Source organism: Ceratosolen solmsi, unplaced genomic scaffold, assembly GCF_000503995.2.
Source record: "Ceratosolen solmsi marchali unplaced genomic scaffold, CerSol_1.0 scaffold1, whole genome shotgun sequence".
NCBI lineage: Eukaryota > Metazoa > Arthropoda > Insecta > Hymenoptera > Agaonidae > Ceratosolen > Ceratosolen solmsi.
In genome coordinates this window covers 1,755,092-1,813,813 of record NW_011948415.1, presented here as the reverse complement: position 1 = coordinate 1,813,813, position 58,722 = coordinate 1,755,092, and the positions used below count along the sequence as shown (strand labels likewise).

Here is a 58,722-nt window from a genome sequence, read left to right as displayed (position 1 = left end):
CCGGTCGGCCGGAGTGGGGTTGAGGGCTGCCAGGGCCGTGGTCGTCACGTGCCCGGGCCCTGAGGAGAAACCGAGGCCGCGAGGTCGGAGTCGTTGCCAAGTTTAACGGGGTTGTGAACTTGTCGCTTACTGCCTCGTCTTCCTCCCCCTTGCGTGGTTTTATCACATGCATGAGCACGACTCCAAAATCGTGATTCCGTGTCGGTATTCATCTCGCGCCTTAGGTTGTTTACTATTTTTTAATATCTCGGGATAAGGCGAGTGCGACCCAAGAGGGCCGATGTCGATGGTCGTTATGTCTCTCGACACCTACTCGCGCCTCGGGACTTTTTGCTCGCCACGTCCGATAAATGAAGGATTCGTTGTGGCGTCCGTTTGTTTTATGGCGAAATTGTTGATAGCGAGATGACACGAATTAGCTTCTCACTCTCGCTTCTTAAACATTTATTCACATGCCTTGGCATCGATAGCACCTCTTAAATTTACGTCGAGTTGTTTTGATATTGTTAAAGGAATTGATTCGCAAAGTAATTGCATAAAACGTTTGGCAATAAAAATTGATTAAGTTGAACGCGAAACCTTACGCATTAGCGCGAGATTTTGTATGCGAGGGTATTCAATCGATCGTGAAGCTTTAATTATAACGGAATTGGTCAATTTGTTACATGAATTTGAAGAAATTCTGCCCCTGATCTATTTTATTCAAATCAGTTTAATAAAAATAAAAACAAAAAAACTTATGGAAGAAAATTATCCAAATTATCTGTGAGAGTGCGACTATATCACATAATAATTTTTTATAAAATGTCTACATTAATTTCTTCATTGGACTATTACAATCTATTAGTAAACATTGAACGATCAACTTTATTTATTTATATTCCATTTATTTATATATTTATGTGTACATATTTACATATTATACTTACACTGCCATATTACTTTAGGACAAATTTTTTTACTTTTATTTTTATATGAAATTTTTCGTTTAATATTTAATATCATAATATAGCATAGATTCGATTAATATTAATTTAAATTAGTATTTGAGAATCGGACATATTTCGGACTTAAAGAAGTACATTGATAAAAAAAAAAAAAAAAAAAAAAAAAATTGTATATTTACAGCCTTTATGTAAAAGTCAAAATGTTACAGTAAAATTTTAATAAATGAAAAGCTAATTAAATTCCCCTTAAAGATTAAATAATTGTTAATAGAAAAGGTTTAATGCGATCGAGTTCCTATGTTGTCAATATAGGCTATGATTAATTGTTTACTAATTAAAATTAAAAATTAAAAATTATATTAGAACAACTAAAGCGGAAAATTTATTGACATAAATAATAACAATCTTATAGCAAATACTATTTGCAAATACTATAAATAAATTGGTTTCTCATATGCTCTAAATAATAGTTCAATAATACAAACAAATGCAGTATATTATAGACATAAGAACATTTTAAACTTTATTATTTAGAATCGCCCCTATTTATTTTTAGGAAAATCACGTTTATAATGAATGAAATATAATTATTTGCGTATTGGTAAAGCTGCGTATCTTTCATGATTATAAGTGGAGATAAAAATGTATCAAAATATATGTTCAATAGATGCTTAAAGTTTTATCAGTTGATAATAAATCATTTTGTAGATATTGCGTAAAAATTCATTTTTAAGTCAATCACTACACGTTAGCGTGTACGAATATACGATGTAATACAACTTTTATATATATTTAACCGATCAGCTGTAATTTCTACACATCTTTTCATAAAAATTTCCACAAGTATATACAGAATTGCCCTGGCGATCGTTAACAAAGAGATTTTTATACAATTAATAGAAATAACAGTTTCCAAAGATTTTGAAATGTAGTAAAAATATTAAAAATATTTATTTGAAATTAAAATATTATAATTATAATTATAAAAAAAATATTTAACGAGATTTTTATTATACGCCTTATTAATAAATATATTGAAAATAATTCGATATAATATTCGAGGTAAAGCAAATATTGTTAATGTTCTATGGAAATTTATTAATCAATAGTTTTTCATATTTTTATATTACATTTTGTTATACATGTTTCCCTAAAGTTTTATATTCCTAATAATTCATAGAAGTTATAATGTAAATTTTTCAGAAAATTTCGACAAACCCAAGATGTACTTCATGGAAATGTTCATCTATCCGTTATTCCAGGCCGATGTGTATTAAATGACTCAATTTCTCTGTAAATGTATCATTACCTGCCATTTTACCATAATAAATTACCCATCTATACCCTAATTTTTCAGTGAAATTGTACTTCTATTGTTAAATCTAATATTCCAAATGGTTTTAATTATTTTAGAAAATTACAATTATATTTACAAAGAAAGCATAGCTAATGTTAGTCTGCACAATAATACTTAAAGTATACAATTATGATTGTCTACACTATTCGTTCTTGATTTGTTGATTGCTCGAAATATTAGACTTATCGATACTTATTCAACGATAATACTAGGAATTAGGAACATCATAATATCATTCGAGTAATGCATTTTTGTTAACAGTTTCGTATAAAAAATTTATGGTTACTTTAATTACACTCAGTTTGTATGATCGTAAGTAATTTTATTTAATAAGTTTAAATAAAGAACTGAAATTTTTAAAATTCTGATATTGGCAATGACTGAGAACTCAATTTCGAAATTAAAGGAATTCTTAGGTATTTACATATAAATTTGTATACTGAGCATTTGTGTTTGTGTTTGTGTTTGTGTGTGTATGTGTGTGTGTGTGTGTGTGTGTGTGCGCGCGCGCGCGCCTGTACAGTATAAATCTGCGTACGTGCATGGGTGAGCCCCTAATTGTTGAAATTGTCTAATAAAATAATGGGTAAGCTAATATTAAATAATGTATATATCAAAATACAAAATTTTCAATGATTAATTACAATAAAGTACAATAAATTACAATAATATAAATTGAAAAGCCGTAAAATGAAATTTTATTGTAATGAGGAAACTCAATAATATTTGTATTATAATTTATTAAAGGAAGCAAAATTATTTAAGTATTACCTTACAAAAATTCTTAAATTATGTTAATCGGAACATACGTATTTATAAATTTGGTCTCAACTAAATAAGCTTGGAAAATTGTTTTAGCTTTAACATATTAATATTTTAAAAAATCGCTTAAGAAACATATTCATTTTCTTAAGTACCGACTAAAACAGTAAAAATTTTATTTTACATTGATGTTACAAAAATGTATCTAATGTTAAATATGCATAATTAATCAACAGTCGTACGTAAAAATTGAAAAATTACAAGGCAAAATATTAGATTATAAAAGATTAAATTGTAATGAAATACAGCGTACATTCTTTTAAAATTTTTATAATTAAAAATATTTTTTTTAAATAAACGTTCTCTCTCAAGCATTTTTAAAAATATTACTATTAATAATTGCAACTCTAAAAATAAAATTTTTTTTAAATTAGAATATTATACTATCGTTCAATATATTCAAATTAATTCACGTTTTGGGAACGTCAAGGTCTTTTCAATTTAACTTTACCTTTAATTTTGAAATATTCTGTTGAGAAATACAATTTAACAGCTTCATAGTGCCAATTTCATGCAAGTAAGTTTTGTCATGAAATACAATATTTACGGAAATCATATAGTACAAGCCTAAAAATTATACATTTATGCGATATGATTTACGGCTGCTATTAACTATTAAATGTATGACTATTGAAATGTACAAAAAATGTATTAAAAAATTATGCTTCACGATATGCATACAAACACATTATAAACAATTATAATTAAACAATCAAACTGGATAATACAGAACAGAACATTTGTAAAAAATTAAATTTATAAATAATATATAGGATGGTATACTTTTCTGGTAAACTTTCTTCTAATGGAATTGATATAATTAAGATTCATTATAATTAAGCGTAATTTTATAGGATTATAATTATAAATTAATACTATACTAATAATTATAGAATTAGATCTCGCACAGATTAGAAATTGAACTTGAAATGTTCATTGTTATATTCAATGCGACATCCAAAGTCAATGCTACAAAATTTTAAATTACCAATTCAATCCCAATTAATAGTTAACTCGGGTATTATTAGAATTTACAACAATAGTCATTTTTCAGGCAAAGAAAATGATTTAACTTGTAACATAGATTATCAAATTATTAAAACCTAACGAGCTTACAGAAACTGAGAATGAAAAATAAGAATTTTGACTATTATGAATGCCCTATAATATTTTACTTTTGAGTTTTGTCTATATATGAATTAAACAATTTATTCTATTAATTAGATCTTTTTTAACCATATATATGACGGAAGAAATAATTCTGTTCTTCGATAATTCGTTATTCATAACTAATGTACATTGTTATTTATGTAAATGAAAATTTTCTAGTGTACATTTTCTTTCGGGATTATATCTAGTACATCTCTGGCCATATTTAGTATGAAAATAAGCAATTTTATGCTATTTCAAAATAATATAAGCATATTATTTATAACAAATATTGTGATAAATTGTAGATATTAATTGATTTTTTTTTTTTTTTTTTATATCTCTCATCACTTTGAAATAAGTACAATTACTGATTGTATACAAATTCGTACAATAGTACATCATCAAAATGATTTTAAGGTATTAGACTGTCGCTCATATCGTTCGATGTAAGTCAGAATTTTTTGAAAATAATTGTCTGAAAAACTTAATTATTACGAATTTACTTTTTCAATGCATGACAGGGAATTTCTGATTGATTATTAAGATTTTTTATATTGTATCCATTCATGAAATTCTATGAAAAACTCGTCTTGCATTCTAAAACTTTCTTCGTTAGGCACTTTAATCAACAAACTAATTAAAACTAATGATATTGTAGGCTTTTCCGTCATTAATCAAGTAGAAGAATCATACGTCTGATAACAACTATACGCATATATATGACACAAGAAAGTCTTGAAAAGATTTTACTTTTTAAACAGGTATCGATAGTAAAATTGTCTATTTCTAAGAAACAAAATTGCATACATTTAATAATTGCATTTATTGTTAAAAATTAATAATAATGTAATTGTGTTGTACGACGAAATAGTTTGAATCAACTAATAAAGAAGAAAAAACAACAACAATAATTCCATCTGGGTAATTCAAAAAATTGTCAAATTCGCCAGCATGGGAATCATGTCGATATATTTAATGGAAGAAGCCTGATTACAGAATAATATTACAGGAAGTTTCAATTAACCATACTTTACATTACTCCCATATAGCAGAGTGACCATGAACTTGTAATATTAGACTGGCAAATTTTTTATTTTACACACTTCACTTTTTGTTAACGTGTCAGGTTGAAATATCCGTTCCAATTTAATTTTAAAGATCTGCTTACTTTTCAATGAAATAAATGCTATAATATTGATATAAAAATAATATAATGCGCAAATTACTTTGTATTAATTTTAAAACAGTGTTAATATATTTTAAATACTAGTCGATAAGAAAGAATTCTGCATATAATGTACTTACATTCTGTTTTCTTTACAATTTAACTACATGTGATTTTCAACAGAAAAACTTACATTAAACTTCTACCGCATCATTGAATACAAGCATAAGTGACGTCACGTGTAAGCAAATATATGATTAATACGATAATTCTGAAAAATCTCGATTATTAAGAATTAATGAATTTATGTATGCAATTATAATTTATGTTAATATCATCTGTGGAATTTGTAACAAAATATTCGATATGTGTTTTGTCAAAATCAATTACATCTCCATTTGACTCGTTCTCTTCTTTTTACTTGCTATTTCTTACTCACCATTTCACATGTTTTCTCTTTTTCTTGAATATACATTTTTTTTACTTATTTGTGCAAACAGAGCATTGCCGTGTTTCACTTTTCAATATTGTAAAATGCTTTCGGTATCCATTTAAAGAGCAGTTATGTTTGCACATCGGAAGACAGGCTAAAATATCAAAAATGCAAAATATATTATTGACAGAGAATGCAAGAGTAAGAGAGAAGTAGACACTGTGCGAGGAAAACATATTAGTGCAAAGCGAAATTTGATGAACCACTTTAAAATATAATGCTTAGAATTTGAGCTCCTAAATCATTTTTTCACTCTATGCAACGTTTCGTTTTCACATATCTAATATTCTAGAATAACTGTTAATTGTTATCCATAATGAATTTTAAAATTGCTTTTAAAGCTCTAAATAAATTATAATATCCAAATATGGGTAATCCTGATCTAAATAGACCAGAGTTCGGTTATCATTTAGAAACATATAATAAGTTGATAGTTAAACAGCAAATGATTCCAATATATTCTAAATCAGTAATTCAGCCCTTCAAATAGCGCGATTTTATTTAAAATTATAAATAAATAGCGATTTATCGTCGTTCGTTAATTAAAAGAAAGAAAAGAAAAATAGAAATAATAATAACAATAATAGTAATCTATATAAATAATGTACAATGAAGAAAAATTTTTAAAAATATTAATCTAATATTTTATCATATATATATAATTCAAATTCTATAATATTATTTTACAAGATTGTTGGGTTTATATTACATTTAATTGCAAAAATAAGAGAAATAATAGGCATGTCTAGATTATAATTCGCTGCCATTCTTTATTTTGACTGATTATATACAAAAATTAAAAATTGTTGTAAAGAGTAGAACACGATCGGTTTAATAAAAAGAAGCAACATTATTAACACAATTAAACAATTTTTGTTAATAATAATGCTAATTATTTGTATTTTTATATATAAAAGTATTATTTTTTATAAAAAACAGAACAAATATTTTAGATAAAATTATATTAAAGGAACATACATTGGCTTTGGGTATATTTAACACTGTTAGTTTTTGTTACTCTAGTGTAAACAAAATAAGATCTCGTATTACATAACATATAATGTAAGTGAAGCCATATGAAAACATAAATTACCGTAAAAGTATAATTTTATTTCTGAATTCTATAAAATGTAATTTTTAATAAATTTTCGAAAAAAACTTTTTTTCACATAATTATTGAAATTGAAATTGTATTAATTATAATTGTACATTTTAATTGTTGGTCATCTAATTAAAAGCTGAATAATAAATTGTGTACTTGTGCCTCAAACGTTAACCTACACGTACAGACATATTAAATGCATTTAAGAGATAAAAAGAGTGTAAAAAGTGAATCTTCTGATTTCTAATCAGCTGAAAGAAGAAAAAGAGAAAGAAAGACACGATAGTCGCAGTATCACGAGGAGAACATGCGATCGAGGTGGCCACTTGAATTTCCAAGTGTGCAAAGATATTATAAAACGTGATGGACGCATGTCATTGTATACGCAACATAAATACGAGGAATTGTGATGAATGCGATTGACAATGACTATCGGTTTTTGGTGAAATTATTATGACAATATACATTTTACTATTTCGTATGTACAAGTCAATATGTCCAAGGAGTATATTATGCCGTTCTATCGTATTTATATAAAAATCATGAATCATTAATCCCCCAACAGAAACGTATTATTATAATATGATATGCTTTAAAGAATCTACAAATGAAGCTAAATGGAGTGAATCCATCGGACGTCTAGACTGTTTGTATTTTTCCATCAGCGTCTTATATGTTTGTATCGCATAATAAAGGTACTGTTATAATTAACTGCGTAAATGTTTGTTAAAAATATTCACGTAGATGCTTATTTTTATTTCTATTTGTATGATGATTTAAGTTCTATTGCATACATGATTGCACCAAACCTAATGAAAACTTATTATTTTATTATATAAAATATTATACTCTTGGCTATTGGTCAATTTTTTTGTTTGTTTGTTTGTTTGTTTGTTTGTTTGTTTTTTTGTTTGTTTTTTTTTATGGCATCGAGATCCCGTGTAACAAACATTTTCTTATTATTTCAGCAGTTTTGTATTTAAATTTTATTTAAATAGCCTTTTAGGTAGCTTCAGGTATTGTTCAGCCTTCATTAATGCAGATTTGAAAAAATGTATCGATGGTCTTTTTTATACGTAAGTAACATAATTTATATACTTATCGAAACAAAAACATAAAAGCACATATGATGTAATGAGCAAAAGAATGTTTATTTTTGTTTGAACAATTACTTTTATTTATATTTATACCGAGAACATCATGATATTTATAATTACTTTTTTTTTTTTTAAATATCTTAATAATTTTGCTCGCCTCATTTTTAAAATAAATTTTAATAATAGAAGCATAATTTTTTACAATTGCTATTGATTTTAATTATTATGATAAATATTAGATATATTAACAATAGATAATAATATGTGTTGTACAAGTATTAAATAAAATACAAATGGATTGTTTGGAAATTTCGTTCAAACAACAAAAAAGTTACTTCAAATATTTTTTAAAGCAATGTCATTTCAAGAGCATTTATTATGATTTTTGTATATTCTTTAACAACGCCGTTTAATTCTATTTATTTTAAACTAAAAATATTTGATAAATTTGATTTTCAAATTATATTTCTTAATTAACTTAAGGCTAATAACACAATGATTTAAGAAACCAACGCAATACAACTTTTTAATTAAACGTTTCGGTATTAAATAATAAGAATTTGTAATATTTCGTTTATATTTGTATATTTTATTAAATTGTTTTAATGAATATACAATATATATATATATATATATATATATATATATATATAGTTCTAATTACTTAAAGTGAAAATTGTTAATTATTAAAATAATCTTGTTATTAAATATGTTTTTTATTATTTATACTGTATTGATAAGATTGCCGATTATTAAAAGTTAAAAAAAAAACATGTTATTTAAATAATATGGAACAAATATAAAGACAGATAAATTATATAAATAAATATATTTATTTACTTTAAATTTGTCAATTTAGACCAAACTTGTGCGACAGTATTAACCAGACATATAAGTTTTACTTTGATCAATATACATTCTATCTAATAATAGTGTAAGCTTTTTATTTTATATTAATTACTAGTTTATTTAAAATATTATGTGGTGTAAAATGGTAAAGTGAGTATGTCATATCGATCATTATAATTCAGTAGAATATTGATGTTGAATATATAAGATGAAGATATTTTAAATCCAAATCCATTTTTATATAATTTTAGCATCCATAATAATCAGCTATATTACAGAAAATATAACGGAAATATTTAATTATTCTAATAAAGATGTTTTTCTAAGTATATAATAAAGAGTGACAGGGCGACAAGAGAGTGGGATGGGGCGACGGAGAGGGTCGTGGAAGGGAGAGAGAGAGAGAAAAGAAACAAAAGACTAATTTCCATTTCCGGAAATTACTTCAAGCCATCCATTTGAATATTCGTAAACGATCAAGAGATTTACATCGATTTTTCCACGACGTACCCCGAATTTCTGAAATACTCGATATGCTCATCATTTCATTCGCCGGCACTTACTTCCCCTGCTTTTCTCAACGTTCTCTCTCTACTCCATATCTGACTGCATAGTTCCTCTCCTCCCTTTCGACCCGCAAAATGATCTCCACCATTAGACCGGACGTCTTCCCCTCGAAACCGCGCGACAATACCTTGGTAGTAAAGATAGAAGGCGACAGACAGACGGTGAGCCAACCAGACAGAGAGAGAGAGAGAGAGAGAGAGCGTGAGAGCGGGAGTAAGAGCGGGAGAGGGGGGGGGGGTGGTGGTAGTGGCGGTGGTGGAAAAGAGTTCAGAAGCACACAGTTTAGAGAATATATCACGCCATGCCGGCCCCATCTCCAAGCTTTCGTCTCTCCCCCTCCTGGCTGCCTCGCCCCACCCCAACCCCACCGCCACTCCATAGCTCGTACGCACCTTCGCATACGTCTGCAAACGTCGACCATCGTCGCCGTCGCCGTTGTCGTCGTCGCCGTCATCGTCGCACTAGTCGCTTCTCATTTATTTATCGTCTGAAGCGAGCGTGAGAGCGAGCGAGAGGGTGATAGAAACGTGGGAGAGAGGGGGCTCGCGCCAGCAGTGTACGAGTACCTCTGAAAGAGAGCGCGCGAGCTTCGTTTGAGCAGTTCGCAGTCGTCGCTCGGTCGAACCTCTTCGACTCTGTTTATCCGGCACATGCCACGAGCGCTCGAGTTCCCGTGCCACTCTCACTTCCAATTATTCTATTAACTATAGAAGCAGCAGAAGTAGTCTTGCTTGGACGAGCGCAGCCGCTCTCGCCCCAGGTCGACAACGTAGAAGAAAGAAGCGAAGTCGCTCAACAACACAGCCGACAACCGGCCATCGACACCAGCAGAACACGTCTCCTCCTCTCGGAGCTTCGATCTCATCATGAATTACGGAGAAATGGGTAGTGGCAATGGCAATACGGCGGAGAACAACAGGTGAGACGATGTCCTTGCGAGTCCTCGGCACTGGGCTCCGACCGGTGGAGCCAGCATCCGTTGTCCTCTCGCGGAAGGGCGGAAAAGGCGTCGGCGTGTCGCTCCGATTCCTCGGCCCAAATGCGCGTAGGCGCGCGCGCGCGCGCGCGCCCCAGCATTTCTCCTCCACCTTCTCCTCATCCTCCTCCTCCTGCTGCTGCTGTTGCTGTTGCTGCTTCTGCTTCTTCTGCTTCGAGCATTAGTCTCGCGCACGAGTTTAACTCGCGCTTTGCGTCCCTTCGGCTCTACAGTTTCACGTGGAGCATAAATTACGAGGAAGGCCTTGATGAGCCGAAAATTTTTGCCCATTGCGCGTTGCCTTTCGGCTGCTCGGCTTTATTGACAGTCGGGAGACAGAAAAAGTCGGCGAACGACGGGGGCGGCCAGGCGAGCCCAGCTAACGATCTTTCCCCGCGTTCCATTCTCGTCTCCCTTAACCTTCTCCCTCCGAGGGCAGAAGCTCGGCGGCTCCTCAGCTGCGCATCCGTCGATTTTGTCCCTCGACCGCTTTGGCCGTCGTGTGTTTGTGTGCGTGCGACACGCACGCGCGGGCATATTAGAAGAGGCGCATGGCGCATGCGCCAAGTGTGGCCTGATGCCAAACCGTTTAATCGTGTCGCAGGGGGAGACGCGGCCGATGCGATGCGGATTCCTGGGTACTCGCCTGACACGTTGGCCATCCGCGTGTATTTACCGAAAATTTACTAATCATTTATTATTAGAGGATAACCGTCGCCGTCTCGCCAACTCGATGGTCGGTTATGCTCTTTTGCCATTCTCGTTGTCGCCTTCTCCTAACCAGCGACTCTCCCAGCCTTAGAGTTAATTTTGTCCGCACAGGCTCCTAAGCTTTTACGATATTTCTAATGAACTCGACGACTTATCCAAAGTCTTTATAAATTTGGGATAATGTTAGAGGGTGATCTTTGGTTAGGACGATGGAGGAAGGTCGGGATGGGGTGAACTAGAACGCAACCATCAGTTTCATTCTATCTAATAATAAAGACGAGTTGAAATTTCTAATTGGACAAATTTAACATGGAACATGAAGAGAGATTTGTGAAAAGTTTAGTAAATAGGAAGTGTTTATTGTAAAGCGCGTGCGATATCGTCTTAAAAGCGATCATTATTAATTCAATACTATTAGTCTTCTTCTTTATTTTTTTTTTTTTTTTTTTTTTTTTTTTTTTTTTTTGTGGCATAATTTTACGATGCCATTATAAACAATCGTCGGGACATTTTAACCCAAATTTCGATTTTCAAATATTGTATACTCATGTAAAATACTTGATAGCCCGATCCCTTGGTATCATCTATTATATCAATTTTTCGCAATAACATTATAATATAAAGATCCTCGACATACTTATTTTGTGATTTAAAAAAACAAAGCTCCTTTTCGAAAAGTTCGTTGTCGTTTGCGAGCGATTATTCGGGATTCCGATGACGGAATAGAATGCTGTATACATTATACATTAGAATTAATCATAATTCCAACAGGAAGTGAGAAAGTACATGCGAGCTAATAAATATCGACGGCAAAATTTCGTCGGCAATTTCTATTTGATTGGGGGGGGGTGGCAACAACGATAAAAAATAAAAAAAAAACAGAAACTTAGTTCCGTGTAAAATATTATTCGATTAAAGGCACGAGCGCGCACTATGTCTGCTCACTTGTCCTGTCTATCTCCATTTTGAATAGCGTGAAAGTCGAGGAATGTTCCTCGTGCTCACAAAAAAAAAAAAAAAAAAAAAAAAAAAAGAATCAAACATCCCTCGAAATTAATGAATCGATACTTCAAGGTGTAGAAACTTTCGTGACGCGTTGCGTAAACAATGATTACGGTAGATTTTCGCAAATATTCACTTGGGAATTTGTAGCTTTCCCGCGTGTTAGAGTTAATTAGTCATGCAATAATAATATAAAATCTAATCGAAATTTGATTTAATAGGAAGACTTTACGCACAATGTGAGCCGACCCAAGAAATTTTTTCGATTCTAATGGCCCATGGAAAGACGAAGTCGATCTTGTTAACTCGATAACTTATCATTTTTCCTATGAATGAATGCCCAGTACAATATAATAGAAAAATACATTGACATTTACTACAGTTCTTTGTTATTTATTATTGGTTAAATAGGCGATGTTGTGGCTAATTACACGGCAGCATGGTTATACATATAAGCCTTACACTAAGTTCGAACGAAATATAGATTATATAATTACTTCTACAATCGTTCATAATAAAGAAATGTTAAGTTTTTCCCTTTGTTATTGGGAATAAGAATATATTGTTCGTAACGTTGAATTAGTCGAATAAAATAATTTCGTTACATCGCGCAGAGTGTGAAGAAAGAAATTTTACCTATCAGTATTCTGCCTGACAAGGAGTAAAAGCGTAGTGCTCATTTCTTGTAAATAAATAAATAAATAAATAAAAAAAAAAAAAAAAAAAAACCTGCATTTAAACAATTTCAAAATGTCCCATAACGATTAAAAGTAACAATGTTTTTGATTTTTTTTTTTTTTTTAATAAAGATCAAATTTTTCTCGGAACGCATTATATAAATGCGAATGTAAATGTTTTTACGTACTATAGTCGTTTTAAAAAATCGGATCAATTTCTTAAGTATTAAAAAAGTTTTTTCTCCTTATTTGGTGTAGTACACTACCTTGATCATCAAATTATATCTTCTAAGACATTACTTATGATTTATTTATTTATTTATTCTTTTTTTATTTTCATCGAGCTTAAACATTTGTAACATCAATACTTTAGCAATTATATTTATAAATACTATTTTTATCGAACATTTTGGTATTTGTTTACTTCAAGCTAGGGTATTGTGGCAAGAATAGCTAATCACTGCATATAAACGAAAGTTTTATGTATAATTATTTTTTCATTTCTTAATAGGTATGAAAATTTTAACGTTTTACAGATTTTAAGTTAGCCTTCACGTTCCAGTTGTTTTGAAAGTTTCCGAGAAGGAAACTTCTTAGACAGTTCACTAAAGAAAAATTATGTCCTTAAAATTATTACATATTTGATAACAAACATTATTTCCCTTAGGTATCCTTGGCAAATTATTACTATTTAATTAACGTTATTTAAAATTGTTTCAATTTTCATTGGATAGTAATAGTAAAGGTTGACGAGAAGCATAGAAATTTTTTACAAAATATTTAAGAATTAATATAAATAACGCATTCTTGGTGATTTTATTAAATTGTTAAGCATCTTAAAATTTTATCATAAATACAGTTACATATTATTACACTCAGTATGTACAAATATTAATAATAATACATCGAAAGCAGTATGTTCTATTTTTCCAATATGCATGTCGTGCATTTATTACTTACATTTTGCCTGCAGCTCGTTATAATTGATTTTATTATTTTAGTAAACAAAAAAAAAAAAAAAAAAAAAAAAAAAAAAACAACAACAAAAAAGCCGAAAAATTATAAAATAATGATATTTCGTTGTGACCTGAGAAAAATAGCCATATTTAATTGACAATTAATATATAAATTGCGGTAAAACATAATCAATCGAATACATTAAGTCATTCTACGTTATATTATTCGGCTTTCATGTTTCACGTACTCGTAATCGTAATTATACACGAAGATAAAATATTTTACAATATATGCCTGGAAAGTTATTCAAGTCAATAAACAGAGAAAAGCGCAAAGCGTCGCATTAAACAATAACTAATAAGAATCCCGAACTCCTCGTGTCATGTCATGTCATGTCATGTCCATATAGCAGGGGAAACAGTGAATTCCAAGTCTCGACAACGAAGACGCTTGACCAATCCCCAGGAATGTCGCATTTCTGCACATTGATTTTGCACGAAGGCAAAATACAATGCGTTGTACATTTTATGCAGAAAATTTGATCTTAATATGGGGTTTGTCTAACATTGGTGTTATACAAGCCCTCGGTTGTTGTAAAGCTGCCTGAGCGATTGTTTGCATTACTCGTAGCTGCTGTTTATTAATATTTGTTATTAGTTCGATTAATTGTTAGCGGCGCTGCTGCTGGTATAGTTAGTCGGTTTTCATCGAGTCAAGGTTATTGTGATAACGTTACACAACGTTTATACGTTCCAATGCATAACTTCTTCATCCTCTCTAGAATATCAATAATTTCGTTGAAATTTCAATCGTGTATATGACACATGTGTACGACTCTAGAATTCTTCGTTAGACCGCGCCGTTGCCATTACACATTTAATAAAAGGCCGCGGGTCTTGCCACTACTCACTTCACCTTTTAAATATCGATTAGAAGCATCAGTATTGTAAATTTTTACAAATAGCTAATAATTGGTTATTTAATATCCATCCAAGCAGACGACTCTTTGGCGATTTAAATTTTTATAGAAACATCGATGAGATTACCTTGGCGTATCGCGTCAATGATTTTGCCCCTTCGCTCCTTCAATATTTATCGTCGATATTTTTGAACTTAAAACGCCCGTTGGCTGGCTTTTCTTTTCATCTCAAATCAATGCCCAGTATTATAAAAATACTATCTAGGTCGTGCAAGGGTTTGGCACAATTTTCTTACCAACGGCACCAAAGCTGTACTAATACCCGAAGCAATATTATTAGGAAACTAACTAGCGCTTTATGTTTTACGTAATCTAATTTATCGCCCTCTCTCTGGCCTGCTGTCTGCCGCACGGTACTACAAATTGCTTCAATAGCGTATTTTTCACCGAGGGTGGATTTCGTGCTCAGCCAACACGCCAAGTGAAATAACCGCGACGTGTCGTGTCGTGCATTTATTGATTTCGTACACGAGTCGAGAAAGTCTTTCGAATAAAAAAAAAAAGAAAAAAACGACGAAGAAAAAAAAAAGAAAAGAAAAAAAGAGGGGAAAAAAAAACAAAGCGACGTTAAGGCACAGACGCGGGTGGGGGAGGGGAGATCACGAAGCCGAGCCAATGAAAATGCCGAGGGTCGAGAAATTTTCGAAAGCGCGGAAGATCTCGTTCGTCCCCCGATCGGATGTGTCCCGTCAATGGCTTCGGAGTGCGCAGCACTGCGATTACTAGACGATGGGAGCAGCGCGACGCCGGAGGCTGTGTGACTGGAGGACGTCGCGCGTGTGCCACTTGGAAAAGGGAACGACGCGTCGGAGGCTCGGGCCGGTCAGTGACGTCCTAGCGCTTCGGTCCCCGGGGGCCGAAAAATAATCCAGTGAAATCAGAATGCTGTGTGCGCAGGTGCCTTTCTTCACACGGGCACTGCCATTACTTTCGTGTGATTCTGGCTACGAGCGATGGCCCAGTTCGCGCGACCCACAGCGTGTTACATTCCTCGTTTTCCCTTTCTTTACGTGGACGCGAGTCTCGCGGGTCTTCCACCGCTGGCCTGGATAACGATGCTGGCTCTAATGCGATTAAGATGATGGCGCGAGCGCCAGACGACGTAGAGGGTGGGTGGGGGAGAGGCTCACGGACATAAAGTCGTTTAGCAAAATCGCTTTTGACAAACTAGTGCGACCGATTGCTCTCGCTATGGCTAACGATATTACGCTTAACCGATGAAAGAGAAACGAAAGAGAAACAAACTAGAAAAAGAAAGAAAGAAAGAGGCTTACTCTGTATAATGGGCGGATATTATCGTAATGATGCCGATGAGAGAGGGAGGGACGAGGCGATGAATCGATGAATGGCCAAACGGAGAGGTGAATTTAATATGTATTCGAGATAGAAATGGATAATAATGGCTTTTCCTTACTTTTCAAATGATGTTTCTGCTATTGTTCTTTTATTTATTCGATTTTCGCCTTTACGTGTATTTACGAAGTACTCTACCATTTTAATACTCTTCCGTGATCAAGGCTGTTGCCATAAATATGTAGGTACAAAGTAGACTTTAAAACTTTAGTTAAAATCCGTCCTACGTAATTAAACGGGGAAAAAGTCCAGTGATTCGGTTGAGCAAAAAAAAAAAAAAAAATCGTTTTTTTTTCAGCTAGCAAGAAGCAAGCTTATTATTATTTATCTTGTGCTTGGTAACTGCACTACGAATGCATTACTACAAGAAATAATAATAGCAGCGTATTAATTTTATGAAACATTTCAATGTAATAGTTTATTTGCCATTAAAACGAGCAGGCAAGTGTTATGGTTAAATATGCCATTAAATAAGTGTTTGCCGCAGGAATAAATATGTATAAAATATTACAGTTTTCGCGTTTTAGCTGTCAATGAAATTTCCATGCTAATATGAAGGCTAAAAAAAGTGGTTAAAACCGTAAAAATGTCATGTTGTATACGTGAAACTTTTGATTCTTGGTTATCGAGATCTTTATTGACGTTGAATGGGTTTTACCCCACACGTACTTGCTAATTAGAAAACTTATGGCGATGGGCACGCTAATGGAAACAAAAAAAAAGAAAAAAAAATCCTGATCTTGATACAGTTCTTTTTTTTTTTTTTACACGTTCTTCTACATTTTTTTCGCAGATACGCGAAATACAGGTATGCAACGGAGAAAGTACGCACACGATGTTTTTATTATTCGAGGGGGGAAACATTAGCGAATGATTGGCAAAATTTAATTTTCAAATTCTTCTTTCTGGTGTGAATCCTCTGCATTCTTTTGTGTGATTATATAGAAAGTTTGAGTCATCGCTTATCAGGAAGGATGTTTTCCTTTTCTTTATTTTTTTCTCTCTCTCTCTTTTATTTTTCTCTCTTTTTTTTTTCTTTTTTCACGAATGTATTTATTTTTATGTTTCTGCGTAAATGTGACTGAGATTGATAAAATATAGTAAATATTTCAAATACTTACACTATTGAATAAATTTAATTAGAAATGAAAATTTGAAGTATTAGGCAATTTCAATTCATTAATAAAACTAGGCAAATCTATTTTTAATGTACTTATCATTTTTACCGACAAATTAAAAATTTAATTTTCCTCCCTCGATGCAATGAATAATATTAATTACAATCGCTGTAAGAATCTATATAATCTTCCTTTAAATTTTACAACGTGCCAGTTCTCTCGTTATCAATTAATACAATTTACAACTGTAAAGTCCTGTTTTTCTATAATAATTACCAGAGCAATTATCGACTTGTGAAGTGCAGATAAATTTCCATTAGATAATTATTCAAACTTGTGAAAAGTAATTAATACCGTATGGAAATTATTCTCGCAATAATACATTGCCTGTCATACTAATGAGGTTAAGTAATTAATATCATTGCGAAAATTACAAACACGTGAAATATTATAGGCCAATTCTTTCGTAGGCATGAAAAAAGATTAACGGTCAAACGGCAAAAGACATATTGAAAAAATTAAGTATTTAATGTATTCGACGCCACGAGTCTTAAGACAAATAATCCTCGGTCCGTCTTAAATATCTCGAGGTTTGTTCACCTTTTGAAAGTTCGGGCATTCCGGAAATCCGGAATCCTATTGCTAGGTTATGCGTGGAAAAGATAGTCGATGCGGCTCATTTTGCTTTTTCTTCTCCCTCGGCCTCATTGCGGATGCGCCAATTGACCCGAGGGTCGTCACAATAATCGTCACCTACCGCTCAAGTGAGTGGGTGTCGCGCCTAGGCGCTCGGACATTTTTTTCTTCCTTTTTTTCTTTCTTTTATTTTATTGAATGTAACCGTGGATGTCGGCCGTTGTTCGCTCGTTCATTAACCCCTGAGCGCTTATTTACTTTCACCCGAAGCCCAAGAAGCGCTGCTGCTACGTGGGTAGCACCGGTAGGTGGTTCTCGCCTGGAATGCAGCCGATCCTCGATCGCGAGGATTCGAATGCCCGCGGATGATATATCATGTCGTGCACGCATCTCTCGCGTGCGGACGATCGCCCGCTGCGTTTATGCAACATCAACGAGCCTGATAACGGCCGATAAGAGGATAAGAGTGAAGATTAATCTTTAGTGTTAATTCTTTTTCATTTCGAGTAATACAATAATGCCTGATTAACACGAGTCAATCGTACGATGCTTCGTGAGAGCTCGATCCAAGATAACGCGTGATTAATAATTAGGCTCTTATTAAACGTTTATACATGATGCTGATACCCTTCGTGTAGAATATGATAACCTCATGTTAGCAATTTTGGCTGCGTTGTGATTCGTGATCGACGCTTAAGAATAACAATTAGCGACATACTGTTGAAACAGCGATGTGATGTTGCCATCCACATAAGAACTCTCAAGGTCATATATTGTATAATTTCGAAGCATCATCAGTGGCGTCTTACCTTCCTTTTGACATAACATACGACGTTATTCATTTTTATAACGTAGCCTTTTAATATAAAATTTATATAACTTTTTGAAAATTTCATCAGTTTAATTTTTTTTTTTTTTTTTTTTTTTTTTTTTTTTACATAGTCATGTTATGTTTTGACTAACACTTTAATATTCTTTTTATTTACATTTGTTATCACAATTGGCCAATATAGTATTGGCTTAGATGAAAATAAACTTTTCATGAGCAATTTTCAATCAAATGGAAAATCTTTATAAACATTTTTTTTAATGATTATTTCATTAATATTTCTTTCTTGTCTTTGGGAATGCATAATATCAGTGTACATGATTTATTTCAATATTTTACAACTTTATTCACGAAGCTATTAATTACATTGAAATTAAAAAAAAATTTTTTTAATAGATGTTCAACGATAACTTTCCTAAGTAACCGATTCCAATTGAAAATTGGTTCTAGTTTTTATAAATATGGACACTTTTATTTGTATTGTAAATTACTTAATGCGTACATGTAATAATGTATTAATGCTACGAAAATTTTATTCATATGACTTTTTGTACATTTGTACATTTTAAACTTATATCATAATAAGTTAATGTTCTGTATGTACATACATTAAAGGGGAAAAAAGATTGATTAATGAAAATAGTACTTGGACAACGTATACTTCAGTTTATCCGTAATATAAAAACATATATTTCCTATAATCAAAATAATTATCAATTTGATTTCACAACAGAAGTAAAAATGTCATGTCGTACGTTCTTGTCCCTCCAATTCATTTACAAATGCTTGGTCTATTTTTGTTTATTTTCATAATTTTCATGCTTGAAAATATTATGATGAATGAATAAAATTTAAAAACTGAAAAGGAGAAACTATTAAAAATCACTTGACTATCAGTTGTTTTTTTTTTTTTTTTTTTTTTTTTTTTAACAAATTATTAGTTATGTAAGCCCTGAGTCACTGTCTTTAATATATTGTGATTTACATTCATCATTATCAGATATAAATATAAATCCAAAATTCTATGTAAAAAATCTAATATAATTAGAGTTATTGTTTAAGGGCAAAGTTGTATTATTATTTTTAGGTTATTTAAATATATAAATAAAAATTTATGCATCATAATATCAGTAAACAATATAGTTTGTAGCAATTTCTAGTTTATTGTATAATACAGTCGATAAACATGTTCGTTGAGTACTAAGTTTGTAATATCTTTGATATTTTTTGAAAATGATATTCATCGCGCATCAAGTGATCGTTAGAAAAATAATAAAAAACATTATTAGAGATTAATCTTTATATTATTTAATATTTTTCCTAACTTTAACGAAATAATAAATGATAGAAATGATAGAATTCGAATAATTTTGAAGCTATTTAAACATGAGAAATATCCCGTTTTATCCTTTTGTATCAGAATATTGTATTCATATTCATTTTTATTGTTACACTTTCTATACGTAAATATATGCAAATGTACAGAAATATAAAATAATTCAACTCAATTTTGGATTCGAAACGACAAACCAACGGCTTTTTGTAATAGATACTTTGAATTGAAAACTTATGTATTTCAATACTACCGTATTATATACTTGATTAAATAATTTAGTAATTATTATAAATAATTACGAAATATACCGGTATCGACATTGTACTGAAAGTAAACATTTTTTTTTTTTTTTTTATTTTTTTTTTAACATAGCAAGTATTATACAAGCATTTTATTTAGATAAGCGACTATATTTACATGTAGATTAATTTAATTTAAATATATCTATATTCATTTCATTCTGCTGACGAATGAGTGGACATTATTGCTTTAAAAGAATGAAATTTAAAAACAAAACAAAGCTATTTATAGCGAGAAAAAAATAATTAAGAAATTCATTTAAGCAAATAATTATAATAATTCATTGAGTTCTTTTTGTGCTCAAATGTCTGCTCTAAATTCTTTCCACGCATTTCTATAACAGAAAGAAGCTGCCATTAAGTATCATTATTCAATTGACATTCCTTATTGTGCTATTATTTAGCCATATTTTTAAGTATTATTTGTATAATATTACGATTCAAAAGGACTTTAACTCGTGCTTTATCATAACATAAAAAACTACATAAACGATGAACTCCAATGACAATGCACATATTAAAATAAAACTAAAAAAACAAATATAAAAGATTGTATCTATCAATCGGAGGTTTTAAGCTTTTTATTCTTGTTAAAAAGAAAAAGAAAAAAAAGAAAAAAAAAAGAAAAAAAAACTTCATAACTTTTGTAAGTGATTTAATTGTAATTTTTTTTATAATTTTAAACAAAAAAAAACTCATAATTTTTATCTTCGTTCGCATACGGTAGGTTCAGTTAATTTATTAAAAAAGAGACACTAAAGTATCAGATATTCACATACTCGTTTCAGACATCTACGAGCGATTTATCTGTATAATTTAAGATAATTTAATAATTTACTTTTGAGTGATTTTCCATTGTGCTCGAAAATATTCATATTCACAGTCCCGAATACTACGCAATGATACATTTGTATAACATATTGCAATATTAACAATGTTCGAGTCTTCAAATAATACATTTTCATATATATATATATATATATATACATTACTGTTAAATGAAAATATTTTTTTCGACATAATTAGATTAAAATTTTATAAAATTATGTAAAATAATCATGAAATAATTTGATATATACATAATACACATACAAATAATACATTTTCATATATATATATATATATATATATATATACATTACTGTTAAATGAAAATATTTTTTTCGACATAATTAGATTAAAATTTTATAAAATTATGTAAAATAATCATGAAATAATTTGAATTTTCATATAAAAATTAACATACGTTTTTATAACAATGTATTAAATTTAAAGAATTACAAATGAATAATGTTAATTATGTAGATAAAATACAACAGCATTGTATAGTCAGTTCTTACATACTCTATATGTTTTAAAGAGTTTACATATTAATATTAATGACCTTATTAACATAATTGATTTAAACAAATCAAATCAGGCAGAATAATCGAATTTAAATTAAATTTAAATAAAAATTAAGATATATAGAATAAAAAAAAGCGTGTAATTAAAGTTATTGCTGAATATGAAATCTCTCTCTGAATGATATTTGATTGAAAAAATTAATGAACAAAGATAATTGGATTATCTATTAACCAAAGATTACATAAATAATTTTGCAATTAACATAAATTCTTATGATTAACGCTTACTTAATTTGTGTCAACAATTTTCGGCCGAATCAATATTAGCTTGTTCCTGGAATTTAATAATATTGGTTAATTTCATGGAGTTCATTGTCACTAATTATAATCCATGCACTTTATCATTATTTATTCAGATTGCAGGAATTGATTTAATTCAACAATAAATAAATAAATAAATAAATATAATAGTAACAATGATAATGTTGCTCATCTATTCTTTAAAACAATATTTTGTAATTTTAATAAGTATAAATCAAATATAATATAATTTTATTTGTTATAAGTTTCATTTTTTTCTTAAATACAATTAAAATACAATACCCGTTTTAATCCAATACTTGTATTGAATAAAAATTTCAATTTGATTTGCACTTGATCGGTAATATAGAATATTGGCTTTCAAGCAGGTTGAGATAGATTACATTAAATAACGCAGGCACTGTATAGAGAGAGAGAGAGAGAGAGAGAGAGAGAGAGAGAGTGTGTGTGTGTGTGTGTGTGATATAGGCATAGGCATAGGCATAGGCATAGGCATAGGCACACTTATACTTTATGCCAGCAAATACGACGTGTATACATTTGGTGCTGTGCCATAATCTTAGCTATGCGCTGTTGCTCCGAAGGTATCGGATCTAGCGACGTTGAAAATGCAAAACTAGCAGCAAGAAAGACAGGGCGATAGTAAACAAGCGTAGAGTACATGTGCACTGAAAGGTATAAACAGCGGAGATTATGCAATTGTCGTGCGAGTTTATTCAATTTTTCCGAGGCACTTTTTAACTGTCGTAATATAGACAAGAGAATACAGCGTTGATCGTAACAAAAATCGCAAAGTGTATAAAGGGGAAGTTTATTTGCGTGAACAAGTATGCGGAAATGTGTTGTCGCTGGCGTCATTTGAAATTTTAAATGTATTTTATCAACCATTTTTAATTGCACATAAAATACTTTCAGTTTCAATTGTTCGTAATCGAGGATTCGTTTCATCATTAACAAACAATTTTCAAAGATATTATTTCCCCCATAACGACTTTACATTGTAATCTTTATCACGCCTAGCGGGACTGCCACTTAAGGATTTTTCAAATACGATTTTCATCAGATTGGCTAATGTACCTCACGTAGGATTAAAAATCATTCCAGCAATACTGCATAATCGTTTATAAAAAAAAAAACACTAGACAAATCAACGACATTACGTTCTAAAATTTTTATTTAATTGCAACAGATTCGAGCCTTTGGTACAATATTTCACATAATTCGTGTAGCGGAGAAAAAATATGTCCAGGTGAGCGCACTCACCGTAATTATTATATAATGCCTAGATTCATTACATGAATGATAATGCACTCGTGAATTTATTAACAGCGCATACTCATACCACTTACTCGTCTAAAGACAATTTTTTATAGACGTATGCTGCTACTCGCAATCACCGAACAATAAGCATTACCGTTCGTTTTATTTATTTATTTTTTTTTCCATTTCAACTATTTCCTACATATTGCCTATTTTATCATACGCATTATTAAATATGCCAGAATGCGTACGCAATATTCTATAGCGTGGTTGTTGTAATCCATTGTTTCATTAGAAATTTCAATTCAACGTTAAATCATTATTTTCCTCAATACGCTTAAGAAGAATATTGACACTTTGATCCGGCACGACGGTATTTGGATAACTAAGCCGGATTCGCAATAGTACGCAACTAGTAGTAGCCTAAGTCAACGAATTGCCATGGTTGATTTAATCGATCGCCGAAATAAGCGATTGATCGAGCTCGCACGGCCCCATCTCTCGCGATTAAATCAATGGACATTCGAACATTAAAGTGACGCGCGTCAGCGTACATCTCAATGTCACGCTTCAAGTTCACGCGGTCAGCACGCGCACGACGCCAGCAAGCACCAACTCTTAACGCATTCCTTGATTCTTGGATAATCGCTACTTTCCCAACTCGAGGCCAATATCCAATATTCGAACCGGCCAAGCACTGAGCCACAAGGCACAAAAGCGGAGAGGAGTGCGCGGCACGGATCGACGGGGCAGGGGGGGGGGTAGCGAGGGCTTTACAGACAATGCGAATCGGGCGGTTCGATCGCTTTCGAAGGGGAATGGCGTTATCGTGGCTCCTTTCGGCCCTCACCCCCCGCGTCCCACTCGGTTATCTGCTTCCGTAGCTCGCGTCCAGCCGAGATAGGCCGCGAGTCCAGTCACGGGTAGCTCGCGTGCTCGTTGCACGATATTGCCTCGTGGACGCTTGCCGAGGAGGAACGCCGACTGTTTCCAGTCGAGGAGTCGCGATAGCCCACGTGCACGTGCTCGGTATGTGATAATGGGCACCGGCACTTCACCACTCGTCGTCATCTACGTTACCCTCGACCAATGAGGCTTGATCATCATGGGAATTGACGCGGCGATCGATGAGCCGCGTGAGTGAGCGTGTCGGTCGATCGTTTTGATTTTCTCCGTATCTACATCGTCTTTGTTTTCTTGTATGCCGATAGCGCCAAGACGATTAAATAAATTCGCATGGATGATAATACGCCTACTCTGGAGCTATTGTTTACAGTTTGTTTGTTTGTTTGTTTGTTTGTTTGTTTGTTTGTTTGTTTGTTTGTTTTTTTTAAACCGATCCATATTTTATTAAATGTTCAGATGTATTTTTTGATGTGTTTTTTCGATGTTATTTCATGTTAAACACATTTGACGTTGTGTTTCCTTACAATTTTTTCTAGTAGACGCGTATGCTGAGTAGCAGTGCTTTGTAGTTGGTAAAATAGCGCCGAAGCCTTGCTTTTGCACTAAAAGCATTGCAGCAAAATAAACGATCAAATGATTGAATTAGGAGATAAAAATTATTAAAAATAGAAACGAACTTGGATTCTTAGGTATGATTGGGTTGAAAATAGAAATATTTTAATTAAATGATTAATTGTATATTGCGCAATGTAAATGTTATTTTCTTCTTTTTAAGAAAATTAAAATAGCAACATTTAACTTATACACTTATAAATAAGATATATGGCAATAATACATAAAACATTTTTTTTTTTTTATAGCAATATTTTTATTTTTTCTCACTTATCCCAAGTAACCGCTTTGGCTTTATATGTCTTCGAATCCTTTAACAGCAGCAAGTTTTTCAAGTAATATTTATGCTCAGGGTCGAACGGGTCCAGAGTAATTTACTTGAGCCACGGGCCACTGACATTTGTTCGTGCGCGAATCCTTGTGGATTTTTTCGCTTCTTCTTTTAATTCCTTTTTACAGATAAAAATACATCTCTTCTTTACTACGTGAATTTTAGCCTGAATTTAATTTAATTTATAATTATATTGTTTATCGTGATATATAACAAGTTATTTATGCTTTTCTTTCAGGCGGAGCACATTTTTTTACTCTTTACTCAATAGGCTTTTGTTTGTAAGAAATTTTATTTTTCGAAATTAATTATATAAATTTACTTTAACTACATACTTAAAATAAAACTGTTAGTAATGACACGGGATGGTAAATTTATATAATCATTCGTTTGTGTATGTTTGATCGTGTGACGTATAATTTTTATAACTATGAACTATCTTTGACTAAAAATGTTTGTTTTTCTGTCCCCCCCCCCCCCCCCGCCACAATAATGTTTGAAAGCTCTATACAAATTATAAATGGATAATTTTTTAATCCGTCTATTTGATTCCGCTATCTATTTGTCTCAGATTATGCGTGTCTAAAAAGATAAGAAGTTATTAAAAATTCAAACGGAGAATAAAAGTAGCGTATTCAGCATTATAATTGTAGCGCGATTATTTTATTTTTAAATTTATAGATAAAATAGAATGATACGCATTTTTACCACGTTTTAAATAAGAATTATACGTCGTCGACGTTGAAAAAACGACGCGTATTCAATTATATATAGAGTTTAAGAACTCTATTCTCACGAGTTTGTAAACATTATAATCAAGTCGCGATTATAGCCCCGAGCCATACAAATAGCCTATACAAATTGCTCGATACTTGCTTTCGATTGGATTTAACGAGTCCGTGTCGAGACCATGAAACGACATTATTTTAAAAATGTTCTACATTCTCGCATACTTAAAAAGCCCATCTACAATCACACGTATATTTGTATTTCAAGAAAATCGTTAAATAAGGAGACGGCGACGGCTACTATGACATATGTAACTCGAGGCACTTATCCCCAGTCTAATCCGATCGACAGCTATCGACACTTCAAAGACATTTGAAGTCCCAGATAAGAGATATATCGGGGCACTCCACTTGTAAGAGGGACAATATCGTACGATAAGAAAGGAATGACGAGCGTTGGTTGAAATAGCGCCGTCGCGGAAAGGTAAATACTTCCGACAATCGATGACTCGTCTAATATCTTACGGCTGCCGATCCCGTCTCTCTTTATTTAATGCTTATCCCCTCGGTCCGTGTAATCGCCATTGGCGATCAAGAATCAGTTCCGGCGGCGCACATCCTCAGTGAAAAGCCACGGAAAGTCCGTCGACACTCACCGCGACTCCTCCCCTCGCTACTAATCTCGCGCGCTCGTTTCCAGTCCAAGGCTGCGTTCATTAGGACGAGGGGCCGGGAGGGGGAGGGCGTCGAGGATCGGGGGCAATTCGTTGGGACCGTACACGAGAATACGCGCACTTTCTATCCGAGGCGCGTCAGGTGTGCGCAACTCGCCAAATTCTCGCGAAGTTTCGCGGCGTGCATTTGCATCACGGACGAGCGTAATTACGCGATCGACTGACTGACTATCTGGCAAGGCTGCCGACTCTTGCGATTTTCATCTGCTCTCGTAATTGATTCGCGGATTGAGTTACGACGAGACTCGGCAAATTACGCTCCGAGTCTGTAGGCAGGAAGGAAGGAAGGAAGGAAGGAAGAGGAAGAGGAAGGAAGGAAGGAAGTGCATCTGCATCGGCAATGTGGCGAGCGAATCGTTCTTACAGCGTTACGGGATTTTGCCACTTTTCAACTAATCGTCATCGCGATCTATGAGACATTCTAAAATGGCGACTGCAGTGGTCGCGTTAAAAATGTAAGGAACTCGTGGTAGTCGTGTCCGATCGATCGGCTGGACTACTACCGGTCGTTAATACGTCACGGGCAGCTGTAAAAGATTTCAAGCGACAATTGGTTGTGCCGTGTAGGAGCGCAGTGCCCGGGGTAATTTGCATACAATGACGAGTGGCTGCTTCCAAGGGGTCAAACGGAGTTGTAGGACACACGCACCCGCGCATATTCATCGGTATTGTCACTGGTATACGATAAATGAGGGTTAGATAGGGTAGCGTTGCGCTGGTGACGGGGACGGGGAGAGGGAGATACAAAAAAAAAACAAAAAAAGCTGCATTGTTAAATAGGCGTACGAGATAATGAGTCATGTACTTGACAGAGAAAGATTTTTAAAATAACGTTGGCGCGTTATTGTGAACAATAGATGCAACGAAATTTGCGCTCGCGATGAATTGACATAGAGGTAGAAATAGATGATAGATAGATAGATAGATAGAGTGGGATTAGAGAGAGAGAGAGAGAGAGAGAGAGAGAGAGAGAGAGAGAGAGAGAGAGAGAGAGAGAGAGTGAGTGAGAGTGAGTGTGTGCGTGCGTGCGTGCGTGCGTGCGTGCGCGTGTGTGACTAGTGTTTAGCGGGGGTTGACGTCACAACAAAATAGACAGAATAATTGCCTGGTTTTAATTTGCCTAAGTGACTTTCGAATTCGACTATGCTTTAAGATAAAAATACGACAAAAATCAGCGATCAATTATTTTATATGCATTGTCATAGGAATGGATAATTTGGCAAAAGCAAATCAATGGTTTAGTATTGGAAATCGTAAAAATGTTCATCAATACACTAGCAATGACAATTGTACGAAGGAACAAATTGGAAAAAAAAAAATAAATAAATAAATAAATAAATAAATAAATACTGATAGATAATTTGATGATGGCTACTAAGAATTGTATTGCTGTCATATAATACGCCATTTCGAAAGTGTGTCATCATATTGACTATAAACTTCTTGGAAGCGAGATTTTTTTTTACCGTAACTCCACTCCTATTTTAAAGCGGATTAGAGTGAAAATTTCATTGTGAAACATTGATAATAAATTTGTCGCAAGAACGTTATAAATATATTGTTTTTCAAATTGGAAGGGAAAGTGACCCGTGGATTTTATTAGTACTTATTAGCACGTGTACATATACATTTATTATTTACATTTATAGTTTATAAAGCGATTTAGAAAGCAAAATATAATTAACGAGCCGAATGGATTTCTAATGTGATGATAGTAGCCTTTAAGGACAGTCTAGCGATCTTCTAACAAGAATATAAAAACAAAAAACAACCGACGAAATCAAATGACGAGATTTTTTTTGCGTACCTGTAAAATGTTGAGTCATTACGTTGTAGTGCAGAGAAGTATATTACATTTTATACGTACTCGTAGCAGCAAAGTATATAATTGAGGTCAACTCACGAAATTTCTTCGCCTGACACTACTACATACTCGAATGATTTCGAAGTCTCCCTACCGCCTTCTCTCCCTCTCTCCCCCCTCTCCCTCTTTCGGGCGTTGGACGTGTAGTTATAAAATCAAATGCGCTTGGTTTACTAGCCTAGCCAGAGCGGCTGCTGCTATTTACCAATCACTCGAATCGCCAGTTTTGTAGTTAAATTTTTATAGGGTTTTTATTTTTTACGGTTTTTATTCGAAGCATTCGAAATTTTCAAATGGATCAACAATGTGAATTCGAAATCCTACATTTTCAAGCAAGCTTTCCAATATTTAAATTTTAAATACTTTTATTCACAGTTAGTGAACCCCACTCGTCGGTGTCTGTCTGTCTGTCTGTCTGTCTGTCTGTCTGTCCCGTCGTTTGAAATTTATTAAAAATGAAAAATAAACGAGACGCCGTTATAAGCAATGAAGAGAGTTCTCGGTACAAATATCAAATCTCATATTTTGCAAAATGATTGTTCGAAATTTTCTATATAAATATGCACATTATATTTCTCATGGTTCGAAAGAAAATTAAATCATTTCCATTTGTAAATAAACAAAAAAAAAAAAAAAAAAAAAAAAAAAAACAAAAAAAAATTAAAATAAAATAAAATAAAAAAAAAGTGTTCGTTAGCTTCCATTATGACAGTTTAAGGAAAAAACGTAGTTTGAATTTTCATTATTTCATTATTACTTGTATAAATAAAGAAACGCTGTGATATTAGTTAGACTTGACTCATGTAAATGATTCCGAGTTTAATTAGTTATAGCACGTACATAATTGATTATATCTTTTTTATTAAATCATATACATTAGATTTTTTTTTTGTGTCATGAGATAAATTTCCTGTTGAGCTGGATTTTTTTTTTCCTCCTCTATTAATAATTTTAGGCATAATTATCGATGCTCCATAAGTATAGTGTAACATTATACGCGTTTGATAGCTTTTAGCTTAAAGATGAGACACGCGATGACGACGATTCATTCGTATGTCATCGGTGGGTTTTTTCTTTCTTTCATACGCGTTAGCTTCTTTTAGCATAATTACGCGATATATTCACGCAAGGAAACTAGGGGGAATTTTGCAATGTCATAATTGTTGAATTTTACGATTTCTACACCTAGTACGTACGTGAATGTCACGCTCAATTATCAAAGGCAATCGTTATCGTTGAATGCCTTCGATTTCGATGGCAAACTTCTTTATCTCTTAATATTCGAGTCCTGTTCTCAAATTGACTAAAATTGTATTACTTGTCTATAACCTTAATATTTCCGTAATTGTTTGTGTCTTTAGCCATAATGGCTTACAAATGGCCTCCAATTTGTAACATTCCTAAGATGTGCTGTAATTAAGAAGAGACTTTGGCAATTTTCATCCAACATTTATCCCACGTACGCCCAATGTTACGTGCATTATACATATATTTTAATAAAGTCTTTGGATTCTTAGTTTAATTTTATTTACATCAATTTTGATATTTTTTCAACGTTCTTTTGACAGATAATGCTAAAAGAAAGAAAGAAAAAAAATCATTAAAGAGACCACGTTATATTTATATATTATTATAAGTATTTAAAGTGCGCCGTCGTATCTTCTATCATTCAGTTAGAAAACTATGCATTTTCCAATTTTATTTTCTTGAGAATGTAAAAAAAACTTTAACGAATTATGATTATAATCTATTGATGTTAGCCGAAGATTTACATAATTGGGAATGTCATGAATGTATAATTAAAATATCCTAATGTATATGTAAAATTTTGTTATTTCCTAACGAAACTTTAAACTTTGATCTGTTAGTATTTATTAGATTATAAATAAAAATTTCTTCGATCTTTCAGTAGGGAAGCGTACAATTTATACAATTTATACAATTTATACACCAATAATTATATTTCATATAAATGTAGATATTAAGCAATTTCCGCGCCACCGACATTGCCTTGAAATTATTAACTACGTCATATTGTATACAAATTTCCCCACCCACTATCCAAAAAATTATATCGAAGAAAATGTTTTAACGTGGTTGTAACCGCCCTTTTTCAGATGCAGCTTGCGCCGAATCGCTAGGCACGAGGAGTCCGAGTTCAGTAACGCCAGCATCCTGAACAGTATGGAGAAATTCGTGCGTACCGTGAACGAGATGGAGGAGACGATTCTCGTGCCAAGCCGTCTACTGGACTTGGCGGTCGGCGATGACACGGATACCATCTCCGAGAAAGCCGACAAGCATGGCTGTAACAGCATCAAAGACAGTCTCTGTAACACCGACCTCTATCGACTCTATAACATCGTCAATCAGATGAAGGTCGAACTTCTCTGGTCTCAAGAGAATCCCACCGAGTTTCTTGCGGATGAGCTACAGGTGGATTATTTGTTTATAATAATCATAAGGACTTGGTAGTTTCTCAATCGATCGTCGCGAATTCTTGTTGGAACAGCGTTGACTCGTAACAACTATAACGTCAATACACTTTATGAAATCCCCTTTCTTTTTATACGTTTATTTATTTATTTATTTATTTTTTAACGCGTGCGCACTATAATTTCATTTTAACTATGCACGTGACAAGCAACTAGCGGTCTCATTAGTTGCTGTTATTTTCTTATTAAAAAGGTGAAAAAGAGCTTTCGTGGAGAGTGATAATGGAAAATAATCGTAATTTTCCAATTGTCATCGGATAAATCTTACTGTTTTGTTGTCATGCAACTACGTGCACGTAGCACAAAGTTCTCGACTATCTATGGGAAAAGAGGGGAGGGAACGGGAAATATCATAACGTTACATTGTAATAACATAAGGTCACTTTGTATTTTGCGTAGGAACAGGAGCCTCAGCGCGCCAAGGTTCAGGTCGCGGCGATGGAACACGCGCGCCTCGGTCATGCGAGGTGCCCCTCGACGACTTCGATGCAAAGCCTCCAGTCGGCTTCGTCGTTGGTCTTGAGCAGCTCCGCCTCGGATTCGGATTCGGACACCGGTATCGAGAATGACTCTGGTCTCGAGAGCGAGGAGCCCAGTGACCGGCTTGCCAACCTCGCTGCCGAGAACTTCAGACGCCACTTACGTGGTTTGCATCGCAGCATCAGTCACATGACCGAGGCCGCGGAATATCTCACCCTCAGATATCAGGCGGACGTCGGGGGGCAGGTTTGATAGCGCGGCCCTGGCGAGGGCTCGCGTCATCATCGTACCTTATCATTTCACTTCTTTCACTTCGCTGCGACGAAAGCCATTGACGGACGAGACACTGTCCGTCGCCGTCAGCCCATCCATTTGTTGAAGCTACCAAGCGATCGGAAAGCGACCTAGAGGACGAATGCCAACGAATTGACGCTCCTCTCCTCATCATCCTCTTGCTCCTCCTTCTCGTTCGACCATGATCGTGCTCGCCACGTCTTGGCCGCGTCCCTTTTATCTTTATTTTAATTTGTTCTTCGTGTCTTTTTATGCGACCCCCCTCCCCCAACATCGTTGCTCTTATGCACATATGCAAAACCCCTCTCCCCCCCTCTCTCTCTATTTTACATCCTTACAAACCCTTTTCTGCGTTACCACTCTCTTCGTTTTTGTCTTTCTAGTTCACTTTTGGTCGTTGGTGATAAACCGTTGCTAATAGGACAGTCGACGTTCTCAATCTTGTACTGCCACCTTGACGATTCTAAGGAATGAACCTATTTTTGCCTTGGATTAACGACCGTCGAAATTTTTCAAATCCGCCATTGGAGCTCGATAATGCGCCATTCGTTAAGTTTCGATGCGTTCGACGATTCATTTGTTAAATTGGCCGATTTATAATTGAATTTAATAAATTGTTAATCGTTCCGATGTTTATTAGCGTATGTTTTTATTGTTCATTCAAGAAATATAGGAGCTTAATTAATTGAACAAATTTTAAAATATAAAAGCGATATTTTTAACGGTAATTTTCTCTTTAATTTTAATTTATATACACACACACACACACACACACACACACACACACGATTGATTGGCATACAAATTATAGTTGGAGCTATATTTTTATGTTAGTATACTAATACATTTAATTTCAATGTTACAAATTTTATTAAAATGGTTAGTAAAGGAGAAATTAATTAATGTTAAATGTGACTGGATATTAAAAGAAATTTGTTGTAAATATTTGTGCGCCCGCCAATCATCGATTTAATAAATGGCTAATGAAGAATTTTGTTGATAGGAGATTCATTTGTTTGAAATTTGTTTAAAATTTATTGTAAATTTTATCAGATTTCGTCAAAATATTTTATTTTAAAAGAACAAAATGTACAAAAAGAAAAAAAAAATGTGTACAACAAGATATAAAGTTGTACTTTTTCTAAACATTAATTGGGATGTTAAAAATTTTTTCCGTTTACTAATCCCTTACTAATATTTAGTTCGTTATAAATGGAAAAATGTTTAGGCCTCGAAATTCAAGTGTGAAGGAACAACGTGCACAACATTATTTTCGAATTTTGTATAATTAGCAGTAAATTTTATTTTGCATTTCTTTGCAATTTTGAAATCTCGAAAGAATTATTATCGGTTATTATGAGATGTAAATGATCAATCATTCATGTATGGAAATTTCACAATTACCATTCGATCATAACAATAGGATGGATGGCAAAACAAGTTCATAATTTTTGCAAACTTGATAAAATATTTCACTCGAGATGAAGCGTTGTACAATTTGGTAATTATTATAAAGATAAAGAATAGGGAAGGATGACAACAACAACAAAAATAAATAAAAAAAAATTTAAAAAAAAAAAAATTAAAAATAGAAACGGAAGCGAAATAAAAGGAGTGAAATGTTTATGCTATGTTTATATGATAATAAAGTAGAAAAGCGCTTTTTAAAATTAAACTTGGGAAGAGATTTAGAAAAGAAAAGAAATATATATATATAATATGTACATCTCTGTAATTGTATATGTATGCACGCATGCATGCGTGCGTGAATGCATGCGAACAAATATAAATTATATACGCGAGTGAGAATAAAATAGTAAAATGCAGAGTTAACGAGAAAAACAAAGTATAAAAAATAAAATTATGAAATGATTCATTAGTTTCATTGTTGCTTCGTAAGCACATATATGTATATAAGAAATAAGTACGAGCGAGAATTTTTTCGTTTAATTAGTAAACAATCTTAAGGAAGCAACAGTTTATAGAGAAAAAAATAAAAATAAAAATAGGTTCTTTGACATTTTATTCCAAGATTTTCCTTTAGTTTCTTTCTATTCATATATGTGTGCGAAATATACATTTAAGACGAGAATTTCTCTTGAAGGCTTATGCAAGCTGGGGGCTAATAAATTAGTTGATCCAGCGGGATCAAACGTCGGTCAATTAATTCCTCGCAGGGATGATGTAATTGGGGATTTAATGTTCTGTACATAGAGTTGGTCTCCGTTATTATTTATTATGTTTCTCGTTATTTTCTACTTTTAAATGCAAGTGTAATTTATATATATAAGCCGAAAAAGCTATTCCTTTGCGATGCAAAACTTGCGTGTATCGTAATTTTTTGTATGGAAATAAAACATAAATAAAGAAGTTTAATTATCCCTGAATGGTATTTATTGGTAGTTTACTGTAATCGTACACTTTAAAATTTCTTTATATATTCCAATTACCAATTATATTAACTACGAATTTGACGATCAAATGGAATATAAACATTACATCACATACAATTGCTGATATAACTGCAAATCCAGACAATACAAAATAAAGGTATTTTTTCGTTATTATTTTTATTTTCATATATAAAAATGCAATTTTTTTTATCATTTCTGTACTTATATAGAGTGTCTATATGTATTTCATATACACGTTAAATATGTAAATATTGATATATTATTAATAAATGTAAAGTAATAAAAAATGTAGCTTACACGTCGTAAATGTTCTATTTCAAAATAAAATTATTTTCAATTCATAAAAATCACATTATTACATATATCGAAATTAATTTATTATAAAATGAAATATCTAAAAAATGAAAATTCTTCGTTAGATACAAAAAATTAGAAACGAATCAATTTAGTGTAAATTTTATTTAAACTTGAATACAAAAAACAACATTAGGTTTCATCTTCATGAAATCGTATTTAGTTTCTAATATAAATATAATTATATTTCTTTAGTTTAATAATGAAAAAATATATGAAATGAATTAGTCAAAGTAGATGAAAAAAAAAAAATAAATAAATAAATAAAATTAAATCCAATCATGCGAATATTTTTTGCAAAATTTTTGAGCCAATTTTCTTTCATTTAACTAAAGTTGAAAATTTTTGAACAGTGAAATTCAACTGCTAATTTTAAATCTGATAACTAGAAAAATATATTTACAGATAAACAAGAAGGATATTTGAAAGATTTTACTGTAATTTTTTTTAACATAATTACACACACACACACACACACACGATGATAAGTTTTAATTCATTTCATGTATAAAACAATTGAAATAATTCCTTTATACTTTTAACCGTAATATCCGTCTATTTGAAACTTTTAATTTATTATATATAAAAAATTTCTGAGGTCTTAAACGATTATTTGTATAATTAACTTTATATTAACACGTAAGTCACATGTTCTAAAAATAGTTTAGACAAATTTTTATCGCGAAAACTTAGGTATTAAAGCGTTTTTAATTTCATTATGCTATTAGTAAGTTGTACTATACAATTAATTACAACTAATGTACTAAATAATGTACTATACAAATATACAAAAAAATTTCATTATATTATTAGTAATAGTCCATGAAATCCGTATAACAATTAAATTCAATTCTATAATAATCTCATGATAATTACGTCTTTATTTACAATTATATTACGAGCAAAAAATCATTGACATTAATTTTCTATTTGATGATGAGTCGTATGGTTTTTATGAAAATCAATATTTTATAATTTTGTAAGAAAAAGTGATTAAATTCCAAATTATAAAACGTCATTATTGAAAAACGGTATTTTTATTTCCTATATAATATTCATATAAAAAAAAACAATTTAAAAATTTGTTGTTTCATGAAAGCATATCGTACAATGTTCGTTATAAAATATATTTAAACGTTTTAAATATGTTATAAATTGCTTACAAAAATTCTTAATAATATATAAAATTTCAAAGCGTATAAGTTTAATCAGTACAATGTGAAAATAGTTTTTTTTGTTTTTGTTTTTGTTTGGATTTCTTTTCTTTTGTTTTGACACACCTGTAAAAAAATGATACAACAATTATAATAATTATATTATTATCAGCTAATATCGATAGCTGTTATAAGTTCTCTGATATTGGCGTACTCCGGATCACTGCTGAAAATATCGAGCAATTCTTGAAAAGTAGGGCGATCTGATGGAGAATATGACCAACATTTTTGCATAACTTGATATACATGATTTGGACATTTTTCTGGCTGATTGAGTCTTTCACCCTTTTCAACGAGATCTATCACCTATTAACGACAAAAGCAATTAACATACAATAATATTTAAAAATATATACATAAAATTGAGATTTAAATTATTACTAATTTATTACACATAAAATAAGAATAAGAGAAATTGCGTAAGAATGTTATTTTGTTTAAATATGCATTATAAATTAGATATTATGGTATATTTACTTCTGTACCACGCCTACTTCCATATGGCTGCTCTCCGTAAGAAAACATTTCCCACAATGTTATTCCGTAGCTCCACACATCACTAGCATGTGAAAACGTTCCAAAATTATAAGATTCAGGAGCATACCTTAAAGTACAATTAATTATAATAGATTATTAAACACAATGTATTAGCTGTATCGATGATTATAAAAACCATTTTATGGGCCATTTTCCTCCTGCCGTAGCTTTGTAATAATCATTTGAGCCGAATGTTCTTGAAAGACCAAAGTCGCTTATTTTAGCTTGATGTCTCGAAGTTAGCAAAATATTTCGCGCAGCCAAGTCTCGATGAACAAGTCTTATCTCTTCTAAATACTTCATACCTGTTCAACACATTTCAAATCGTTCGCATAATGTTATACATGAAATTCTCAAATAATTATGTGCTCTTACCACAAGCAATTTGTGAAGCCCAAATTTTAAGCTCGTAATTTGGACTTATTCTGTCTGGAAATTCTAAAAGGTATGCTAACATAGAGCCAAGTGATACTAACTCTTGTACCTAAAAAATGGAGAATATTTTTGCAAATAGTTGGAAAATAATATTTATATGTATATTCTGTTTGTATATGCCAATACCATTAACAATGGTGGACCTTCCGAGAATCCAATTAATTTAACAATACAATGATGATTAAATGTCATCATTAAACGCGCTTCTCTTAAAAATTCTTCACGAGTAGCAGCATTGTGTGTGTCGTGTAACATTTTTATCGCTACAGGCTCTTGAGTACCGGATGGTGAATCATAAAGTCCTTCGTAGACGGCTCCAAACTCTCCTTCACCTAATACTTCTCCAAGAATTATATTTTCCCCCGGTATGAATACTAATAAAAATACATTGTTCTTTGTAATACTATTTCAATTTAACAATCCTTTAAGATGTTAATGGAAGGTGCTTGTATCGTGTCGATGCTTACCTTGTTTTGTGGGTACCGAGTCATTGTCGTTTTCAACAATTGCAGGCACAGCGCTGTGTAAATCATTATCATTCATATGATTGTTAACAGAATTATTATCTATTTTATTTGAACTGCTTGGATGTAGATATGGCATTTCCAACGGATCAGAAAAATTTTTGGAATTTGAATTTTTCTTTTTCCTAAGGGTATCCTTTTAGAATAAGGTAAATTATCATTACTTTGTCATTTAATAAAATCTCTATTTACAAATATATCAAATGCTTACGCCATTAAATATAGATGGGGGCATTTCAGGAATCGGTGGCTTAGGTACAGGTACTATTGGATGAATTAATGGTCCTGGAAGTCCATCCGGCATACATCGATAATGCTCTATCACATGTTCTAACGAAGGAAGGTATGGTCCATTATCGATAAATAAAAAATTTCTCTACATTCATAAATATAGTTGACAAATTAGTAAATTATAAAACTCATACGACAACTTATTTAAATATTTCCAATAATAATATACCCGCTTTTGTATTTGGAAATGATAGGTTTGCTTATTGTACATGACAGTGAGCACGCGAATCCCATCGTGTCTTTCACTAAGGCGAACTAAAAACGATCCATCCAGATCCCCATTTTTATGCAAAAGATTAATTGCCTCCATTCTATCCAACGTCCCATGGTACCAATTACTTAATTTTTCCTTCGTTGATTTACTATAATTACCTATAATATATTTTTAAAACCAACACAATTAGGAGTGAAATTAACACAATTATTTTTTTATTGAAATTAGAATTATCTTACGTAGAATTCGTTCGCACTCCAAATGGCCGTTTCGTTTTGCACAGTCGGCTGGCACATCGTCGAATAATGATCGAGGGTTTGAAGGTGCGTTTGCAGAGAGTAATATTTCAATTACCTCCTGATGACCTTTAGTTGCTGCTATATGTAACGGCACCATTCCTGATGGAAAGCAATCACTTGTATAATAATTATACTGTGTAATGAAAATAGAAATAAAAATAAAATTTTAAATACAAACAACAACGAGGGGAGCTATTTACCTGTTTCTGTATGGCGAGCTTGAATATTGGCACCTCCGGCAATTAATATTTCAACTGTATTTGGAAGATTACTTTGGCAAGCATACTAAATGTCACGAATTAAATTATATAAACGATATATTAAAAACTTATGAGAATACATTTGCATTCAGACATAGACTTTTGCAAAGAATAAGACTAATTTTGCACAAAAAGATTTGACTTAATAATGAAAAATATAGCGCTACTCATTCGATTAATTCTAAAAGCAGTTTAACGTCGTTTAAATTTAGTTACTAATTTTACCTGCTACACAATTATCCTCTTATTTTAAGCTTATTTAGAAAAACAGAAATTTATTTATATTTAATAGAATTGTACTTATTGTATTATAGTTTATGTAAATAAGCTTACGTGCAAGGGTGTATATCCTGCCGTATCTCTACAATTAACACTGGCGTTACTTTGAATAAGCTTATTTAAAATTTCATCCGCGCCGCCTTTAGCAGCCAGATGCACCGCTGTTTGACCGGCCTCGTCCTTAGCATCTAAACTTCTGTAACCACATTTCAATAATTCTGACACTATTGTATAATTTCTCTGAAAGTTGTTAATCAATTAGATTAACACAATTAATACAATTAAGTCGTTTATAAAACATTTATAAAAGCATTATCTACTTGAATCGTAGCTCTGTGCAATAAATTCATCCTTCCGTGTCTTCTTGTGTCATGCGGTGGCTGTAAGCCTTTACAAGGTTTTCTTAATTTTGAAACGAGTCCACGATTTTCCTCCTGGTAATATTCGATAAGCGTGTCTAAACCATGTATAGTGGTTTCATCATCTAAATGCAAATAATTAATTATAAATTATAATTCACCAATACTAGTGTAAGTATTAATAATAATAAATTCTTTCATGGATCGATCAATTTGTCATATTATGAATTATCACATTCGAATGAAATATCTACCTATAGAAAAAAATGCATCTTCCCCGTGTTTTCGAATTTGATAATGCACAACTTCATCGTCATACAATACCGAAAGAACATAATCACCCAGGGAAGAGCCGCTTTCTCTTACAAGGAAAGTGCCATATTCTTTACCATCTAAAAGCACAATTATTAATTAATCAACCAGTCAGCTGAAATTGCAGCTTTCTAAATTTTATAAAACATTTCCAAAGGTATCGCTGACCTTCTTGAAGCAATTTTTCTGCATCCTCCCTTGACATATTTCCATGATACCAACACACATCATCCTCGGTGCCCATAATGCAAAACAATAATCTATTTATTTACGCAATCATAAGCATCAAACTGTGGAGCGACTCCAAAAATTATTATTAAATTCTATGGCAATTCACGATTTTCTCTTCGAAATCATTTTCAAATTCTATTACATGCCTATTGTTTCTGGACCATTTGTCATCGCTGTTAACAATTATCTACTGCCCCATACTCGCATACAAGTGCATTGTTTGTCAGGTATGCGTAAACAGATGACGATTGTGAGATTGTAAAAATTGTAAATTTGTACGTGCACGCGCACGCGCATAAGCTGCACAATAAAAGCAGAAAGTTGTACACAAAGCGATTCCGTAAACATGAAAGAAAGCACGAAAGTATCTCGCAGATAATAGATATTGTAGATGTCAATGTAAAGATGAATAGATATATTACTTTTGTATTAAGAAGCCATTAGAATTATAGAATATTCTCGCAAACTATTTATTAGCGATATGCTAATGTTTTTCGCTAATTAGTAAAGCACTTGCTTCATAGGAGATAAAATAATTTTTGATTTTGTTCATAAGCCATTTAGGAAGGAATTTGGACAATTAGTCGAATACGAAAAGAAGTAATTATCAACACAATGGGTATATTGGTGGTTTTTTTTTTGTTTTGTTTTGTTTTGTTTTTGTTTATAATTATATATTAATTATTTAACGTATATAAGCCTACGTAGGATTGGTTGCATCAACAATATAATTAATCCAGTCAATGTGCGTTTTAAGAAATTTAATCAATAACGTTGGACTTCTTTTCTTACAAATGTTTCTAAAATAGCATTTTAAGTTAATTAGAAACTACTATTTTCTTAAAGATCCTCGATATCAATAAAATGCAGTTGTAGCTAGCTTAAATATCAATTAAATATCGGAGAAATGAAACAAAAACAAAAAATATACATAAATAAATAAATAATTTTTTATTACAAAATGTTTAGAAATATAAGTACAGTTGATTCGATACGATATTTATTAAATATTTACTTTAGGCCATAATTCATATTTGCCAATCATCGCATCACATATTTCTATAAATATTTAATTCTAAAGTCTCAAATCCTTAATTATTATTCAAAAAGAATTTATTTTGTACTTCTTAATGGTATTTATTATTTTAACATAAATTATTATACATAGTAAACAAATATTGTGCAAATGTAAGAAAAAATTTATTTCAATAATTCAAGTAACAAGACCATTTTATTCGTTCTTCTTATTAGAAATTTATTATTTTTGATAAAAGAAAGAATTCATTTTACAACAAATATAAAACGACAAATCAATAACTAAAATGTAAGTTTATTTTACAAATGATTTTCCCAAGATATATTGAACGAAAATCAAATAGTATGGGAAAAAGGATGTGTTAATTTCTATTGGTATATTTTTACTTTTTTTTTCTTTATAATCATTATTAACGACACAAGTAAAATTGTATGCGCTGCTGAAATTTTCGATGATACGAACGAAAAGATAAAATGAAGACAAGGCAATTCCATCTCAATTGAAGTACATTTATCGGAAGAGTATATTTATCAATATCAATTCAAACGAATGAATTTAATGAAGGGAAAAATTCAAGATTGATCAATGTAAGAACATAATTTGTTACGAAAACTTAATCATTGCTTATTGTTCAACTTGATAAATAGTTTTTACTGCACCTATTGGTTAATTGGTCTTTTTCAGTATTACTTCAATTACACTATAAGCTATAACCTAAAATTCAAAATTATAATATACCGGGGTTCCAGTCACTCGAACGAATTGTTATTTATTGTTTTGATATTAAGGGTTGACGATTATTTTTGAAATGAAAACATCGCCACATCAAACGTTAGTGAAAGCTGGTGATCGAGACGGGTGAGTATTTCTTATTAAAATTATAGATATACTATTATTTCTATATGTAAAAAAATATAATGGGTGTATGGATTTGAAATTTTTTCTTTTTTCATTTTATATTTATTAATTTACATTGAATTTTAATTACTGAATAATTATGCATATTATAAGAATTATAAGATGCATTTAAGATTTATAGATAAATTTCTTATAGTTTGAAAGAATTGTTAAGACGCAGATTAGTTGAATGTGGATGGAGGGATGAAGTGAAACTTATTTGTAAAGAAATCATTAAAGAAAATGGTCAAGACATAACGTACGATGCACTCTTAGCCATGGTAACGAGTAGAGCAAGAAGTAGAGTTCCAGACGTGGTAAAAAAGGAGCTTTTACAAAAGATAAAAAATCAATTGTTGGCACAGGAAGAAAAACTCAAATTGACGTGATATTTATATTATAAGTAATAATTTTTTTTTATACATACAATGAAATATGAAGTAAGCATTAATAATATTAATCAATGGTTAGATTTATAAATCAATGTTTATAAATGTTTGCATTTCTTATTTCAGACTAGAAAGTTCTTCAGGTACAAATAAAACAATTAATTATATAGAGGATAAAAATACTATTATAATTAATAAAAATTTTCTTGGTTTAGCGATTATAAAAGAATATATCTCTCAACTTGAAATGAAATCTATAAAAGATAATGCAATCAAGTTTATACAAAAATATAATCAATAGATAGATAGATACACTCTCTTAGCTCAGTATTAAATAATGATTCCTATAACACGTAAAACTATTAAATTGGAACAATATGAGACACTGTGAAATACATTAAAAATTTAATGTTAGTCAAATAAAGTACTATATTAAAATAAAAAATATATTTCTTAAATATTCTATATTGTTTGATTAATTTTACTTTTCACTACTACCTTAATATAATAGTTTTTAAAGAATAAATTGAATTTTATAAATTTATAAATTATTTGTGAAAAATCTTTATTTTTACCATGTAAATAAAATAAAATTTTAATCTATTCTAGCAATTGGCCTTATCAATACTGTATTATTTTTATAAAACTGTACTTGGAAAAGTATTGCCAAATCTATTAGAATTTGAAGTCCTCCACACAATTCAAATTGGACTGGTGCATTTTGTTGTATAAAATACAAAGTTTTAAATATATCTCCTATGGTCCACATCATTACCATTGCAATACTATAATACAATGAACAGTGCTCTTATTTTGATTCGGTATAAGGTCTTTGTTACATTATTCTACATTTTACATTTTACTATACCTCATTCCTTCCGTTGATTTATTAGAAAAATTTCTAATAAATTGTGGTAGCCCTAGCATCGCTTCCGTTAATAAAGCAAATAGTCCAATTAATTCTACGAATATTGGAACATCTATCAAAAGATACATCATCACAGCTCCAGCAAATGCAAAAAGCAGCATGAAATCTACATATGATTGAAAATCTGTCCACTTCCAAAAGAATTTTGATTCGAAATCTATTTAAATTCATTGAAAAGAAAACGCATACAAGTATTTAAATAAGTAGTATATTAAAATAGAGGAAATAGAACATTGAACATCCAAAGATTATATATTTATATATGTGTGTGTGTGTGTGTGTGTGTGTGTGCGCGCGCGCGCGCGCGTGTGTGTGTGAAATATATACCTGTAAATATGCGATCCTTTTGTTTTATCAGTTGATGCTTATTCTTTATGTTAATACAAATTCTGATCATGAAAAGCATAGTGGCTATCATGAGAATACTTTGAATTAATAGTGGCAATTCAAAGTGTCTTCCAAACCTTAGAAAATATTGTCATTATAATATTATGGTATTAAAGTTTATTCATTTAAATGAAAAAGATATAATACCAGAAGAGTATACGCAAAGTGTTTGCAATTAGCAATGTAAGACAAACGTATAGTGAAAAACCTTCGATATCCTCTTTTTGTTTTATTTTTTTATATTGTGGAACGAATGGTATAATGCCTCCAAAAACCATAGCTGCAGAGGCTATCCATCCGGCAACATTTTTAATCGTCAATTCCTCATAAGTCTCCAACATGTTGAATATAAAAGTGAACTATAGCGGCATCAAAAGTGATTGACAATTTTTTTTACTTAACTATAGTTAAATAAAATCAAAGTAATCTTTATGAGTTATGATATATATTAAATTGTATCACACATAACGCATATTTTAACTCTCAATTCATAATTGTCTTAAATTTTTTACAGCTAAACTATCACTTTATCAATCCCCGCATAGAATCAATGAACTTACTTTGTTCTCCCAGACTCATTATACATAAATAATTTTTAGCTTTATTTTTAACTTTTGCCGTTTCATTGGTATCCATTGTTTGTGCTCTTGATACATTATAAATATTTTATAGATTTGGCTTACATCGTAACCGAAGAATATTGTATAATTGTCACTCTACTTCCAAATTATGATACTTGCAAATTTGGTTTAATATACTGTCAGCTGATTAAAATCTGTTTTATGGCCCGAGTCAGTGATGTCGTGTGAAACTTATTTAGTACTCAGTCAGTAATGGTACGTGTAGATTTTCTCTTCGTCGACCAAAACATTGTTCGTTGTTCAAAAATATTGTTCACGCAAACATATTTATTTTCATCTTGAAGATATTTTTGATTCGAAAGAGTTTTAAGTAAGTAAATTAATTTCTCATACTATATACGTACGCAAATCTTTTAAGCTGATAAATCGTAATAACACAATACAAGGCACTTTATTAATTTTTTTTTTTTTTTTATAAAAATTGTCATATTTTTTACGTAGTATGTCAAACAAATTTTGAATTTTTTATTTTTTAAGCGAATGCCGATGAAGAACAAGTCTCTATTCTAAAATATATTTATATGTACTTGATTATAGTGGCGTTGTAATGTATAAAAAAAAAAAAAGCTTCACCAACTATAAATAATAAAATAGCCGCGAAAAAATGTAGTTTTTACTCTTGATTAGTAGCTCTCGATTCCATAACAATGAAAAGCAATATTGAAACGAAACTGACATAATATTTATCATAATATCATCATAACACTATACTAAATAATAGTACTAATATTATTCATTATATTATCGTTAATGTATTAGTTTTTCGCGTTGGATGGTGAACAAAAACTCTTTGTTGCAACTATAAAAATCTGTCGTTGCTTTTTCACGATTGTAATTATTTTTTTTATAAATTCTTACGTAAATACGTAAAGTATTATATCAAATAGAATACATTATGAATATATCTATTAAATTTAATCAATACACTTTCAATAAATATATTAAAAATCGAATCATCTTAGTAATTGGAAGAACTAATCGAATGAATGGAGAGATAAAAAAATTTATTGTAACGTTAATTATTTAAGAGCCATTTCAGGAACAGCTGATGCTGATTGTATTTGGTAAATTATAAAAACTTGATATTATTAGCTGAATAGATCAATAATTGATTTAATATAATAATTCAATCTAATAATTTCGAAATTTTCATACAATTCGTTAATTGATTGAAACTAATGCATACTGTATTATTATAATTTCTATACTATTGTACATACCGTACCATTATATAAATAATAAAAAAAAAATATATATATATATATATATATATATATATATATATATATATATATAAATGTAATTTTCCAGTTTCACTTGAAATTTTCAAATTAAAACTACATAGATAATTTACAATTCTAAAAAAAACTTTTTAGAATAGAATAGAACTTTTTTTCATAGCGTTAACCAGGTTTCATGATTAATCGTAGATTAAATTATAAAATTTATTGTAAGATATTAAATTTTAAAATGGCTTGTAATAATCAATAATATATTGAATATGATTAACATTATTTTTTCCTAAAATCTCAAATTTAGAAATATTATACAAATCCAAGAATTTGTTCTATTTAGATAACAATCGATATAATTTATTTATTATATGTAAACAATAATAATTTAGTATTAAGTTAACCAAAGTTTTAATTAATAAATTAATTTAAATATATTTTTATGCATTAAATAATATTATTTTTTAATAATATTTCTGTTATTTTAAAAAAGTTATTGTAACATAATAATAATATGTAGAAGAAATATAAATACAGAATAGCTTGGATCGAATTAACAAAGTATTTATTCAATTAGTTTATTATATGGGCATGTTTCAATGAATTTTGACAAACAAGTGGAATATCTAATCTATTTGTTAAAAAATCAACAACAAAAAACAATATTAAATACTTTTTTCAGTGTAAAAATATTCAAAATAATTTCATACGTATGTTTTAACCATTACTTCTTTATTCAAGTAATACTTATTATTGAAATTGTTATCTATTAATAGATATTTTAAAATCATATATTTGATTAATCAATAATCTTGTTTCTCAATCAATATTTAGATATTTCAATTATAATTATTACCAACATATTGCTTGTTTATGCTTTATTTCTTATGACTAATAATTTATAATAACTGTAAGATGCCATTATAATTTGTTGAATAATTCTTACCAATATTCTGCATCTCTATGTATATATAAATATATATATATTTATATATATATATATATATATATATAAATATATATATATTTATATATATATATATATATATACATAAATAAATTCATAAAAAAAAAATTAGAAATATATCTATTACACCTTCGGATTTTCATGCAAAATTCTAATAATTTATTACATAATTATTAAGAAGTGTACAATAGAAATTGCCAAATTATTATTTTATCTATATACAGCTCGAAGAACTGATAATAATGAAAATGCCGTTTTTAAGATCTGAAAATAAATAATTTATTTAAATATTTCTGGATTTATTTTCATTTAGATCATTTTTTAGAGTATAAAAATTTACAATAATTATCATTTTATAGTATTACAAATATTTTCAAGATTTAACAATTATGGTTTCAATAATATAAGTGAACATTACAAATTCATGCTAACGGTTGAATAGAGTAAGAGAATATAAAATATTTGTTTATAAATTCAATTAAGAAAAATCTTTTACAAATGTCAACTATTATCGAATGTGTAATAATTTATAATAATCAGTAAATATTGTGAGTTTAAATTTTAATAAAAATTTATATTTTTCATAATAGAAGCTTGAATTTTTTAAATTGATTTCTACAAAATATCATATTATATACTATATAATCAAATATTCTTTACATCATTTCATTAATATCATTAAGAATATTAATTATCAAATTTTATTTTATATTAATGATATAATAATTGTTTATTATTATAAAATTAATAATACAAAATTTAAGAAATTTAAAATATGAAATAAATTTGTATATCGATAAGTATAAGAATTTAAAGGTAAGAATACTTTTTATTATAAAAATTGATCTAAACATATATATATTTAAACTATTATTAAACGCTTTATTAAATAATATTCACGTTTCACCGATATAATAATGCATCAGTGAAATATAGTATAGTATAGTATTATATAAGAGCGAAATGGAAGATATGCCTTCCTAATAGCTAAAATTAGAATTTCATGTAAATAGGATTATGGTATTAGATATAAGTGAACAAGATATTTCCATCATTATTATTTGGAAAAGTACTATAATCTATACATCGTAAATGAATTTTTGAAAATAAGGCTTTATACGCTGTATAACGATCATTTACTCACTAAAAAAAAATTCGCGTAGGGGGCATATTTTTATATTCAAACAATAAAATTAAAATGTAAATATTATTTGATAAACTAAAAATTTTAATAAGTTTATAGTTGTGTTACGATGCAGGAAGTACATAAAGTACAACGTACTTCTTCTAACAAATTTTTTTGGAAAAAATATCAATTTGTTGAAACTATTTTGCAATAAAATTAAATATTTATATTTATCATAAAACCTTTTAAATTTGCCTCATAAGTCAATTTCATTTATTTTTAATAACAAACTACATTATGATTAGAAATAAATTAATTTACTAAATTTACTAAAATGAAAAGTTATAATTTAATTTTTAATGACTTATGTGAAACTGCATTAGGAAGACTAAATACATAATGCAATTTATTATACTTCAAAATTTTTGTTTATAATATATATTATGACAGAAGTTGTTTCAATAGATTTTTCTGCTCTGCAATAAAATTGATGCGTGAAATTATGATTTTTTTTTTAATAAAATTCAATTTATAATAGTCATTATGTTCAAATATCACATATATGATTAGAATTTTTTTTTTTATAATATCTATTATTTATCTTCATATTATTAAAACAATATTTTATTGTTTCAACATTATGTGAATATATAATTAACTAATTTTTACTTTAAACTAATATTATCGAAAAATATATTTTAATATTTAATATTAGGATTAATACTAAACATTTAATACTTAAAATAAATATCATTTTTTATATTTGTATTAAAATTGTAATAATTATTTATCTTATTTCAATTTTAATTCAAAACGATCTTGCTTCATCGATTATAAGCGTGAAATGGAAAATTTTTATAGAGGTTTAATTGTGTAAATTTATGTAATATTTTTCATATTCACTTTGAACGGAAGAAACCAATGTTTATATATATATATATATATATATATATATATATATATATATATATATATAATTATTTTTATATTAATTAATTTTATACCATTAATTTATATAATTAATTTTTTAATCTTTATTCAATATTGTGAATAAAAGTTATGTATATTAGAGAATATTAGAGAATATTAAAATATTACCTGAACGAAATTTTTTATGGAAAATTTAAATATATATCCAGCACTTATTATTAATGGAATTTGTGATTTTAAGATTAAGAACGATAACATTTTGATTTCCTTCATCTTGCTATTATTGTACCAAATACAATTGTACAGCATATCAATGATCGAATCGCCCTTAAAATATACGAAATATATATATATATATATATATATACATATATATATATATATCAATTGATTAACTTCAAATAATATATTAAAATAATTTCAAAATAATTAATGAATATTCTCTAAAACTGAAAGTAAATATTTGTAAATACTTCGTTGCAAAGCTGTTGTCCGGTGATGCAAAGTGATAAAGCTTGTATAGTAAGTATAATGATAGTAATTACACATTTCATTATATATACTGGATATGTTGTTGCCTGAAATGATTTTTAAAATATTTCACTTTATATTTGAGGAGTTTGCATATTATATATTATTTTAACCGTAGTTTACTATAATTATTGTAAAGCCTGATACGCCGATGGCAATATGACTGAATCCAAATCGAAATAGTCCAATCAAATTATAAATATCGTCAATTTGTTGAACTAGTTTCAAAATATGCTGGTGTTCTTTTATAATAAGTTTCAAAATTGTTGATGTAACATTATTGTTTATTTCACGCTCTTTAATAACATTGTTAGAATATTGTTTTATGTAAAATTTTAGGCGATTGATACGAACTGAAACATACGAAGTCTAATAAAAATATCAAAAAGAATATAATACATCAAGTGACAGATAGACGTAGATATAATGTGAATATAAATTAATCTTTCTTACATAAGCAACGAGAAGAGCTTTTATTAATAAATCGAGAATGATCAACGTTGTGAATTGAAGTATTTGGATTAAGAAAATAATTTCAAAAAATGGAGAAAGACGATAGTTAAATGAATAATGCAAGTCATACATTAAATATCTGTCTTCAACATGTGCATTTAGATATAACGATAAAGTATTTATAATATAAATAAGTTCAGCGGAACAATATACAATTATATCAGCAATACAATAAATCCTGAAATTTTTAACAATATTTTCATAATCCTCGGATCTTTCATTTCTTTTCCAATATTCAATTATTTCTTGTACTAATTCTTTGATCCTTCTAATAAAATATAACTACATTAATGTGTGAGTTTTTAATTATAATGCTAAATATTATTATACGATATATTTATGTCTACAATAAATCATTATAAATTATAGCTTCTCCTATTGGGTCTCATATAAACATCTCATGAATTAGTTAGTATATTACCGATTTTTTTATATATAAATATTGTAATAATTATTATTAATATTTGTAATTTGTAATTTGTGTCGTAAACGAGTGTGAAAAATTGTATAATATATTAACAAGTTGAAAATTGAAAAATACAGTTAATTTAACTCTCGACAGATTTAATTTTGTAAGCGGATACCGAATTGTATATCACTGATACGATTAAATATTGTCTTTTTATAAATTTATAATATATTAAAAAATAAATATTAATATCAAATCAAATTGTACACACGAACTTTATATTTTATGAATTATTTTTAAAGTTATACTATTTGATATTGTAAGCTCGGTGTATTTAGGCATTACTACAAGTATTTTTTTTTCTTCTTAATTTCAATTATAATCCTACACTTTTATATATTTCCATTAATATAATATTCACGATGAAATCGTATATATTTATTAAGGAACCATTTTTTTTTTTTTTTTTTTTTTTTTTTTTTATTATTATTTTAAACATTTTATTCTTTTGTTATGAGGATCATTCGTTAAATTTATTCTTTTTCTACTATCTTTCATTTATTAATAAAAAAAAATGTTAGACAATTGTATAAAGCTAAATAATTATGATATTATTGTAAATATTTAAAATATTTATTATTTCATGTGAATTTTTCAAATAATTTTCTGCTAATTAATTTGTATAATAATTTGTATAATTCACATGATTGATTGTTAATTAGAGAACAGATGCAGTAACAGACTAGTTAACTTAATATTAAAAATACTATTTAAATTAACATTTACATTTATTATTTGAAAAATCGCAAATTTCTTTCAACTATTTATGAGCTTGATTAATATGTTACAAATTAAGCTTTACCTTCTATTCATCCACATTATTGAGAATTCTATATAAACTAATGTTTGCCCAATAATACTAGTTAGATTCATCATAAAATATGATGTATTATCTCTTGATGTACATACTTTCCACAATTGAAAAGGTAATGTTGTTATTAAATGTGATAAAAGTATAAATAGAAAGGTCGAACTAAATTTCGACGGCAGTAAACCGCTAATTTTTAAAAGAAACATTAGATATGTATTTATTAGTAAGCCCATGACAAATTGTTGCACAAAGAAATCTACTTTTTTATTTTCGAATTTCAATGTTAAAAAAGAGAAGACAATCGTATTATTTAAAATTATAACACGATGACTAATATTATTATGACTATTACTATTAATGTCAAGTTTTGTATGAGCTTTTGCTTGAATTTAATAACTGTTTTCTTATATCATCTTCTTTCTATTCCATGGCCAATAAAGTGAGATCTTTTGTTTTGATCAAGTTCCCAGGGTGATTTTAATATTTTAACGCTGATTAAAAAATAAAGTAATGGGCTGGTATTTATAATCTCGAATAAATGCTTCTTTTTTTTTTACCGGTTATTGCAATATTTATGTTTCTAGTCGTACTTAAAAGCCAACGAAGCGCTTTTACTTACTTAATTTATTATTTATGTCTGCTGCGCGATTAGTTATAATTCAAAGAATTATATGAGTAGTTAGTTATTGATGTAATGAAACATTAATCTTCGACGATAATATACAGAAATATAATAATATGGTGTTATTTGGCATTCAAGTTTCTCAAGAAGCTCCAAGCAGAAACATTTTAATTGAAATAACAGAATATGTTCATTAAAAGTATATTATTATTTTTTTCGTATAAGTGTATAGGACGATTATTATGTTACTAATATTATATGATGTTAATTAAGTTATTAAATCTTTTAATTAATTTCACGAACAAATTATAAATCTGTTTGGAGAAGTATTAATTATTTAATTACATAATACATATTTATATATTTTCTATTCGTTTTATATTATTTGATACTATTCACCATGTATTTATGATCATTTGATGTTAATATATTAGATCTTATATTAAATGTATTTTTAATTTATATTTATTATAAAAGAAACTCACTTTATATTGATTATTATACATTGTAAAAAGAATTTGACAAAAATTATAGTTTGAAAACAAAAATCACGTACATTCACATATATTTTTAGTAATGTCTGGAATTAACTAAATAAACTTCTGAAATTTAATAGTATTAATATCGTGAAGATGAATATTAAAAAAAAAAACAAATTATTTTCATTACAATTTTATTTATAATATTAATTACAACATTTATTCATTAGGAAGTATTTTATATTAAAAATGAATTTATATGATTAATTATACGTTTATAAATAAATTTGTATAACTATTTTATAATGATATTCTGGATTCTAGAATCTAAATCTATATTCAAATTAATTGGAAATATTCCATGAATGTTTTTTACACAGTGATTTATGTATGGTCTCGCTCTCTCTCTCTCTCTCTCTCTCTCTCTCTCTCTCTCTCTCTCTCTGCGTGTGTGTGCGTGTGTATATTTTTAAAAGTAAAAAATAATTTCTAAAAATGTTTGTATTTAGGTATGCAAAAAATACAAAAAATTATGTAGAATCAGTAATGTATTAACTTTATTTAATTTTCCAAACTAAAATTCTATATATTCTGTTGAGCAATATGCAGTGGAAATATTAAAGAGTATTATTTTTAGATATTTGAGTAATAAAGAGTTTTACTTACTATCGACATTGAACAGGATTTAACTTAGTCAAGTTATTTACAATATTCTAATAAATATGTAATACTATTATGTAATATTTAATATTCTTAAAATTCAAGTTCGTTTAGAAACCATAAACTGTTAAAAGATTTACACGATGAAATTTTCATTAAATATTAATTAATTAAAATAATCAGAAATCTCCTTGGGATTTTTTTGTTTTTTATAAAAACTAATACAATTGACCCCTCAAATTGAATCGTTTTATTAAAACGTCATTTTGATGGTTGAATTGTAATAATATTTTAGATATAAAAACTCTCATAGGAATAACACGATAAATTTTATTTTATTAAATACGTAAATATTAAATTAAAAAATCCTAATAACGATGAATATACATTAAAAACATCAATATCGCACATTTGTACTGCTCTTGCACAATTTTATCCATATTTATATAAGAAAATGGAAGTTTTTAATTAGTGCATCACATATAACATTGTATTATTTTCTAATATACAGAGTACAATTGAATAATCGACATAATATATATTCTATTGACTATTAAAAATCATAAGTATATATTGTAATGTTTATGAGACTTTTTGTGTTAAGTGTATATAAAAAAAAAAAAAATAAGAAAAAGATCGAGAATATTGTATCCTTGAAATTTCATCGTTACAACATGATGTACCAGAAAATGATGCCATTTTCATAAAATGTCTTGTGCGCTTATAAAGGAGATTGCCAATAAACCAGTGACGAAGACAACCATAATTGCAATACTTTTAAAGCCCATGTATACGCGTAGGAAGCCCATAGAAGACCGAGAAGAAGAGAATATGGAAGAGAAAGGCATTTATGTAAATAAATCTGTAGAAATATATATATATATATATATATATATATAACGAATTGGCTTGCAATCTCATTTATCTTACTTTTTTATTTAATACTCTAACTAAACGAACAATGAATTAATATCATTGTGTTCAAATATGAATATTTCATTAAAAAATGAAGATTTTCACGTCCCTTCTAATGCTATTATCCACAATGTCTTCTCATTAATGATCATCTATTAAAAATTTTCATTATAAAGCAAAGAATTTTCCTTCTTTTTTTTATTCATTATTGCAATAATGAAAATTGATCGTAAACATACATGAATGAAATAATCTTCGTTCTTAATTACGGTTTTATTGCTTCAAGCAGCTTAAGATTAATCTCCGCTAGGTTCGTTGCAGTCGAAATTGATCGTATTTTAATATTGTGTTGGTAGTCACTTTTTTCAACTTTAATAATGCTGTAATTAACGTTAATAATATGTTTATTTTGTCAACACTACATTTTAATTTTTGATTTTTATAATCGATAAGCTTTCGTTTAGTAAACATTTTTATTTACCATAATTTTCTGCTATATACTAGTCGATATATATTAGCTTATTTTTGTATTGAGTGAAATTATCATTTTAATAGGAATACATCATTATTTACTAATAATATTTTTCATAGAATGGCAATGTCAAGAGCACTTACAAATATTATTCGTCAGAGGCACCTGTTTCCCTATACCATGCCAATGATTTCATCAAAGGCTATTGTATATTTTCCATTTTCTACGTCTTCGCATCTCATGTACTTAAGTAAAAAGTCTCTAACTAAGTCCAATAAAAGCGAATCCGGTAATCAATTACAAGTTGACTACATAGAAGTAGGTAAATTCATATTTTATGCTTTTTTTTTTTTAAATCGATTGTTTTACAATTATTTCTCTGATTTTATTATAATTTTCCAGTAAAAAAAAAGACAAGTCTTGCTTGGCACCTAAGTATTTTTGTGATTGGACTAAGTAGTACCGCTGTTATAATATATTATGTCTTTCAAGAATTATTTTCTAGTACCAGCCCAAATTACGTTTATAGTAAAGCAGTCGATGAAGTTATAAGCGATTCCCGTATTATCCATGCTTTGGGATCGCCAATTAAAGCTCACGGAGAAGAAACTGCAAAAAGACGACGAGGTCACGTTAAGTAAGATTTCAATATTTTAATAATGTTATATAAATTAAACATACTGTATTAATATTTAAAATTATCGTTTAAGGAATCTCGTTTACTTAAGAAATGGAGTTGAACATATGAAAATGAAATTTTACATTCAAGGAAGTTATAGAAAAGCCGATGTACACCTAGAAGTACGCAAGGTAGGTTATTTAAAATTATTTTAAAAATATGATTCTATGTTGGTATAATTACAATAAAAATTATCGTACAGAATTCTCAAGGACATTGGAATTATAGATATTTATTTGTTGAATTGAAAAACAGACCAAAATCTGTAATTGTGTTGCAAGATAATCGAGATACCGATAATAAAGAATATAACGATTCAAAAGATTCCGAAGAACTCATGCCACCGAACTTGAGGGATAGATTAATCGAATAAAAATTTTTATTTCTCACAGTATATCTGTAAAGCTTATATATTTTCAATTAAGGCTCAAACAATTGGTAACAATTTCTATTAATTTTCAAAAATAATAATGAAATAATTACTTCACATTGATATTATTACTAATTGTTTGTAAACAATTTTAGCTTTAGCATATGTATGTTATGAATTTAAGTAATTTGTCTTATATAAATAATTTAATGGTGTGTACGCCAATTCAAATTATACATTGATTTTATAAATATTGAATCAAATAATTGAAAACAATGAAATAATTCTGAAAGAATTGTTTTTATTATAGAATTATTGAAAATAAAAAAACTTTTTAAATTGCATATAAATATTATTGTATTAAATTTTGGCTAAATCGTAATGATTATTATAGTCATTTGTAAAATTATTCACATAATATTATTCCAAATATTTGTAAGACGTGATTTGAGATTGATAATAGTCAAATGCTTATAAAACTTTGGTAGTTATGTAAAACTACCAAAGGTTTAAATCTATTTTTATATTATGAAAATCATAGTTCAAGAACAATTATTCGTATTTATTTAAAATTAGTTTAGTCCTATTATAAATTTAATATTTTCATTATCAATCATAAATAAATGGAAAATTTTTCTTATTATCTATTTACATTAATGACACATTGACTATTACATTTAACAGTTTTAAGGATTTATAATTTGATAATCTTATACGAAGTGAATTGACCTTGCATGACATATCACAATTGCTTGATTTGTTCAGACTTTAAGTATTAATAGAGAAGCAAAATTAAGGTAATTGTTAACAATAATAAGGTTAAGTGGTGTCAGATAATGTAGAAATTAATAGAATTAAACATTTTAAAAATAGATTGATATTTGATTCTTTTTATTTTTTATTTATTTAACAACAACAATTATATTATGAAATTTATTAATTTACTAAAACTGGCGTATATAATTAGTTTAAATATACAAGTGGCAGTGAACGTTCTAAAAATTTCTTTAAAGAATTGGCACGTAATTTATGTATAGAAAAAAAGTTATTTTACTTTTCAGTGGATTCAGTATAACTGTTGGAAAAAAATTAAAAAGAGAACGTTTTTACCAAAGTCTATCGTTACTTAAATGCATTAGAAATTTAAAGCATAATTTGTAGTTAAAGCATTGAGGTCTTTTGAATTATAGGAATAACACGTATTTTAAAAAACTTAATATATTCTTTATTAATTTACTGCATTAATGCTCAATTTTTTTGTGCAAATTCGGTCCTATCGATTATTAATTCGAATTTTCTATATTCTTTATTTTTTGAACTCTCACGTATCGCCAATAAATGTTTTGACGTACACTTTATTTTCCAATGAGTCATAATAGATGCTGAATTCGTATTTATTACTATTTTTTATTCCAGTCCAATGTAAACTCCGTCTCGGATTAGATTTTCTCTCAAACGGTTGTATTTATGATGATGGAATTTCCTTAATTACATTAGTACTTATGCTACACTTATTTGTGTGCTATAACGATTATAATGTAAACGAGAAAGATTTTGTAACCAATAATAATTAATTCATTTCAACAATAGAAAAATATACATAATAATTATAAAGATTAAACAAAAAATTAGCATTGTCATATATTACGAAGGCCTTTTTTAATTTAATAAAATAATAATATAATTACAAGTCTCAGTTAGAAAATATCTTGAAATGTTATAAACTATTTTTGTTTAAAAAAAATTAAAATGAATTTAACGTCTGCATTGTAGATTATAATTATTTTTATGTATCACATATAATAATATTTATTATAATAATGTAATTAAAATTAGTAATTTCATTATAAATTTTAATGAAAAACTACGAATGTGTAGAGTTAATACTATGTGTATTAATAAGCATTAGTTCGAAATTGAATAGATAAAAACAAGTGCATGTGAGAGGTAAATAAAGAGAGAGAGAGAGAGAGAGAGAGAGAGAGAGGACAGATTCGATGATGCTTATTATACATATATATGTATATCTGAGGACATATTGTACTGAAAAATTTGGCCTCCTTTCATTTTAGGTTACTCGATTCAACTTATATGATTGAAGATATCATTGCAGTAAGAGAGGTAAAAAATATGAATATATTTTCGTTTAACAAATATCATTGGATATGGTAAGCATACAAAATCCACAAATTTGATGTATGGTATGATTAGCAAAGAAAAAAGTGTAAGCCACAAGTAAAAAGTCGACTATTAAAATTCATACTATTATAGTTCATTATCGTGTTCTCTCTCTCTCTCTCTCTCTCTCTCTCTCCTTTCATAAATCTTTATCAAGTGTAGATATAGAGATGTGTAAAAGATAATCAAATATAAATTGTAAATTTAAAAGTGTTTATTTCATTGATATTATGACTTCTATTTCATTCGCCTCATAATTCGCTTGAATGTTTAATAGTCGCATGTTAGTGCGAAGAAAGAGATCGGCTATCGGCAATGTGTATGATTGTAGATGAATTTAGAGATAACGCTATTTAACAGGCAGATCTCATGCTACGCGAGACGAATACCAATGACATTTTGACATTTCTCTCGTTCGATAAACGTGGCGTCGTGAAATGCATAGACACAGCCGCTAGTAACATAGTTATTGACGTTTCAATAAATCGTGCATTCTAATGTGCAGTATATGATTATATAATACATGTATTAATGTTAGTAATTCGAATGGGCTTTCAAAACTATAATGTCTTTATAATTTACATATTTCAGTGCTCAAAATCCCTTCTCTATTTAAATGGTCTTAAATACTCTTTAAATACTCTTGTTATATATACATATAATTTATTTAGTTGAATAAAAGCCTTTTTTTTATGAAAAGCCGAGGCGTTAAGCTTTTGGTATAATCAAGTTCTCGAGGTCTTGGATTACAAAGGAAAGTGTTAAAAGCGATTAAAACATTCGCGCTTGTTAATTCGATTGATTAGCGCGCGTCTGTTTGTAGAGCTCACTCTCGCACCAAAAACATTTAACTTTTAAATATAATCGTGCACTTTTTTTTCCGATATTTTCATGAATTATTATCAAAATTTTGCTTGTTACAATTTGTCAATTGCTTTTCGTAAAATTCATTACGTTTATTCATAACGAATATGTAAACATTGCTATTATACAACACAACGACTGGTTTGAAATTATTTTAAACAATTCGTACCTTTAACGACCAACATACTCGAAACATTCATTAGGCATAGGTTCGCAACAGAAACGAGGCTCATTCATTTTATAAGCGAATACCGATTTACTATTTCTATAAATACGAGAATAATACCAACAGTCGCAACATCTATTATTATTGCTTCTATGTTTGTGATTGGTAAATGATGTAGGCCTCGTATTATGCTTTTAAAATGTAATTATCATCGCGTTTCGTGTCTTTAAATCCAAATGGAAAAGCATGAAAACAGCTAAGGCTCTAGATGCAGAATGAAAAACAATAAAACATAGAACAATAGGAAATGAGTTGATATTTCGTTAAGATGGCGTTACGTAAGGCCTCTAATTTTTATCATGTAAATGTCCATTTAAAGGTGCCGCGTGAAAAACCTCGGCGAGATAAGCGCGCGACGTAAGAGTAAGACGTAGATGAAGACGACGTGGAGGGAAGGAAAAGGCCCGATCGAGACTTGTCCATCCGGGGCCGATTAGGCGCGTAGGCCTCGTTCGTGGCTCTCCAATTTAAAAGTACGGAAAATAAAATGTTCACGTCGCGGCTCTCCCGCGTGCCCGGAGATCCGCGTCCGGCGTCGGCACGCGTAATCGTCGCCTCGGTTGCGCCGAATAAGTAACGCGTCGAGCCGATCGATCGGCGCTCTTCAGTCGCTCGGCTGTCGGCCGCTCGGCCACGCGGACATCGTGATAACCGGGAGCCTACCGGCTGCCCACCGGGACCCCCTGCTACAATGGGCAACGAGTGCTGCTGCTCGTGGTGTCAGCGTTTGTTCCGGCTGCTCTCGCCCTCCTCGACGCGGTCTACCCGCCGCGGGAATATCGTCACCGCGTGTAGGGGCTCCGAGTGCCTGCCCAAACCGCCCGAGCTGACTATTTATGGTGAGTTGACGCACCCGTGGGGGGGGGGGGGGGCGACCTCTGG

The 58,722-nt window shown here is 29.9% G+C and overlaps 6 protein-coding genes across 7 annotated transcripts in view; 4 read left to right on the top strand and 2 right to left on the bottom strand.

Moving 5' to 3' along the window:
- Window positions 1-10,039: 10,039 nt before the first annotated feature.
- On the top strand, window positions 10,040-32,069 carry LOC105368550 (uncharacterized). Of its 2 annotated transcripts, none has more exons than XM_011507574.1 (3): window positions 10,040-10,470; window positions 30,644-30,962; window positions 31,427-32,069. In XM_011507574.1, the coding sequence occupies exons 1-3, from the start codon at window positions 10,418-10,420 to the stop codon at window positions 31,751-31,753; spliced, it is 699 nt and encodes a 232-aa protein (XP_011505876.1). In that variant the 5' UTR covers window positions 10,040-10,417; the 3' UTR covers window positions 31,754-32,069. The 2 variants fall into 2 exon arrangements, with proteins under 2 accessions (XP_011505876.1, XP_011505875.1); XM_011507573.1 differs by having other exon boundaries at window positions 10,049-10,470; window positions 31,421-32,069.
- Window positions 32,070-35,823: 3,754 nt separating this feature from the next.
- On the bottom strand, window positions 35,824-39,871 carry LOC105368548 (SH2 ankyrin repeat kinase). Its single transcript, XM_011507572.1, has 14 exons — window positions 39,456-39,871; window positions 39,230-39,367; window positions 38,937-39,100; window positions 38,671-38,856; window positions 38,278-38,362; window positions 38,018-38,176; window positions 37,734-37,936; window positions 37,485-37,649; window positions 37,217-37,409; window positions 36,876-37,123; window positions 36,690-36,798; window positions 36,451-36,619; window positions 36,255-36,381; window positions 35,824-36,083 (listed from the first exon to the last, which is right to left on the bottom strand). The coding sequence occupies exons 1-14, from the start codon at window positions 39,529-39,531 to the stop codon at window positions 35,886-35,888; spliced, it is 2,220 nt and encodes a 739-aa protein (XP_011505874.1). The 5' UTR covers window positions 39,532-39,871; the 3' UTR covers window positions 35,824-35,885.
- Window positions 39,872-41,362: 1,491 nt separating this feature from the next.
- e(y)2 (enhancer of yellow 2) lies at window positions 41,363-41,890 on the top strand. Its single transcript, XM_011508284.1, has 2 exons — window positions 41,363-41,412; window positions 41,609-41,890. The coding sequence occupies exons 1-2, from the start codon at window positions 41,363-41,365 to the stop codon at window positions 41,838-41,840; spliced, it is 282 nt and encodes a 93-aa protein (XP_011506586.1). The 3' UTR covers window positions 41,841-41,890.
- A 498-nt stretch (window positions 41,891-42,388) lies between these two features.
- On the bottom strand, window positions 42,389-43,549 carry LOC105368547 (PQ-loop repeat-containing protein 1). The gene is made up of 4 exons (XM_011507571.1): window positions 43,303-43,549; window positions 43,096-43,232; window positions 42,709-42,925; window positions 42,389-42,625 (listed from the first exon to the last, which is right to left on the bottom strand). Exons 1-4 carry the CDS (start codon window positions 43,494-43,496, stop codon window positions 42,436-42,438), a joined length of 738 nt encoding a protein of 245 aa, XP_011505873.1. The 5' UTR covers window positions 43,497-43,549; the 3' UTR covers window positions 42,389-42,435.
- Window positions 43,550-53,413: 9,864 nt separating this feature from the next.
- On the top strand, window positions 53,414-54,622 carry LOC105368546 (mitochondrial import inner membrane translocase subunit Tim21). The gene is made up of 5 exons (XM_011507570.1): window positions 53,414-53,433; window positions 53,643-53,845; window positions 53,926-54,160; window positions 54,234-54,333; window positions 54,405-54,622. The coding sequence occupies exons 1-5, from the start codon at window positions 53,429-53,431 to the stop codon at window positions 54,573-54,575; spliced, it is 714 nt and encodes a 237-aa protein (XP_011505872.1). The 5' UTR covers window positions 53,414-53,428; the 3' UTR covers window positions 54,576-54,622.
- Window positions 54,623-58,423: 3,801 nt separating this feature from the next.
- Tg (transglutaminase) overlaps window positions 58,424-58,722 on the top strand; it is a 15,082-nt gene continuing 14,783 nt past the window's right edge. Inside the window, exon 1 of the mRNA XM_011507569.1 lies at window positions 58,424-58,679. Within this exon, the coding sequence (XP_011505871.1) occupies window positions 58,532-58,679 (148 nt within the window). The 5' untranslated portion in view covers window positions 58,424-58,531. The remainder of the gene's footprint in view (window positions 58,680-58,722) is intronic.

What these genes read in the sequence shown, in the direction of transcription:
- LOC105368550 (XM_011507573.1), top strand. Translation starts at nt 10,418, where the DNA reads ATGAATTACGGAGAAATGGGTAGTGGCAATGGCAATACGGCGGAGAAC. An exon ending in AATACGGCGGAGAACAACAG is followed by an intron (nt 10,471 to 30,643) that starts GTGAGACGATGT and finishes GCCCTTTTTCAG; the next exon opens with ATGCAGCTTGCGCCGAATCG. An exon ending in TTCTTGCGGATGAGCTACAG is followed by an intron (nt 30,963 to 31,420) that starts GTGGATTATTTG and finishes TATTTTGCGTAG; the next exon opens with GAACAGGAGCCTCAGCGCGC.
- LOC105368548 (XM_011507572.1), bottom strand. Translation starts at nt 39,531, where the DNA reads ATGGGCACCGAGGATGATGTGTGTTGGTATCATGGAAATATGTCAAGG. An exon ending in AGAAAAATTGCTTCAAGAAG is followed by an intron (nt 39,368 to 39,455) that starts GTCAGCGATACC and finishes TTGTGCTTTTAG; the next exon opens with ATGGTAAAGAATATGGCACT. An exon ending in GAAGTAGGCGTGGTACAGAA is followed by an intron (nt 36,084 to 36,254) that starts GTAAATATACCA and finishes TGTCGTTAATAG; the next exon opens with GTGATAGATCTCGTTGAAAA.
- LOC105368547 (XM_011507571.1), bottom strand. Translation starts at nt 43,496, where the DNA reads ATGTTGGAGACTTATGAGGAATTGACGATTAAAAATGTTGCCGGATGG. An exon ending in ACTTTGCGTATACTCTTCTG is followed by an intron (nt 43,233 to 43,302) that starts GTATTATATCTT and finishes ATATTTTCTAAG; the next exon opens with GTTTGGAAGACACTTTGAAT. An exon ending in AAAGGATCGCATATTTACAG is followed by an intron (nt 42,926 to 43,095) that starts GTATATATTTCA and finishes GAATTTAAATAG; the next exon opens with ATTTCGAATCAAAATTCTTT.
- LOC105368546 (XM_011507570.1), top strand. An exon ending in AGTTGACTACATAGAAGTAG is followed by an intron (nt 53,846 to 53,925) that starts GTAAATTCATAT and finishes ATAATTTTCCAG; the next exon opens with TAAAAAAAAAGACAAGTCTT. An exon ending in TACACCTAGAAGTACGCAAG is followed by an intron (nt 54,334 to 54,404) that starts GTAGGTTATTTA and finishes ATTATCGTACAG; the next exon opens with AATTCTCAAGGACATTGGAA.